Source organism: Grampus griseus (genome assembly GCF_964374135.1).
Source record: "Grampus griseus genome assembly, chromosome: 19".
NCBI classification, from domain to species: Eukaryota; Metazoa; Chordata; class Mammalia; order Artiodactyla; family Delphinidae; genus Grampus; species Grampus griseus.
Window position 1 is genome coordinate 16,982,453 of NC_139013.1, and position 68,269 is coordinate 17,050,721.

The following is a 68,269-nucleotide window of genomic DNA, read 5'->3' on the forward strand; positions in this document are numbered from 1 at the left end:
CCAGAAGAGAGTCCTGCCTGACCTGTGGCAGAGATGATAAACTGTCCCTACTGGGGATCCCGAGAGGCTGGATTGGCCAGTCTTGGCCCACGAAGTCCCACTTCTGGCTTCAGCTGTGTTGTGTGTTTTATGACAGTTGCTTTATAGCTCAGTTTGAGAATTGATTCTCCAAAGAGCAAAGAGAATAGCTGGTCTTTCTGCCAGAGCCATCATCTTTGGGAAGCTGCTCCCAGTTGGGCGAGTCCCGGCTACCCTACAGGAGGCCAGGTGGCTGTGGCCTTGGCGTCCCTGCGCCCTGCCCCCCGCCAGCCCTGTCCACACTGCTCTGGCGAGCGGCAGGCCCGGGAAGGAAGAGTTAACCAGAAATGGAGCGGCGCTGCTCCAGGGCAGGCAGCCTCGCTGCAGAACCGAGCAGCGTTCGTGCAAAGGCAAGTCATTTCCCGAAACACTGCAGACACACGGCCTCGGGCAGCCTAAAACCTTTGGAGACCAAAATGGCTCGCAGGGGTTGGAAGTAATAAGGTGTTTTTCCCTTCTTTCTCCTTCACTGAAATTCTGCGAGGTTGCTCTGCATTGCTGGGGAACAATGGTGCTCTTTTTGTGTTTTCTATGGGTATTAAGATCCATTACGCTGTGACATTTTTAAGATTGGTTATCCTGTACTTTGGTGTTAAATTGAAGTTGTTTGTTTTGAATTTAATTCTTTCATTTTTCACATGGAAAAGGCAGCTCTGCGTTGCGGTGAGGCTGGCTCACTGAAGTGTGCCCGTACTCATTCGGGGGTGGATATCTTTGCCATCCCCGGACCTCGGCAGAATTAGCCCTGATAGAACATGACCTATTTCTCTATTGGAAAGTCTGTAAGAATCCTGGGAGACGACTTTAAAAACTAGGAACTAGGGGTCGTCTCCATTGTATGTCGAGGGAGAAACAGGATACGAGCTGGGTTTTAGCAGAATGTTATACATCCAATCTGTTAAGCCTAATGCAGCCTGCATATAATTATTACTACTCTCTGTTTACGACAGCAGCAAAATCAGCTTCCATCCAACAAATGACCCAGCAGCAGTGGGCCAGCCGCCTCTGAAATGACATCTGTTAACTCTTTGTCAAATGCCCTCTCGTTGTCCCTTTCTCCTAAACAGCTCTGTGGTTAATTATGACCTGAGCATATGACACAGTCTTTTCGAGTGGAGAGAACTGCTTAGGGGCAAGGAGAAATCTAGCTCCAAGAAATTGTCTTCTCTCGCCCTTCAAAAAAAAATAAAAAATAAAAAGCCATAGCAAATTGTTTTAAAATAAACATTCATTTATTGCACCAGAATAGGTTGTTGGACTACGTTTTGATTAAGCACTAAGATTACAGGGTTATTGTATAGCATTGTGTCGAGAGGCCCAGCCATTCATGGAAAAAAGAATCACATCAAATTCTTGTCAAACCATAAAAAAGTTTCCATCAGAGGAACTTGGGCGGCCTTGATGCCTGTGAGCGGGGAGCTGGTATACATTTGTGCCACTGTTATCAACTTCATTAATGGTGAAAGGCAGTTTCATCTTAATTGGTCACTGGAACTTGGAAAGACCAATCTGATAAACCAGAATTTAGGCCCAGCCCCAATGAAGGAAGTATAAAGTGCCTTCTATATCCGGCTGCCCGGGGTTCGTGTGGGCTGGGTTTTCTCCCTGGAGCCTGTGTGGGGTGGCTGGTTTCCGGTACTGGCACTGATGTCCCATCTGGGGGCCTCCTTGCCTTCACCTCCTATGAGATGAGCTCAAGGATACGAGTCCTAGGCCTTCACTTTGGATCCATACATCAGCGCAGGGCTGACCATGTGCCGATCTGGGTCTCTACTCTCTGCCTGCTCACGGCCCTGGGTTCTTGCAAGTGTCTCCCGCTGTGGTAGCCCCCTAGCTTCTTTGTGTGGAGATCATCAAAGGATTGCCGGGAACTGGGCCGAGCTGCCCCCACACAGGGCCACAGGGCTCAAGCCTGCCCTGGACACCAGTCCTTGAGAAATCCAGAATGGCATCCCTAACCTTGCCTGGGAAGGGCACTCGGGGGTTGAGGGGGTCCCACCGTGACTCAGGAGGGTCTCCCAGGCCCTTCTAGCCTGAAGGAAGCTCCTGATAGCCGCCTCCCAGCTGGACCCCTGCCTTGAGATTGAGGGGCGACGTTAGCAGCCTGGGAGATTCCACAGCTTTCCATCTAAGACCCCAGGGAGCTCTGCCCTGTGTTTGGCCAACCCTGACGAGATAGCCTGGCCACAGATGTGACCAGGGACTGTTCTACAATCTGGAGACAGTAAATGGAAACCCATTCCAGACTGATGTTCTCAGATACTGTTTTCATTTCCTTTGTTGCTTCTGAAGGAAACGCATTTTAGTATAATTCAAAAACCACATTATCTGCCCAAATCCCATCTTTCCAGCAGCATCCTCTGAGTTGCCGCCCACATGGGTTCTGAGGCCTGCTCCTGCCCCTTGCCAGCTGGAGGGTCTGTGGGCTCACCTCTTGGAAACCACAAGGGTGAGAGGGGTCCCTGAGGGTCCCAGGTGTAAGCTTGTGTGAACACAGCAGTGCTGCCTCAGACGTCAGTTTCTTTTTACGCAGGCATTTAAATGTGTCTTTGCTTGGAAGCCAAGGCCAGACCAAGTAGATGGCGAGTTTTGGGGTAGAGGGAGCAAGTCCAGAGGTGGCCAGCTTGGGGAAGGAGGAGCGGCATTTCTGCGTGGATTTATTCATTCCCTAAGCCCCTGACATGGAAGGTCCTAGACCTTGAATCAAAGTCGGACATTTCGGCTCTGTCCTTCCGTGCTGTGTCTCCAATCCCAATCGGGAATAAGCATCTGTGTGAGAGAGGTCCTGTTTCCTAATTTGTGGCAACTGGTTCCTCCAAGTAATATAATTATATTCAAAGTAAGTTATGTGATGGGAGCAGCATTTGAAGAGAGTATTGAAATGAATGCTTTGGCTCTGTTCCCTGCTGGCTTTCTGCCAGGGAGGGGGTGCTGCGAAATGAGTTTCCGAAACCATGCCCCACGATGCACAGCCAGATGCTGGGACAGATCTCATGTGGTCTTTTTTTTTTAATTGAAATATAGTTGATTTACAATGAGTTAGTTTCAGGTGTACAGCAAAGTGATTCAGTTATTCATATACCATACACACACACACACACACACACACACACACACATATATATTCTTTTTTAGATTCCTTTCCATTATAGGTTATTACAAGATATTGAGTATAGTTCCCTGTGCTATACAGTAGGTCCTTGTTGGTTATCAATTTAATATATAGTATTGTGTATATTTTAATCCCAAACTCCTAATTTATTCCTCCCCCTTCCCCAACTTTCCCCTTTGGTAACCGTAAGTTTGTTTTCCATGTCTGTGAGTCTATTTCTGTTTTGTAAATACTTTCATTTGTATCATGTTTTGAGATTCCACATATATCTCATGTGGTCTTGTGCCACATCGCAGAACCTTGGCCCTGGCTTATCCCTGGTCCATCCTGCAGACAGCATCTCCCCTGAGTGATTGGATAAACTGCCTCGCGTCACCCCTGCTTGCTTCGCTCGAGTTTTAAGAACTTGATCCTGGGAAAGGGAGGAGAAGGAGCTGATTAGGAGTCAAACCCCTCATGCCCAGACCTTGTGCCCATGCTGCGTGATAAGGTGCAGGCCATAGAAGCTTCCTTGCAGGCCTCCTTTCCCAAGATGCTCCTCTCCTGCTCGCCCAGGACACAGGTGGGGTGTGGACTCGCTTCAGGAGGGGCCCTGAAAAGTGCATCCGGGTCAGTCCTGAGGCCAGGACCCTTCTCTGCCACATCCACAGGGCTGAGGCTTTGGGCCTGAGACCCAGGACCTGAAGTTTCCTGTTAGACTCTGTCCTGGGGATGCACATGTGGATTAAATTAGAGCAATATGTTTTTCTAACAGCATCTCGGCTGAAAAGCCAAGCAGATAAATGGAGACAAACCCAGCTTTATGTGAATGAAAAGCGGCTGATGGGGGAGCCACTTCTGCCTGAAGCACCGCAGCTGGCAGGGCTGCCCTCCTGGGCTTGCGCACCCTCCCACCTCCCCCTCCAGCCCTGACCCCGGAAGCACTCACCGTAGGGCTCCTTCTGCCTCTGAACACCCCTCACCGGGCCTCTGCTCTGGCCAAACCGGCTTCCCGCCCATCTCCAAACCTGCTGTGTGCTGCCCACCCCTTGGCCATGGCCGTCACCCATGCTGTGCTCTCTGTGCAGGATTTTCCCTCAAGATCGTCTGGCACCGTGGTGAAGAGTACACAGTCCACCAGAGTCACCGTGGGCAGGTCGCTTACCTGCTTCGTCTTCAGTTTCCTCACCTGTCAGTGGGGATGATGATGTCTACCCCGCAGAGCTCAGGGAGGACTGAGGGAATGATTCACATGAAGCCCTTAGCACAGCACCTGGGACACAGCTAACATTTGTTGATCGACATCATCGTCATTATTATTGTTACTACCACCTCTCCAAACACCACCTGGCCTCAGGGCATGGTTCTCTCTCTGCCCCACTGATCAGCTTCCTGGGAGGGATCATTTCCTCCTTAGGGAGGTTCCTTCTGCACCTCCGATGGATGGTTTCATGCTGGCTGAAGGTAGGGAAACCTCAGCGCAGGGGCCTCGTCAGGGTAGCAGCAGAGGTGGAGATGGCAGGTATTTGGGTAACACTTGTTGATAGCTTGGTTTGTGATTATGGGTTTCGGTGCTGGTTTTAATGAGAAGGAAGAGTGGGCCGAGCTCTCCCACAAAGGCAGCCTGTATCCATCACTCCCGGGCTTGCTCACAGGTCTTTCTTATGGAGCTGGTCCCGAGGCCCCCAGGGGAAACAGGTGGTAACTTCCTAGCAGTTGAACACTAGTCAGGAACTGATTAGTCCCTGGATGACTCAAGAGTTTAGGAGTAGTGTTTTGTATTATTTGAAGCCGCTCTGTTTTGCAAACACTTTCATGGACTTTCACTAAAGGAGCCCCTTCCTAGTATGACAAAAGCATAAGTGGAATCCCTCCTTCTCCCCCGCCAGTGCCCACTGGCTGCTTCCGCACCATAAATCCTTCCTCATCAGACAGCCCCACTCAGCTGACATCCCCTAGTAGACCGTAATCTTCAAGAGGGAAGGGAAGGGGTTGTTCTCCGATTCGTACACCTGCCCCCAATGCCGAGGCGCTTACACAAGTTACGGGTGAGGCAAGTGCTCCGTAAATCTCGAGTGCCTGATAGTACCACTTAGGAATGCCAAACCCTCCTCTCCTCTTGGCCCTCGCAGCTCTGTATCTGCACTCCTCTTCCAGACGCACAACGTTCTCCGGGAAGGCAGGGACTGCATCCAGCTCCTTACCGGCATCCTCCCAATGCTGAGAACATGGCAGGTGTTGCATAAATAGTTGCTGTGAACGAATGAGTAGAAGGAGAGAGAGTGTGAGATAATAGAAAATACATACTGGTCTCTGCCTTCGGTTCCTGGCACGGGGCTCCTGAAACCCTGGTAATTTCCTGGGTGGTAAGAGTGTCTTGTTTTCAGTGAGGTGACTCTGTGGGGCTCCTGGATGACGGCTGGTCCCCAGAAACACCAAGCCATGATTAGAAGCTTGGAGTTTTCAGCCCCACCCGTGATTCTCTTGAAAAGGAAGAAGAGCTGAAAATGGAGTTAATGATAGATCGTGCCTACGTGGTGAGGCCTCCATAAAAATCCCAAAAGTACAGGGTTCAGAAACCTTCAGGTTGGTGAACACATTCACGTACCGGGAGGGTGAACCACCCTGACTCCACGGGCACAGAAGCTCCTGTGCTTGGGACCCTCCCAGCCCTCGCCCTATGTATCTCTACATCTGGCTGCGCATCTGTATTCTTTATCGTATCCTTTTATAACGTGGTAAATGTAAGTAACTGTTTTCCTGACTTCTGTGAGCTGCTCTAGCAAATTAATCAAACCCAAGGAGAGGGTCATGGGAGCTTCTGACTTATAGCTGATCCGTCAGAAGCACAGGTGACAACCTGGACTTGTAACTGGCATCTGAAGGTGGGGGGCAGCCTTGTGAGGCTGAGCCCTTAACCTATGGGATCTGACGAGATCTTCAGGGAGATAGTGGCAGAATTGAGTTAAATTGTAGGACATCCAGCTGGTGTTGCAGAATTGCTTGCTGTGGGAACCCTCCCACACACATATGGTGACCAGAAGCGTTAGAAGTGAAGTGTTCCATGTGAAAAGTAAAGGAGAGGAAGAAGGAGGAAGGACTGAGTTTTCTTCCTAATACATAGAGAGGGATTGCTAAGAAAATGGCAATGCAGGTTATTGTCACAAGAAGACGGCTGTGAGTGTGAAAGAAAACAAGGGCCGTGTGAGACCCCTCTGGACAATGACCTTCACCGAAGGTGGCCCTGTAGGGAATAAATGCCCTCTCTTACTCTCCTCTCTCATTCCAATCTTGAGCTGGAGAGGCCTGGGGGCTTGACCCCCACTAGAAGCCAGAGGCAAAGAGCCCATTAATGTGGACCCCCTGGGCCAGCCCTGAGGGCGGAGAGGGATCTGGAAGTGCAAAATGAGCATGCTTGGCTCTCCTGGGAAGCAGGGAAGTGGATCCCATTTCTCAGCACTGTTCTCTGACAGGTACAAAAATGGCCTTCGTCAGCTTTGCCGATTCCATCCAGCTCAGCTTCTGATGCATTTTAAATTCCCCACAGAAGACAGACAAAGATGGACTCAGGTAGGGTCCTGCTCAGAGACAAACCTCTGACATCCCCACCTCCAACCGACTACACCCCAGCCTCAGACAGGGGATCAGGAGTCAGGAGTTTAAAATCACAGCCAGGTTCCATCCCCAAGCTGTGGGGATTATCCAGGTCAGAGAGCACGGGAAGGAAAAAAGCAGATTTCTTTTTTCTCTTTGAGTTAAAAGTCTGCAGCATACAAGCTACTCTTATATGCATGTCTTTTTGGAGACAAAGGGCAGTTGGAAAATTAGGAAGCAGTTTTTTTTTCTTTTCCTTTTCTGATTTGATGCTGGTGTCTTAAGAATCTGAGTTTATATGAAAAATGTGAGAGTGCCAAACCTCAAAGCAAGTCCTTGGAGCCAAAGTGAGTGGAGTGCTAGCGGAGAAGAAAAACGAAGGCGAGGTCCTGATGCGGTGTGGCGCAGGAGGCCCCGTGGGCCCGCTCGTCTGGAATTCTGCAGCGCTCGGGTTGTGTGGAATCACGCTTCCCAGCGCTTGTTCATATCTTATTGCCACAGGTGAGATGGGCGGGCAGCAGCATCCCACACATTCAAAAGACCTGTGTTACTGGTGGAGGGCTTGGATTGGGTCTCTGTTGGGAAGTCCGAATCTGGGAGACGCCTTATCACCCAGCAGGTCCCCCTTCTTTCTCCATAAAGTGGGGACCCCCTCTCAGGGTCCCACTAAGCACCTCCCCTTCTGGGTGGTATATATCTTTCTGTAGCTTGCTTTTACACTCTCTCTCTCCCTCTCTCTATATAAACACATGTCATGATGATGTGTATAGATCTAGGTTATTCATTTTAATTACTGAATATATTTCATTATATGACTTACTACATTTTATTCATCCACTGCTCAATTAATGGAAATTTAGGATGGTCCCACTTTGGGGCTAATAAGCAATGCTGCACTTAACACATTTTCATGTCTCTGTGTGCACCTGGACTTGAGGACTCTGGGGTATGTCGTTAAATGAGGAACTCTCAGGTGATGAGTAAGTGCATCTTCAACTTTTCTAGCTCTTGCCAGATTCATCTCCAAATTGTGTCGTGAAAGTACACTCCCACTGGGAACACATAACTGGTCCCATTTCCCACATCCTTGCCAACAGTTGATGTTATCAGATGATTACATTTTGCCATTCTTATTCCTATTTCCCTATTTAATAGTGAGCTTGAATATCTTTTCACCTGTTTATGGACTATCTCATTTTTCTCACCTATGATTGCCTGATAATATCTTGATATTTTTCTACTAGATTATTCGTATTTTTCTTATTTATTTATAACAGTTTATGAAACACTCTGGATATGATTTTTACTTTATTTTCAGTTATATGGGCTGTAAATATCTCCTCCCAGTCTGTGGACTGTTTTTTTGTTTTGTTTTGTTTTAACATTGCTGATGGTATCTTCTGATGTGCAGAATTTTTGAATTTTACTGTAGTAGAAGTCTCCTTTTCTTTTGTGGTTTATAAGTTTTCTATCTTCTTCAAAAAATTCTTCTCTAACCTCAGTGACATAAAAATATTTTCCTATATTTTTTTCTTACTTCAAATTGATTGAAGTATAATTTACACACAATAAAATGCATCCATTTTAAGTGTAGAGCCTGACACATTTTGACAAATGTGTACAACCGAGTAACCCCGCCTCCCAAAGAAAATATAGAATGTTCCCTCACACCTGCCCGGACAAGCTGCCTTCCTACCTTCAGGACCCAGGCAATGACTAATCTGCTTTTTGTCACTATAAATGAGCTTTAACTTTTCTAAATTTCATTTAAATAAAATACACGGCACATAGATAGACTTCTGGCTTCTTTTGCCCAGCATGTGGTTTTGAGTTTCATCCATGTTGTCACATACCATTTATTTTTTTATGCTGAATAGTATTCCATTGTATGGCTATAACACAATTTGTTTTTCCAGTTAATCTGTTACACATTTGAGTTATTTCCAGTGGGGCTATTATGAATAAAGCTGCTATGAACATTTGTGTACAGGTGTTGATTATGTATATATATTTTGCTGTTTCTTGGATAAATATCTAGGTATGGAATCTCTGGTTCACACAGTCAGTATATGTTTAACATTATAAAAACTGCTAAGCTGTTTGCAAAGAAATTGAACTATTTTACACTTCTGAAATGTAAGAGAGTTCTAGTTGCTCCACCAAAACTTGGTATTGTCAGTCTTTTAAATTTTAGCCCATTTTAGTGGGTGTTTAGTGGTATCTTATGGTGGTTTTAATTTATATTTCCCTAATGACTAATAATGTTGAGCATCTGTTTATGTGCTTCTTAGCTTGTGAAATGTCTGTTCAAATCTTTTCCCGATTTTAAAATTGGGCTGTTGGGACTTCCCTGGCAGTCCAGGGGCTAAGACTCTGCCCTTCCACTGCAAGGGGCGTGGGTTTGATCCCTGGTCCAGGAAATAAGATCCCACATGCTGTGCAGCATGGCAAAAATAAATAAATAAATAAAATAAAATTGGGTTGTTTGTTTTAGTGAGTCCTTTGTAGAGACTATGCAAATCCTTCATAAGATATGTGTTAAGAGTATTTTCTCTCCGTTTATGTCTTGAAGTTTTAATTTCTTGATAGTGTCTTTCAGAAAGCAGTTTTTCTTTTCATTTTGATAAAGTCCAGTTTATCAAAACTTTCTTTTATGATAAGAAAATAAGTGTCATGTCCAATGCATCTTTGCCTACCCCAAGTTCACAAAGATTTTCTCCTGTATTTAATACTAGAAATTTTATAATTTTATATTTTACATTTATGTCTATTAATCTATTTCAAGTTAATTTTTGTGTAAGTTGTGAGATAAGAGTTGAGCTGATTTTTTCCATACAGATGTCCAGTTGTTCTGGCACCATTTGCTCTAAGGACTATCATTTTCCCAATCAAATAACCTTAGCACCTGTGTCAAAAATCAAGTAACTCTTTAAGTGTGGGTCTATTTCTGGACCTCTATTCTGATCTGTATTTCAGAATCTATATCCTCTGATCTATATATGTATCCTGACACCAGTACCACATTGTCTTGATCACTATAGTCTTACCAAAAGCCTTGATATCAGTTAGTATACGTCCTCCAACTTTTCTTTCTTTCAAAATTGTTTTGGATGTTCTAGGCCTTTACATTTCCATATAAATTTTAGAGTAAGCTTGTCAGTTTCAACCCAAACATAAAATCCCACTGACATTTTTGATTGGGATCGCTTTGAAGCTGTGGATCCACTTGGAAAGAATCGATATTTTAGCAAGACTGAGTCTTCAGTCAATGAACATGGACTGTTTCTCCACTTATTTAGGTCTTCTTTAATTTGTATCAACAATGTTTTGTAGTTTTAAGTATAAATGTCTTGAAAATCTATTGTTAAATTTAGCCCTATATAATTTCATGGTTTTAGATGCCATTGTAAATTTTTTAAAATTTCACTTTTCAATTGTTCGTTGTTATTATGCAGAGAAAAAGCTGGGTTTTTTATATTGAGCTTGAACTCTGAGGCTTTACTAAATTCACTTATAATTTCTAGTAGGCTTTTGGACATTCCTTAAGATTTTTATGTATGATATCATGTCATCTTTGAAGAAAAAAAAATTCTTCTTCCTATACAAGCTGTATATTTTTAAAATTTCATTTACTTGCCTTATTGCATTGACTAGGATATTCAGTACAATGTTGAATAGAAGTGGTGAGAGTAGGGCTTCCTTGGTGGCGCAGTGGTTGAGAGTCCGCCTGCCGATGCAGGGGATATGGATTCGTGCCCTGGTCCGGGAGGATCCCACATGCCGCGGAGCGGCTGGGCCCGTGAGCCATGGCCGCTGAGCCTGCGCGTCCGGAGTCTGTGCTCCGCAACAGGTGAGGCCACAACAGTGAGAGGCCGGCGTACCGCAAAAAAAAAAAAAAAAGTGGTGAGAGTAGAAATCTGTTGTTCCTGATCTCAGGATGAAAACATTCAATCTTTCATGATTAAGTATGATGTTAGGTGTAGCCTCTTCAGAGATGCCCTTTAGTGGGTTGAAGAAGTTCCTTTCAGTCCTTGTTTGCTGAGCCTTTTCTTTTTCATGAATGAATGATGAATTTTGTCAAAAGCTTCTTTTTGCATCTATTCAGATGATCATATGGATTTTTTTCCCTTTATTCTGTTAGTATAGTGAATTACATTGATTGACTTTGAAATGTTAAACCAACCTTACATTCTTCAGTTAAACCTCATTTGGTCATCTATTGTTGGAATTAATTTGCACATATTTTGTTGAAAACTTACACACTGATGTTAATGAAGTATATCAGCCTGGAGTATTCTTTTCTTGTAATGTCTTTGTTTGGTTTCATTATCAGGTTCCCTCCTTCTGTATTTTCTGAAAGAATTTATGTATGCTTCTAAATGATTTCTTCCTTAAGTGTTTCACAGAAATTCTCAGTCAAGCCACCTTAGGCCCCATAATTTTCTTTGTCAGAGGTTTTCAAAGTTAGTAATTAACCAAAATTTAAAAACAGATGGAAGACTATTTAGACTTTCCGTTTCTTACTGAGTCAGTTTTGATACTTTGTATCTTTCAAGGAGCTTTTCCAGTTCATCTGCATTGTCATATTTATTGACATAAAGTTGTTTATAATATTTCCTTATTATTCTTTCAATGTTTGTAGGATCTTTAATGATGACTCCTCTTTCATACCTGATGTTGGTAATTGTCTTCACTTTTTTTGTGTGATCAGTTGAACTAGAAGTTTTAAATTTTTTTTTGATGTTTTCAAGGTTTTGATTTCATTGATTTTTCTCTTTGTCCATTTTCAATTTTATCGATTTCCACTCTTATTTATATTATTTCTTCACTCCACTTTCTTTTGGTTTGATTTGCTCTTCTTTTTCTAGTTTCTTAATATGGTATCATAGATCATTGACTTTAGACTTTTCTTCTTTTCTAAATATATGTGTTGAAAGATCTTAGTTTTCCTCTGAGCACTATTCAGCTGCACTCAACTCCACATTGGCTGTGTACCAATAATTTAGTGTGTTGCATTATTATTATTCAATCAAGATATTTTCTAATTATCTGTGATTTCTTCTTTACTCATTGATTATTTAAAACTGTATTGCTTAATTTCCAAATATTTGGGTATTTAATAGATATCTTATTGATTTTTAATTTAACATTATGTGGTCAGAAAACATCTATGATTTCAATCCTTTTAAATTTATTGAGGCTTGTGTTATATAACAGCAAATAGTCTATTTTGGTGACTGATTCATGTGCACTTGAAAGGAACGTGTATTCTTCCATTATTAAGTATAGTGTTCTATAAATGTCAGTTATGGCAAGATGGTTGATAATGTTCAAGTTTTCTATATCCTTATTCCATTTATTTTATCAATTATTGAGGGAGGAATGTAGAAATCTCCAACTATGGTTGTAATTTTATCAATTTCTCCTTTTAGGTATGTTAGTTTTTGCTTTATGTATTTTGAAACTTTGTTAGTGCAAAAAATTTTAGATTTTTTTATGTCTTCTTGATGAATTGATCTTTTCATCATTATGTAATGCTCTTGTTTATCTCTAATAATACTCTGTCCTGATGTCCACATTGTATGATACTAATATAGCTACTTCAGGTTTCTTATGAGTATTTAAATGGTATATCTTTTTCTTTCTCTTTTAAAAAAATATTAACCTATCTGTGTTTTTATATTTAAAGTGTTTCTTAAACAGCATATAATTTCATCTTGCTTTTTTATCCAATCTGACAATCTCTGCCTTATAGTGTTTAGACCATTTATAGTTAAAGTAATTATTGATATGATTAGGTTTAAGTCTACCATCTTGCTGTTTTTCTTATTGTACCATCTTTATCGTTCTCTTGTTCCTCATTCCTGCCTTCTTTTGGATTAAATATTTTTATTATTCCACTTCTATGTTGGCTCATTAGCTATACGTCTTTATTTTCAGTCACGCTCTAGGGTTTATTTTGTGCATCTTTAACTTATTACAGTCTGCCTCCAACTAATGTTATACTACTTCATGTATAATGTAAGCACTATACAGTTTTACATTTTACTGCCTCATGTGCTTTGTACAATTGTTATTATATGGTTTACTTCTATATATGTTATAAACCTCAAATGCATCTTTAGTTTTGCTTTAAAAAAATCAAGTATCTTTAAAGAATTTTTTTTAAAAAGCAAGAAAAGCGAGGGCTTATATTTATCAACCTATTTACTATTTCCACGTGTTTTCCCTCCTTTGTGTTGATTCACATTTCCATTTTGTATTGTATTCCTTCAGCCTGAAGAACGTCCTTTACCATTTCTTGAGGTGAGGGTCTGCTAGTGACATATTCTCTGAAATGCTGAAAAAAAGGTCAACCTGTAATTCTATATCCTGCAAGGGTAACCTTCAAATTTAAAGCAAAATAAAGACGTTTTTCAGACAAATATTTTTGAAGATTACCTTTGCTAAATGTAGAATTACAAATTGACATTTTTTTCTTTCAGCACTTAAAGCTGTTATTCCATTTTCTTCTTGATCGCAGTGTTTCTGTCAAGAAGTCAGCATGAATTATCTTTGTAATTCCTGTATGTAATGTTGTAATCTGCCTTTAAAAAATATGTATAGTTGCTTCATCACCTGTTTTCAACCATTTAAGTATGATTTCTTTGTGCTTATCCTATGTGGGGATTTTGAGATTCTTCTGTCTGTGGGTGGACATTTTTCACCAAAATTGGGAGTTTTGGATCATTATTTCTTGAAAAAAATCCCACCCCCACTTCCTTCTTTGTTTACTTTTATAGTTGTGTTATACTGCTTGATAGTTTTCCACAGACCACTGAGACTGTTCATTTTGTAAAGTCTTTTTTTCTTTCTGCTTCAATTTATTTCTATTCTATGTCTTCAAATCCAATGTCTTCATGTTTGCTGATTTTTATCTTCTTCAGTGTCTACTCTGATATTAATCCCATCCAGTGAAATTTTCATTTCAAATGTGAATTCTTCATCTCTAGAGGTTCAATCTGGCTCTTCTCTTTATGCATTCCATTAGTCTCATTATGTTCCCTTTAAATCTTTGAATTAAAAAAATTGCTGATTAAATTTTTGTTTTTGATGTTTTTCTGTAAATTCCTTGGGATTTTACTCATCAACAACATTATATTATATTGTTGTTGACATTATATTAGTCATATTATATATGTGGACATTATATTAGTTTCAGGTGTACAACATAATGATTCAATATTTATATATATTGCAAAATGATCACCACAGTAAGTCTAGTTAACATTTATCACCACACATATTTACAATTTTTTTCCTGTGATGAGAACTTTCAAGATCTACTCTATTAGCAATTTTCAAATATATAATACAGTATTATTAATTATAGTCACCGTACTGTACATTACATCTCCCAAGACTTATTTTTTTTTTTTTTTTTTTTTGCGTTATGTGGGCCTCTCACTGTCGTGGCCTCTCTCGTTGCGGAGTACAGGCTCCGGACATGCTGGCTCAGCGGCCATGGCTCATGGGCCCAGCCGCTCCGCGGCATGTGGGATCCTCCCGGACCAGGGCACGAACCCGTGTCCCCTGCATCGGCAGGTGGACTCTCAACCACTGCGCCACCAGGGAAGCCCCCAAGACTTATTTTATAACTAGAAAGTTGTACCTTTTGACTACCTTCACCCATTTCCTCCACCCCCCACTTCCTGCCTCTGACAACCACCAATCTATTCTCTGTATCTATGAATTTGGTGTGCTTTTCTTTGTTTATTTCAGTTTTGTTTTGTGTTTTAGATTCCACATATAAGTGAGATGGTATTTGTCTTTCTCTGTCTGTCTTATTTCACCTAGCATAGTGCCCTCAAGTTTCATCCATATTGTTGCAAATGGCAAGATTTCATTCTTTTTATGGCTGAACAATATTCTATTGTATAAATATACCACATATTCTGTATCCATTCATCCATCAATGAACACTTAGGTTGTTTCCATGTCTTGGCTAGTATATGAACGTGGCTGCAATGAACATTGGGGCATATTTGAGTTAGTGTTTTCATTTTATGCAGATAAATAACCAGAGGTAGAATTGTTGGATCATATGGTAGTTCTATTTTTAACTTTTTGAGGTGCCTCCATACTGTTTTCCATAGTGGCTGCACCACTTTACATTCTACCAACCGTGCACAATGGTTCCCTTTCTCCATGTCCTCATCAGCATTTATTATCTCTTGTCTTTTTGACAATAGTCATTCTAACAGGTATGAGGTGATATCTCATTGTGCTTTTGATCTGCATTTCCCTGATGATTAGTGATATTGAGTAGCTTTTCATGTACCTGTTGGCCATCTGTATGTCTTCTTTGGAAAAATGTCTGTTTAGATCCTCTGCCCATTTTTAACTTAGACTGATTGGTGTTTTACTATTGAGTTGTATGAGTTCTTTATATGTTTTGAATATTAACCCTTTATCAAATATATGACTTGCAAGTATTTTGTCCCATTCTGTAGTTGACTTTTCATTTTGTTGATATTTTCTTTTGCTGTGTGGAGGCTTGTTAGTTTGATGTGGTCCCACTTGTTTATTTTTGCTTTTGTTGCCTTTGCTCGTGGTGTCAAACCTAAAAAATCATTGCCAATTAAAAAAAAATAATGTTTGCATGATATATGTTTTCCATCCTTTTATTTTTAACCTCCTATGTTGTTATGTTTGAAGTGAGTTTCTTGTAGGCAGCATATCCTTGAGTTGTGCTTTTTTACACACTCAGTCAATCTCTGTCTTTTAATTTGGAATTTAGAACATTCATTTTTAAAGTACTTACTGATATGGCAGAATTTAAGTCTGCCATTTTATTATTTGTTTTCTGTTTGTTGCCTCTGATTCTCATTGCTCTGTTTCTCTTTTTCTTGCCTTCCCATGGGCTATTTGAGCATTTTTAGAGTTTCATTTTGAACTCTTTATGATGTTTGTGAGTATATTGCTTTGTATAGCTTTCTTAGTGATTCTCTAGGTATTACCATATACATACATAACATCGTAGTCTATTGGTGTCAGCGTTTGACCACTTCAAGTGAAGGATAGAAATGATACTTCCATTTAGATCCTTTTACCATCCCCACACTTTAAACATAATGGACTTCAGAGTTTCCCCTATATACATCAGGTGGTATTATAACTTTTGCTTCAGCCACAAAATATGATTAAAGAAATTCATGAGGTGAAGGATAGTCTATTGAATTTGCTTCTATTTTTACCCATTCCATCGTTTTTCTTTCTTTTCTGAATGACTCAGTCTTCTACTTTTATCATTTTCTTTCTGTTTGAAGAGGTTCCTCTAAGGATAGATCTGCAAGCAACAAATGCTCTTAGTTTTCCTTTATTTGAGAATGGCTTTATTTTCTTTTTATTCCTGAAAAAATAGTTTCACTGGATAGAGGATTTGTAGTTAACGGTTCTTTTCTTCAGCACTTGAAAAATGTTGTGCCACTTCCTTCTGACCTCCATGGTTTCAGATGAGAAATTCATTGTCATTTAAATTGATCTTCCTTTACAGGTAATGTATTGATTCTCTCGACTGTTTTTAAGATTTTTTTTTTTCATTGTTCTTAGTTTTCAGAGATTTGATTACGATAATATCTTGGTGTAGATTTCTTTTAGTGTTTCTTCTCATACTTTTCAGTTCCACACTCTTTTCTCCTCTCCTTCTGGGACTCTGATTATATGAATGTTACATCTTTTTTATTGTCTCACAGAATTCTGAAGCTCTGTAATTTTTTTAGTCTGTTTTCTGTCTGTCTGTTGTTTAGATTGAGTAAATTCTATTGATCTGTCTTCAGGTTCATCACTTCTATCCTCTGTCATCTCCATTCTACTACTGAGTCCATCTAGCAAGTTTTTTTTCTTCCAGCTCTTGTATTTTTTAGTTTTGTAATTTCCATTTGGTTGTCTTTTATTACTGCTATTTTTTGCTAAGATTTTTAATTTTTAAATTTGTTTCTAGAGAATTTGTGTCTGTTGAAGCATTTTTATGGCAATGCTTTAAAATTGTTGTCAGGTGGTTCTGACATCTGATTCATCCAGTTATGGGAGTCAATTTTCTTTTCTCATTCAAATTGTGGTTCCTTGGAATGATGAGTGATTTTCAGTTGTATCCCAGATATTTTTGTTTTTATGTTATGATACTCTTGACCTATTTAAATCTATTTTAGCATGTAGGTTCTGGTATATATTCATCATATGTAGATATATATGTATACCAGAATCTGTATGTATTAGTTCCAGTGATGGTTTCCCTATCAGAATCCTTTCAATGTGATTCTAGTCTTCTAGCTTCATTCTTCTAGCACTGCTGGGGCTACTGCTCAATCTCTGTTGATGTCATTTGTTGATGTCATTCCTGAGGCCACTTGGTATTGCTGGGCCAACTTCTTCAGCTGGATGGTTGGGGATGGGAGACAGAATCTGCTGGGTCTGGATCTTTTTATGCCACTAGCTGATGCTGCCCCTGCAGGTGGACCAGCTCACCAACCTCACCAGCTCAGACCGCCTGCCAGTGCCTCTGTCACGGAGCAGGCATTGGGGGTCCCCACTAGGTCTAGTCTCTTTGGGGCTTTTCTTTACTTGTCCTTTGTCCAGAAAGAGTGGAATTTCCTTGTCTTTTTGGTTGTTTTTTTTTTTTTTTTTTATGCCCGTTGGTGGTTCTGAATTGTAGGAATCTTTGGTACCTAGTCCTCAATATATGAGAGATAAAAAAGAAAACTGGAGAAATTCACTACGTTATAGTTCCTCAAGTCCTGAATCCCCTAGCTAGTCCACCTTCCGCTTTCTGGCTTTAAGAGTCTTTTAATCATTGTCTATTAAATAATTTCCAAGATATTTAGTTAGAATTAGAGGGTAGTGTTTTAACACCTCTTCTTTACTCCATTGGTAAAGGTGGAGGAGGTCTTCCTGCCCTAGGTTTGTGGGGATGGTTGAATACACAACAGCTGAGACTGGGCAAATGAGATCAACAGCATTTTAATAGTCACATATAGTCATAGCCTGAGGGAGGACACCACATGCCATGCAGGGTCACATGGGGGTTTCACTTAGGAACAGAGTGAACAAAGAGGGGCTGTAGGAGGCAGGCTGCATAGTATCAAGAGGGTGGGGTGCCCCCTGGTTCCCACAGGAGAATGTGATTAGCTTATTTGAATAATTCCATGGGCTGGTATGGCACTGAAACCCGATACTCAGGAATAAACTGGAGCTGTGCCTGGTCCCTTTGATAAGGAGGTTGTTTGGCTAGGGGACCTCATCTGTGGGAGCAGAGTGAGGAGGGAACTTACAGTTATGCCATTTGAGGGCCTCCTGATTTTACCAGATGTCAAGGCAGCACACAATAGTGAGTCTTACAGCACAGAGAGAAGCAGGGAAAAGTACCATCTTTCTCCAGAACTGGAACTCAAGTTTTATTTTAAAAGTTATAAGAACTTTGTATTCTGATCCAGGTTTGTTTTGATATAAAACTCCTTTTCTCCAGATCTTCTATTAAAATTGTGGGTATATTCTTGGGCCATCAGCATGAATCCTGAGCACACAGTATGCGGCTTGGGGTGATTTAGAAAGTGCTATTTAAGTTATGTTTTTCTTGAAGTATTTTAATTGAAAAGTAATACAACCATATTACAGATAATTTGGGAAATATGGAAAAGGAAAAGAACCTTCATAATTTTAACCTACCATCATATCAATTATAATTTTAGTATAATTTCTACAGTCTTTTTTCCACCCAAAATTTAAAACTGTAAGTATAGAATGTATATAGTTCGTTCATCTGCTTTTTTTTTTTGATTTTTTTTTTTACGGTACGCGGGCCTCTCACCGTTGTGGCCTCTCCCGTTGCGGAGCACAGGCTCCGGACGTGCAGGCTCAGTGGCCACGGCTCGCGGGCGCAGCCGCTCCGCGGCATGTGGGATCTTCCCAGACCGGGGCACGAACCCACGTCCCCTGCATCAGCAGGCGGACTCTCAACCACTGCGCCACCAGGGAAGCCCTGTTCATCTGCTTTTTATGCTTGATGGTCTATCAGAGTTCTTCTATTCCTCTTTCTTTCCTTAACAATTCAGGCCAACATTTATTAGGTTGGGCTGAGCAAGGGAGGAAGCTGTGGAGGTCCAAAGTAGAGCTTGCACCCTGAGGGGTGAGCAGGACATCTGCAGAGGAGAGTAGTTCAGTGCAAGGTTGGGGGGGTGTCTGAACCCACGCTGGATGAGGAGAACATCTGCACAGTGGTGTGGCCTAGCACATGTGTCAGAGCCCAAGGAGGATGAAGAAGGCATCTGAGGATTTGGGGGGAAGGCAGTGACTGGATACTTTAAGCCTAGGGGAGCCGTGTTTCTCACTGTTGGAAAAGGGAGAACACTAGACTGGAATGTGGGGTGTTTGTTAGACTGGAATTAGAATTATTGGTAAGAACTCATGATTTTCTATATATATAGAAATATATACATAATGTGCATAAAAGCATGAGTATATATGTGTACACACACACTTACATTCCCTGGCATTGTCCACTAAGAAGGTTTGGGAGAAGTGATACCCCAATAGCAATGAGTACACATAGCCCTATATCTTGGTTTCTAAACGGTATTCTCCATTAAAAGGAACCAGTGTTCCTTGCAGGAAGGGCTGACTCCAGGACTGGAGCAGGAAAAATACAAGACGACTTTGTTATGCCGGGAAGCAAGGAGGTACTAAAAATGATGAGGATATGTCAAAGGAATATGAAAGCCAGCATAGAGAAGCTCCCACTGGCCAAGTCTGGGGTAACTGGAGCACCAAAATAAATAAGGTAACAGATTATGACCCAATGAATAGAATAGAAATGGATGAATAAACAGATAAACAAATAGATAGAAAATTCCATGAAGAACGGGGTATTACATAGTTTCAAAGTACTATTAATTACAAAGAGGAAAGGAGTAACGTTAAGGAGGAGAAACCTGGTAGATACCACCTTAATCTAATGATCAAAGTGAACATCGTCAGTAATAGGACAAATAGAAATCATGTGCCACCTGACAGGATGCAATGAGAAAAACAGGAATACCCTTCTGGGATATTCTGGCCCAAGATGCATAACCTGAATCTTTATTTCTTAATTAAGGTGAAATTCACATGACATAAACATCATCTTTTTAAAGTGAACAATTCAGTGCCATTTAGTACACTCACAATGTTGTAGGACTACCACCTCTATCTAGTTAAATACGTTCATTACTCCAGAAAAAGCCCCTACTCATTAAGCAGTTACTCCCTGTTACCCCCTCCCCCCAGCCCCTGGAAACCAATAATCTGCTTTCTGTCTCTATGGCTTTACCTGTTCTGGATATTTCATATAAGTGGAATCTCATGCGATATGTGATCTTCTGTGTCTGCCTTCTTTCATCTTACATAATGCTTTTGAAGTTCATCCATGTTGCAGCATATATCAGTATCTCATTCCTTTTCATGGCTGAATAATATTCCACTGTATGGTTATACCACCTTTTGTTTATCTGTTCATCCACTGGTGGACGTTTGGGTTGTTTCCACCTATCGGCTATTGTGAATAGTGCTATACAAGTATTTGTTTGGTCATCTGTTTACAATTCTTTTGAATATATAAGTGGAATTGCTGAATCACATATCCTGCTCGTATCATGAGACAATATCAGCAAGCCAAAACTGAGGGACATTCTCTAAAATAACTGGCTTGTAATCATCAAAAACGTTAAGGATATGAAAGTTAGGGAAAGATGGGGGAAATTTCCCAGATGCAGGAACTAAAGAGACAGGACTGCTAAATGCAACACATGATCCTGGACTGGTTGCCTTACTATTAAGGAAGCTACCAGAACAGTTGGTGAAACCGAATGGGTCAGAGGAGTAGATGTTGGTAACGTATCGGTGTACTTTCCTGATGTTGGAGACCGTTTGGTGGTTATATAGGAAAATGTCCCTGTTTGTGAAAAACACACAGTAGTATTTGGGGGTGATGGAGCATCATGCCAACAAGTTACTGTAAAATGGCTCATAAAAAAATCGTTTTGCCTGGTGCTTACAAATTTTCTGTAGGTTTGGGATTGTTTCAAAATGAAACAAAATTAATTGAAAATATTTGATGTATTTTCCCTCAAGGGCTCTCCATATTTGTTTCCCATTTCCTCCTCTTCTCTCTTGAATATTCTCCATTTAGAGTCTTGCCTCCTCATTCCCACTTGATAGGGCGAGTGTTAAAGTCACCGATGAGCTCTATGCTCCTGAATCCAGTAGCCAAGCCCCAGGCTGCACCTTACTCTTGCCTCATCAGTGGCATCTGGCAGGTGGATATCGTCTTCCTCACTCAGCCTCCTGACCTTCCTCCCACCTTGCTGGCTGCTCCTTCTCGGACATCTCTCTGCTAATCCCTTCTTATCTCTCCTAAATTCTAGATGTTGGGTGCCCAAAACTCAGTTCCGGGGCCTCTTCCCTATGCTTTCTACCCTCACTCCCTTGGAGACCTCATCCAGCCTTTACCTACTACCTATCTACAGATGACCCTCTAACGTCTACCTGCAGCCTGGACTCCTCCTGAGTTCCCCACTTGTGTACCTGACCATCTGCCTGCTCACCATCTCCACTCCTATGCCTAACAGACATCTCAGCTCAACATGTCCAAACCTGAGCTCCCAGCCTTCCGTATTTTGCTCTCCCCCCAATAGTCTTCCTCATCCCAGTAAAAGGCAACTCCATCCTTCCTTTGCTCAAGGGAAAAACCTTGAAATCACCCTAGACACCTTACCGTCTCTCATATACCATATCTGAACGGACAGCTAATCACAAGGATTCTTCCTTCAAAGCGTATCTAGAATCCAACCATCTCTGACCACCTCCACTCCTTCTACCCAGCTCCTTCGCCACTCCTCGGAACTATGACAGTAGCGTCTAACTGGTCTCTCTGCCTCTCCCTTTGCCCGCCAGTCCATGTCACTACTCTAATGACCGCTGTTCAGTGGATGCTCATCTCACTCTCTTCAAAGCCTAAGTCCTGATAATGGCCCACAGTCTAGCTTAGATGGGATGCTCCAGAGGCTGATGCTGAGATAAGAGCTTGAGTACAAGTGGTTCACTGGGGAGGTGATTCCCAGGAGCAGATAAACAGGGAAGTGAGACAGGAAGGGAAGGAAGCCAATACAAGGTGTGTTAATCAGTGGGTTGCCGCTGTAAGCACCAGAGCTCCATGCTTCTGGGGACCTCTGGGAGGCTGCCTGGGGCATGCCTCATAATTGGCAAAGGCAAGCAGCAAGGTACCTGGGTATTTATTCACCAGCTCCACATTGGTTGGGGGCTACTCCCAGGGAACTAACTCCCTGGCCTGCCCTGCTGCACTCCTGTGGCCAGAAGAGGCCCTCAGATAGAGAGCTGCAGGGGCAGTAGGAAGCCAGAGGGTTTGCGTGCCTCCAATGGACAGTGCTGAAGGGATATAGGTGGGGCACTGGCAGCACTTTCTTCAAAGGCCCTACATGCTCCGACTTCTGTCCTATACCAGGTACCCCTGTGACCTCGCCTCCTCTCACTTCTCACTCCTTTACTTACTCCAGCCACACAAGCTTCCTTCCTGCTGTTTCTCAAACACGTCATGCATGGTTCTACCACAGGACTTTTGCACTTGCAGCCACCTTGCCCAAAGTGCTCTTCTACCAGGTATCTGCCTATCTCTCACCTTACCTTCTTGAGGGGCTTTATCTAAATGTTACCAGCCCAGCAAGGCCTTCCTGAGAAAACAGGTGGCACCCTCCAGTTAGGACAATCTGAAGAGAGTTTAATAAAGTACTATTTACAAAGGGTAGACAGGGTATAGGGAAACTGGAAGGGGTGGTAATTTGCCCTGGGGCTAATAAAGGCAGCCATGGTTACCATAGCTAGGCCTGAAACGGCAAGGAAAGGATGTGTTCTTGGAGCTAGGTGGGCTGTATGAAAAGACTCCTAATAGGGGGTGAGGCCTTTGGAGGAGGGATGAGGGAGGCTGACCTCAGTTGCCTTCTGCCCTCCAGTCTCCTGAAGGTGTTTCCCATCAGCCATGACCAAAAGGAAGCCAGAGGGTGAGGGAACCCCTTCATGCTGTTCACAGATGTCAGCCCACAAGGAACAAGGCAGAAAAAGAGGGACAAATGGTAGGTGTCCAGCACACCAGGCAAAATAGCAATACACACATACTACCTATCCCCTTCTCTGTTTAATTTTTCCCCTTAACTTAGTACCATCTAACCTGTGATATATTTTGCTTATTTATTTTGTTTGTCGTCCATCTCCCTCTACAGGAGCATAAACTCCACAAGGTCAGGGATTTTTGCCTTCTTCATTCACTACTGTATGCTGACAGCACCTAAACTAATGCTAGGCATATAGTCGGTGTTCAATGAATAGTTGTTGATTGGATAAGGTGGCTGCCTAGCTGTGGCAGACAGAGTAATGCCCCCAAATATGTCCACATCCTAAACCTAGGAATCTGTAGATATGTTAGGTTATGTGGCAAAGGGGAAGTAAGGTTGCAAATGGAATTAAGGTTAATCAGTTGACCTTGAAACAGTCAGATTACCCTGGATAATCTGGGTGAGCCCAATGTAATCGTGAGTCCAGAAGAGTCAGAGTCAGAGATATTTAAAGATGCTACACTGCTGGCTTTGAAGATGGAGGAAGAGGCCACAAGCCAAAGAATGTGGGCAACCTCTAGAAGCTGGAAAAGTCAAGGAAACAGATTCTCCCCTAGAGTCACCAGAAAAGAATGTGGTTCTGCTGACACCTTGAATTTAGCCTGGTAAACCCGTTTCAGACTTCTGATCTCTAGAATTGCATGATGATAAACCTGTGTTGTTTTAAGCCACTCAGTTTGTGGTAATATGTCACAGCAGCAATACGAAACGAATACACTAGCTGTTGTTTTTAACGGCTGGACCATGGGTTCTGGAGCCAGTTATCTGGGGGATCTTGCACCTTTCCTTTTCTCTGTAAATAAGACTATTGATTGCTCCTTCATCCCAGCTGTGGTTTAAGGATTTGGTGAGCTCATGCATGACATGCATATGGCTTAGAGCCTGGCCTCCAGTCGCGCCTCCACTTGACCACAGACCCTACAAGTGCCTGGTAGACTGTAGACAGTACATATTTATGGAAGGATGAATACATTTCATCAAATGATGTTCCATAATAGACTTCATCTTCCCTCTGCTTTTAGAACACTGGGTTTTCTCCCTATTTTCATTTTTACTCTTGTTAATAAAACTGAGAATCTTGGGACTTCCCTGGTGGTCCAGTGGGTAAGACTCTGCACTCCCAATGCAGGGGACCCAAGTTCAATCCCTGGTTGGGGAACTAGATCCTGCATTCCACAGCTAAGAAGACCGCATGCTGCAACTAAGAAGTCCGCATGCTGCAACTAGAAGATCCCATGTGCCGCAACTAAGACCCGGTGCAGCCAAAATAAATAAATAAATACATTAATTAAATATTTTTAAAAATTGAGACTCTTTGTGCACAGTTTTTTTGTTTTTGTTTTTTGAAATCAGTCTTCAAAATAAGGGTCCCTGCTGGCTGCAAGGCTGGTGCTCACCACACACAAGCAGATGGCTGCCTTCAGCTCAGGGTGGCTCAGCTCACCCGGCAGCTAAGCACCTCCCAGGACAGTGAGGCCCACGTGGTCAGCCCAGCTGGAGATGGAAGGTGGGAGGGGGGAGAAGGCAGACTAGAGGCTGTGTCTGAAGTCACTTTGATGAATTCCATTCCTGGGCTGGGCTTCCACTGGGCTCCTCCACCAGGGCATGGGAAAGTGGGGAGGCAAGGGGATGGAGAACCAAGAGAGTGAGTGATGGTGCTGCAGTCATCTGAGCCAAGGAAGCCTCTCTGTGAGGCAAGAGAAGTGTCAGGGGCCAGTTCAGCAGCTCTGGGCGGTGCCGGCCAGGGTGAGCGCATCCAAACTGCCCTCCCTTCTGGTACTCTTCCATGATCAGCGCTCCTGAGGCTGCACACCCACTGCCTGGGCAGGGAGGTGGGGGCTTCCCCAGATGTCTGGGACAGTGAGAGAGGCTGAGCTCTGAGCGAGCAGGGGACAGAGGAAGCAGGGAAGCGAGCTCCAGCCCTCTGCAGTGCCAGACCACTTTCCATGTGTCTAGCTCTGTGCTGCTCACAGCTGGTGCCCCTATAACCCACAGAACCTGAGTTTGTAACTCAGAGGGGAGGAAAGGGTTGTGAAGTGAAGCCAGGAGAACAAAGGAGGCTTTGCTTGAGAGGGAGGCACCTTCAAGTGAGGCCCCCAGGGCCTGGGGAAGTGACTCACAGGCCCCAGGGATGGACCCACCCATGAGGGCTCTGTGGGACTGAGAATGCAGCCCAGCTGCCCACCGGGTGGGGAAAGGGTTGTCAGTCTCCCGCTTTAGTTGGGTAGACCTCACCTAGTGCGCCCCCTACTGCCCTCCCTCAGGATCTGGTGTGCATCCAGACTGGGGGTTTGGGGGCGGCCCTGTGCTCACTGGGCACTGCCAGGCCGGGCTGTTGCCACTGCTTCGGCTTCTGCCGCCTTGGCTGCAGGCACGGTCCCCTCTGCCTAAGCTTCACTCCCATTGGCCCAGCAGGGCCCTGGGCTCCCCAACTCTCAGCAGAGCCATACTGCTGCCCTGCCGGAGCGAGGCCATCAGTGCCACCAAAGGTGGCACTGTTAGCGTTTGGCTCCGTCCCAGGCTCCCTGGATGCCTGTGATGAGAACTTGGAGAGCCCTGGCAGCGCCCCTCGTGCAGTTGCATAACCTCCCCCAGTTATGCTCCTTATACTGTGTGGCAACCGGGCGAGAATTCCAGGACCTTGCACATACTCGTACAAATCTGCCTTCACGCTGTTTGGCTGCAGGGAGAGGCGTGTCTCTGTGGGCCCCGGGAAATGGGGGTGTGTTCGCGTCCAAGAGGGCGTGGCCCGCGTCCGGAGTGGGAGCAGCCGCCTCGCCCAGTTGGTGTAGGCTGTTTGCCCCAAACCGCAGCTTCCGCGGGAGCCCTGGACCGGGTCCAGGACGCAGAGGAGGAAGCTCTGGTGACAGTCTAGACATGGGCTTTGAACAGCAGCCTTGCCCCCCCCCCCCCACCATCACCCCGAGCAGCTCAAGCCCGTGGCAGGTGGCGCACCTCCCGCACCGTCCAGCCAGGGATGTAGGGACCCCTGTTTTCCTAGGGGCAGGGCCGGCATCCTCCCAGGGGCTTGGCTTGGGCGTCCCAGCGCTTCCCTGGCTCCGGCCCTGCTCTTTTAAGGCTGTATCGCAGTTTGTGATGTCTGTGTGAGGAGGTCCTGGGAGTCAAGGCCTGGATGACCCAGCTGTTGTCATCCTAGAGCCATGACTCAGTCGAGTAAGAGTGCTGTCCAGCTCAGCAGCGAGGCCCAGAGATGGCTGTCGGGATTGGCTGTTCTGTGTAATGGAAACAAAGAGGAGAATCCAAATGCAACTGACCTCCAGCCATCTCCTTTGTATTCCCCCTTGGGCGTGTGCCTGCCTCTGTCCCTGGATCTCTCATTAGAATTTCAGAGAAGCCCTGTTCACTATGGAGGTGCCAGTCACTGAGGCCGGGGAGGTTGCCGGCTCTACTTGCGAGTCAAGGGATTTGCGGGTCGTCTGTATTCGATGTTACGACAAACTTGAAAACTGTACTATGGAAAGGTCTTTTCCAGATAACTTTACAGGACCTCAAGTAAACAATTCTTGTGGATAAACAGACGTCTTCTCTTAGCCCTGTGGGCTGTCTTGTCCTCCAAGTACCTGCAGTGGCTGGTACATGCTGGCTGTCAAACAATCAATGGCACAGGTGGCCAGGAAGATAAAGATCTTTGCAGTAAGCAGGACCCTTTTGCTGACCGAGGTCCAAAGCCTCTGCGGCCACCTGGCTCACTGTTCAAGTCAAAGTTACATGACCCCAAAATAGCACAAATACTGTCCAAGACATCCTTCCACTGGGGGTAAGAGGGTGATTTGGAAACACAGGGGGCCTCCTCCCTGTGAATAAACAACTACCTACAGGCAGCAACGCCTGGATACATATCCCAGGATTGGCCCCCACTCTGCCTGAGGCTCTGAGGTTTGAAGAGCTCCCCACGGGTCAAGCAGGTGTCTTGTTTTTCCAGCTCTGGGGCTTGGGAGAAGACAGCTGCCATCTGGTGTTCCCAAACAAGATCAACCAGGGGCAGGGGGTGAGGTTGGGGGGCTTCCCAGGGGCTGGGCTCTCCTTCCACTAACAGCTCTCAGAGCCATGCCCCTGGACTTACCGAGGACTTGAGGGCAGGGACTGAGGCAGGGGCTGTGAAATCCTCTTCTGACCCACAACCCTCCCTGGGGTTGGGTTCCATCTGGGTCACTCTGATTCTTCTGAGAGAATGTCACTGCTAGTCTGGCTCCTGGCAGGAAGCTGCCCTTAGCTGCCACCCATACTCTTTTCTTTCTCTTGGTCCACAAAGGGCTGCCTCATGAGCCTCAATCTTCAGGTAGGGCAAGGCTTCTCTCTACATGGAGCCGTCTCCTTTGGGTGGCATGGGGGTGAGCAAAACGACGGTCAGCCACGTCTCATCACATTTGAGCCAAGGCCAGCGTTACGTGGCTGTCTTTGTGCTAAACACATCTGCCCACCCACCTTAAAGTCAACAGAAGTCGAGACCATCAAACTGTGACATCACAGTTCTTACAACATCCCTCATCAGCCCAGATATCAGGCTCAAGGGCAGCAGCTGTGCTCTCTAGCCAAGAGCTGGCCCTCCAGCTCTGTCTAGAACTCCCCATTGGCTTGAACCAAGTGCCCTGCCTCGAACTGAAAATCCTCTGGCAGCTCCTGCATTTGAACGTTCCATCTCATCATCCACTTAGGAGGAACTCCAGTCTTGTGGGTCCTGCAGGGCCCCTGCAGCTGTCGTCCTGTCTCTGGGGAGTCAGGAGGGTGGGCAGGGCCTGATGGGATGGGGCCATCTTGGCAGGTCTGCCTCCTGGATGGGAAGAAGGGTAATCTCCAACCCCGTGCTCTAATTAGGCTCTGCTGGACTCAACCTTGGTCAGGGGCTCAACGGAGCCAGTTCTCACATCCATGCTTCTCTGCCCCTTTGTCAAATGTGTTAGTGGTTTGGTTTACATATACACGTGCACAAAATGAATATAGTGCAAAAGGGCCCAACCCTCCACGGCAACTCCTCACCTAGATCAGGAAGGTTCAGTATTTGGGACTAGAGCTACTCAAGGTGCTTATTCAGTGGTCAAGCCAAGTCCCACGTGTGGGGAGCAGCGGCTTAAGAGTCACTCAAGCCAGAGCACCTTCTTGCGGCTGCCTCGGTGGATTAGAAACGAAGCGCTAGAGCTGGGTGTATAATTCATAAAATATCCTTTATTTATTCTACGGAACACAGTCAAGTGGTAGCTTTAAATTAAAAAAAAAAAAAGCTTTTTAAAAGATATTAGTGTCGTGACCTGACTCTGAGCTCCGTGTCATTAGGACAGTGGCCAAAGCCACCTGTTGTAGCTTTGCAGAGTTCCTGCACGGGCAGAGGTCTGGTGGGGAACAGGGAAGTGTTGGCACAGCTATCTGTCCAGTTGCTTATAATCAAGAATAATTTATGAAGAGCAGAAGTAACACTTAGATCGCTGGCAACTGATCAAGAGATTACTTACAATATAGCATATCCATTCCAGGAAGCATAAAGATGTTTGTACTTACTGTTTATAGGGACTATCTTAGAATTTTTGCATCACTTTGGGAACATGGTACTTCTCTACAAATTTAGAAATTCCCTAAATCATACTTCCTGGTTTGTCTTAATTAGTAAGGAGATAAGAGTAACATTCAGTAAGGTAGTTACTCTTTTTTTTTTTTTTTAGCACAGTGGTTTAATCAAAATGATAGTTTGCTTGAAAATGTTAGGGAATCTCCACCGACCGGCAACCATGCTGGTTATCATACTATAAAAATCCATAAACACACACGGCACTGAGCTGTTTCCACAAGACTTCCTTTCTAATAAACACAACACTTTCTCCTCCTCTCAGACGTGAACCTCAGATGCCAAAATGCCCGTGTGCCAACTGTAGGCATGTTGCTGAGCAAAGGAGAAGGTTGGCAAGTCTGTCCAGCAAATTCGATTGTACAGTGGGATGGCGACTGCTCTGCGGCCTCAGACAGCACATGGCTGTGGCCCGTCCCCCAGGCAGGGAGAGGCTGGTGGCCCTTACTGGCATGGGAAAGGGTCCTGGTCAGTTAGAACATAAGGACTTTGAGGAGAAATACAAAAAGGCTCATTAAAATTGGAGGCCTGCGTAAGTACATTCAAACTCCTCGGAAAGAGACGCCTCGAGGCCTTGTGCTGAGCTAGGGTGACCTGTCCTCATGCGAAGGGCTGCGTGTCCCCTGGCTGGCCTGAGCCATGCGTGGACCGCCTGCCACCTTCTCCTACTGCCCTGCGGCGCTCTAAAGAGGCCGTCAACCTCAACCAAAAACCAGAGGGAGGGAAAAATCACAAACATTGAAGACTGGGTTCAAAAGTCCCTGGACACTTTGGGTCTGCCTTTCCCCAGCCTGCCTCTGGTTAGGGGCTGTGAATCAGAATTCCGAATCTGCGCTGCCCAGGGGGGACAGGCACAGCAGTGAGGAAACACCCAAATGCAATTAACAACAGCAAGCTCAGGACCCTTGTTCCTGCCCCTCCCCCAGTTACGGCTGTTGGTTCTTCCTCATCTGAACTGAAGGAACCGAGGGAGGAATCCCATCCCCAAACCTCCCTGCACAGCACGGAATGCTGGAATCTGGCTGCCGCTTCTGCACAGGATGGAGCCTCAGTCTTTCGCTTTATAGCATCATTTATGGCATGAACTAGGAACATAATGTGTTTACACAAACACGCGACAATTGTACATCAGCATCTTTACAATATTAAAGGAGTCATATACAAGTCTACAGGCATCGTACAAGGGGCAGTGCTGGCCAGGACGCCCCGCCCACCCAGCAGTTCTCTGCGGTTTCTCCAACCTGGGAAAGAGCCATCTCGGGAGGGGAGGGGAGGGGAGGGGAACTGTGTGTGACAAGGCAGGCGGTATCCATCTTTGGGCCTGTCATCTGAGAGGCAGCAGGTCTGTGAGGACCCCTCAGAGGCAGTCCTCGTTGGAATCCGGGGCCAAGAACCCAAGGTATGACTCTGTCCGGGTCTTACTGGCAAGCTAGTGTAACAGTCTAATTAAAATTCAGTGTGCATATGAGTGTGGGAAAATCAGAGTGGGGGACGGCTTCCTGAGCTGGGGACCCAGAGGATGCTGCTGACAGATGGGCCCCTTCACCGTGGGGCCCATTCCTGAGGTAAGGATGTGGTGTGGCCCCGTGGCTGGTCCCGATGGGGAGATGACTTCTATGGGAGCCCAGGTGTGCGCACGCATAGACAGGAATCGAAGGCCCTGGGCATTAGTTGGTCAGGTGGCTCTCAAGTGTGGCCTGTGCCCCAGGTGGCAGCAAAGGTAGGGTCTCAAGTGGCTCCACAGCTATCCATCCCCCACACCTGTACCACCCTCCTCCCAGCAGCCCCACCCCGTGGGAGCCCAGTTTCAGCCCCTGTGGCACCGCCATCCCTGCATCTGCTCCTAGAGCAGGAACCAGAAGTTTCCAAGCCCTGCTCTGCGGGCACCTGGGCCCGAGTGTCCAGCAGCTCTTCTACCCCCCATGCAGACATGCTGCGCGTCCGACTGAGCTGAGCACCAGATAAAGAAGCATCGGTCCTTGTCGGCCTCTCTGACTTGTGCACTTACAGTTACTTCCGTCTTAAATACTGTAGAAAAATAAGCCATCTCTGACGCAAGGAGACCCACTGGAGTCTGCCGTGTGGTGAAGGATGGACAGCTCCTCGGCGTGCACTGGGGAGGCCTCTGCTGACCCTGCCTTGGCACACGCGGAGCCCCGAGGACCGGACTGGGAGCTGAGGGGCCCAGACAACTGGTGGCTGAGTTCTCCCACCTCGGCATCTTTGGGTCACATCAACAGTCCTTCAGTGGACATGCCTCCAGCATCCCACATTCTGTTGCCATGACACATGGGGCCTTGGGGCTCTCTGGGCAGGCTTTGGACCCTCCAGCCCCACCCTCAGTCTCATGGCCACCGCTAAGCAGGCATAGGCAGAACTCCCCAGTACTGTTTCCTGGTCCCTGGGGTGTCCCCAGGGCCCAAAGGCCTCAGGTGGGCACCGAGGCAGGGCCTAGTCCAGGGGCTCCTGCTTTATTCGGACAGCAGTGGGCGTGGGCTGCGGTCGCCGCTCCTCCCGGCAAAGCACATATTCACTGAACTGGGACGAGTCCACGCCACCCCCGCAGGACGCAGCCATGCTGAAACCCCTCTGGAACAGCCTCTCCAGGACCTGCCGGGGAAGAAACAGGGGTCAGTCCCGCCCAGCTGTAAGAGTCTGCCTGCCCTGCCTGGTGGGCAAGTGGGCACTAGCCCCGGGCAAGCTACCTTCTCCTGTTAAGACATGTCTTGCTTCCTGACAGAAGTCCCTGCAGAACATCCAGCGGGGCAGCCACAGAAGGGACAGGGGCGGCCAGGCCCCAGGGCCCCTCAAACAGCCAAACCCTGCTGCCCTCAGGGGTCCACAACCTTGATTGGGCTCCTCTCTCTCCAGACACATGGTTCCAGGTCCCCCTCCCTCACTGAGGCCCCAGTAATAGAGACCCTGCCCCCAGCCTCTGGGCAGCCACCTGCTTCCCTGAGCTGCGAGTCCCAGATGGTTTGATGCCTGGGGGCCCATCAGCTCAAGGGAGCTTGGGGTGGAGAGGAGGCGTCCTCCTGATGTCTGAGTCTCTGCAGGTCTCCGTGTCCACGTGGGCGGGCTTGCGCCTCTGTGAGGGCAGGGCCTGGTCACTGTGTCTGACACCTGGGTCCTGCACCTAGCAAGTTCTGACGGACAGCTTGTGGAATTTTCCCCACAAAGTCCACTCTGCCCCAAGCCTGAAATAGGAGTCTGCTCTTGGGTCTGGAAGAGCTGATGGAAAATAGGCCTCCACTCCACGTGGGGCTTCCCAGCTCTTAGACCCCTCTGGGGAAAGCCAGTCCAAACACGCACGGGGCGGCTGTTTGGGTGCTGGTGGCCCCGGGCAGCATGATGAGTAGGGGGGCTCCAGGCCGCCGCCACTCTCAGCCTCTGACCTGCTGCTCCCACTGCCTGGGTTTAATCTGAATCCAAAGTCAGACTCTGGGTGTCAAATGAAGCACACTTTGTTGAAAATACTCTAGGCCATTTTTATAGAACATCCTTTCGGGAAAGAAAAAAAAAAAAGCATAGATCAATTTTTTTAAGTCCATCCCCCAGGCGCCATCATTTAATTATGAGCGGGACATAAATTATGCATCGACACATTGTTGCCTTTTCTGTAAGACGGCACGGAGGGCCTCGCCATTGCCGGGACCGAGCCTCCCTCCATCTCCCTCTGCCGCCGGAGGGCGTCGGCGAGGCACGGGGGAGGCGGCGGCCGGCCAGCCCTCACCTGCACCGAGTTGAGCCGGCAGTAGCCGTTGAGCGGGAAGCGGATGACGTGCGTGGGGTCCTGGTTCCAGCCGGCGTTGACCGAGTTGCACATGACGTCCCCGGTCTCGGGGAAGACCTCCTCGATGAGAGCCTTCTCGCCGCTGAGCGCGATCCGCTCACCCAGGTCCGGCGTGACCCGCACCACCAGGCAGTCGCAGGCCCGGCTGCGGCGCCGCTGCGCCTGCTCCTGCTGCCAGCGCTCCAGCTCGCGCACCATGGGCTGCAGCTGGTAGTAGCGCGCCTCCTCGTACAGCAGGCTGAAGTCCTGTGGGCACGCACACACGGCTGGGGGTGGTGGGGATGTGCCGGGCCGGCTCCAGGGGGCCCCCCCTCACACCCCGCACCCCCAGGGCACAGTGTGGTCTGGGATGGTTTGTCCCCATTGTAGGGATGGGGAAAACGAGTCTCAGCTGAATGTGTGCCCCCCAAAAAGGTGTTGCCTCCATGCAGGCAGCGGCTGGTGTGCACCTGTCCCAAGACCCCATGAGCTCTTCCATCTGGTCCCAAGCACTGGGGGTGGCTTCATCCCCCTGAAGCAGGGAGAAGCCTCTGGATAGACCCGGAGGCTAGGTTAGAGGAGCCAGAGGCTGTGCGGATGCCTGGAAACCTACTGATTTGTCAGCAAGGCACGGGGCAGCCCCGTCCTCACCTGCCCTGGAGGAGCTCACTGCGGGGCAGGGAGGCGAAACAGACCTGTCTGGGTTGGATTTTCGGCATCATTATCTACCAGACCTTCTCTGAGCCTCAGTTTCCTCATCTATAAAATGGATGTAAACATCCAGCTCAAAGACGGGGTGAAGCTTAAAGGACAAGGTCGGCCCCTGCCCTTGCAGGCAGTGTGAGGAGGTGTCTGGGGGACACCCACCTCTCACCAGCAGCCCACTCCCGGGCTGGCGGGCTCGCACCAACCACCCCTCAGGCCCTGATGATCAGACCACTGCCCCGGTCAAACACATGTCCACCCACACCCACCCCAGCCCTGAGTAGCTGAGGACCCATGACCACACCACTCAGCTCAAGTCCGGCTGGTGAGCCTGAGGACCCCTGGGGGGGAGTCAAGGAAGCCCAACCCCCAAAGCCGGGCCCACCCCACTGTCCCTAAGTCCGTTCCTCCTGCTGACTGACCCCAGCTTTCGGAGTCACCCCAGGGGAAGCCTCCCCAGGCCTGTTATCAGTCAAGAACCCATCCTGTGGAGCTAGAGACTGTCTTACAGAGTGAAGTAAGTCAGAAAGAGAAAAACAAATATCGTATATTAACACGTGTATGTGGAACCTAGAAAAATGGTACAGATGAACCGGTCTGCAGGGCAGAAATAGAGACACAGATGTAGAGAACAAACGTATGGACACCGAGGGGGGAAAGTGGCGGGGGGTAGGATGGTGGTGGGATGAATTGGGAAATTGGGATTGACATGTGTACACTAATATGTATAAAATAGGTAACTCATAAGAACTGCTGTATAAAAAATAAATAAAATAAAATTCAAACATTTAAAAGAACCCATCCTGTCCCTCCACAGGGGTTCCTCAGGGCACCATGCCGGGCCTTTGCTCTCATCCATGCAAGGTTTGAAATGATGTCTGCAAACCAACAACCCCACTTCCTTCCTCATAGCCCAGAACATCTCCCCCGGGTGCCCCACCAGCTCTTCCACACAGGAGTGCGGTGCCACTCCCCCACTGCCTGTTCTACCCTGGGCCTCCACACAGCCACTCAGGACTCAAGCTGCAGGCCAGAGGCGCCCTCGAGAGCCCCCGACCCTCTCCATCCACACCCGTGGCTCCTGCATCTTCTTCCTAAGCGTGAATCTGATCTACCGACTCTGTTCCACCTTCACTGCCTCTACCCTCCTGCTCCCCTGCATATCCTTTTCCACACAACAGATCTGACGGTCATGGCCCTACTCACAACCCTTCCACTGCATTCAGGGTAAAAAGCCGAATGCTGAGCCGGCCACCAAGGTCCTGACACCAAGCAGCAGCCTTCCTTCCTGCTCTTTCCTTCCCAGTTCATACGGTCCCAGGCTGCCACCCATCCAGCTCCTTGCCCTCCCCTCTCCGCTTCCCACCAAGGCCCTCACACCTGTCTGCCCCCGTTCCTCCGCCATCACCCAGAGAAACAGCCTTGCCTCCAAACCCACCCGGGCCCGCTCTCCGCGTGGTTCCCTCTCACAGTGCTCTCTGCTTCTCTGAAGTGTTTGCCCCTGTGGAATTCAAGTGTTTTTTGGTTCATCGTCTGTCTTCCCACTAGACCGTAACCACTATGGGGACAGGACCCATGTCTGCCTTGTCTTTCACTGCATGTTCAGCCGGAGTTCGGCCGTTGGCACCCAGGAACTGAACTGAATGAGGGATGAAACAGCCCCAGGGCCACTGGGGTCCTCTGGGTGCTGGCAGGAAGAAAGAAAGGAAGGACGTTTGCTGGTTGGAGCTGGGGTAGCCCAGGCATGGGCTTCCTGCCTCCGGGATCCCCATGCCATGAGGGGCCCAGCACCAGAGGCAGGACTCTCAGAACCAGGTCGGCTGCCGCAGACAGGCTCGCCCGGAGACCTGGGGGCAAGCTTTTGTTTAAGGGTGTTTGGACTGGATCAGTTTTCCCCCTGCCAAGTGCCTACGAGGAACAGATCTGGGAACCTCTAACTCCTGTAACTCCGGCACACGACAGTCGTTCAACACGACAAACATGAAACCGGGGTAAGCGCCGCTTCCGCTGCTTAACTGCTGTTACACCCTGATAAATAAGCTAAAAATGTGAGAAAACAAAATTAGTTTAGGAAAACTGATTTAGCCCTCGGCTTCATCGTTTAAGTTTTTATGGTTGCCGTGACAACTGTGGGTCCATTTATGAAGTCACAGCCTACCCTGTGGAACGCCACCGCACAGGCAGTGTGCCGCGCAGCTGCCAGCTGCGGACTGACCTTGAAGTCATCTGGGAGCAGCAGTTTCGACGTCCGCAGGAAGCTCAGGACATAGCGGAAAATCTCCCCATCCCGGTCGATGAAATAATGTTGCTTCAAACTGTCCAGGACGATGGGCTCGGTGCCATTGAAGAGGCGGCTTATTCTGGGAGAGATGGGGGCGGAGATGTGGGATGGAAGGGCGGGTCCACCTGCCCCACCCCGACTCCTTAGAGCTCGCCCTGCTGGAGGGGCGAGGGGCCTTACACGGTGACTCTGGGCTGCGCCAGGACTGAAAAGGATGTTTGCACACACCAGCGGCAGCCGGGACACCAGCGCGGCAACCAGCACATGCACACGCCCCGCCTACACGCACAAGCCACAGCCAGAGAGAGGCACACCCGGCTCTGTACGCCCGCCTGCCCGCTGACACAGGCTACAGGCCTGGAAAACCACAGCGAGACACAGACACAGCCACCCCGTCCCACGCACACAAACCCTTGCTGGACAGAACCGCCCAGAAAACCCCCACTGACCACCAGACACGCCAGCTCACGGCCGCCCGTCCAGTGAACACATGTAAACCAGCTGCCACGCTCCCGGGTCACACACATCCACCTCCCCCAACCTGCGTGAACGAGCAGCGGACAGGACACACCCGGGCAGCAGGCACGGCGTCACATGGTCCCCTCGCTCACAACACACAAACCACAGGCAGACCCAGACACATCCGGTGCGGGACACACCAGGCAGCACGGGTCCACCAGAGACACAGCTACGTACGCTCAACAAACTCACAGACGAACCACCCACAGCTCTGCGCTCAGGGAACCCTAGGGGAGAACAGAGGCAGGCACCGGGGACAGCACGTGTGTGTGCAGCTACAGTGCACGCACGTACACACACACACACACACACGCACACCCCAGTGTGTACACACATACCAGCGTGGATGCACACAGAACAGCGCACACACGTGCTCCAATGCGTGCACGTGTGCTACAGCGAGTGCGCACTGGGGAGGGGACCGCGAGGGGAGGCCAGGTCCCAGCACCCCACCTTCTGAAGGACAGTGGCTCTGACAGAAGCACAGGACCTGCAGCAGGCTCTCGGGGCGCCCTGATGCCTGGCCCTCTCCACTCCAGGGAGGAGGAACCAGGCCTCCCCACTTCCCAGGGCGGCAGGCTCTGGTTTGGCTAACTTCCCCTGCAGACCCCAGGCCCCGGGGGGGAGAGTTAGGATATCCCGAAGAGGGGTGGGGACAGCCAAGAGCTTGACTCGGGAACCGCAGGGAGGTCGGCGGCGTCTCCCCAGGGGCAGCATCTCCAGACATCCTTCGGCCGACAGGCAGGGCCACATACATGTCCCCAGCTGGACCCTGCACAGCCCGGGAGAAGGGTGGCCCCGACCTGGGCCCCAGGCCTTCCAGCCCAACCTGTACAAGCCTCCCAGGAAGGCTCCCCTCTCCCTCAGCAGCCCCCTCCGCAGGCCCTGCCCCACTCCTGCCACTGTGTGCCAGGGCAATGAGCTGGGGGGTCACGGCACCCAAAGCCTCTCTCGGGGCCTTCCATTGCCACCAGCCGCTCTGGTGGCCTGGTACACTTCAGGCATTGGCCAGGAGGGTCTGCCCAGGGGTAGAGTGACTAACCTGTTCTCACTCTGGGGACATGGCCCAGCGGGGCCATATAAAGGGCAAGGCTGCCTCGTAGAAGGGCATGAGCAGGCCAGAGCCCATGGGGAGGTGTGGAGAGGCCCGAGCCTGTGGAACCAGTGCTGCGGTCACCCACATACAGCTCATCTCAGAGCTCCAAAGGCCACGGAGCCCCATCAACCCCCAGGCCTGATGACAATGGTACTGGAGAACACAGCCCCGCTGCACAGCTCTGTGGGCTCCAAGGCCTATTCCAGGCCTCAAACTCCCCAAGACCTGACCTCAGCAGAGCTTGGGCGTCCAGGTATCAGAATAAGGGCCACCCAGCAGCCCTGGAGACAGACAGGACCGAGCGAGGCACCAGGTGCCACGGGCAGTCATCCGCAGACTGCTGAGGGACCCCACGTGGCACCAGCAGGAAGAAGTGAGAGCCATTTCCATAGGTGAGCCAGCACGTGTGAAGCCTCAGTCTCCCTGCAATTTTCTCCACCCTCCCTGGCTGAGCTCAAGCTCTGTGCAGCAAGCAATGTCCCACGGCTGCTTGTGTTGCAAACCCTCCTGACATCAGGCTGTGAAGCTCCAGACCTGCTGGTCTAGACGACTCCCAATCCACCACATTCCAGGGCTTCCTGGGTTCTAGGTTGTCTTATGGGTCCAAGGCTAGAAGGCTCTCAATCTGCCTTATTTCAGGACTGGCTGGTTCTAGGTCTTTCCAGGTTCGGTGTCTCTTCACAGACTAAGGCCTTTCATGCCCTCAGGGTCTGAAGCTATCAAGGACATGAGCAGCTTGAGGGAAGGTTAGTCACTTCAAAGGGAGCTCCCGACACGTGTGTGTGGTCTTAAGAGTCCATTGCCACCGCAGGCCACTCTCTGAGGGAGACTGCAGGTTCGGGGTACCAACTTCAGAAGTCTTCCACAGAATAAGCTGGCCGGTTCTGACCCCAGCTGATAGGGGTTGTTTTCTTTTTCTTCTTTCTTCCTTTTTTTTTTTTAAGCCTCAGCTCCAATTTCCTGCATGTTTCAGTGGCAGGTTTTATTAGTTCTAAAGTTCCTGGACATCTTAATTTGTTGCTTCCCACAGCGAGGATGAACGCAAGCGTGGGGCTGCCATGGCAGGAGCTAAACGATGTTCCAAGTGCGCTGGCAGACACAGGAGTCCACTCCCAGCCCCGGGCAGCTGGGCGGGGCCGGCTCTGGGCGAGGACCCGTTGGCGCTCCCTGCCTTGCCAAGAACCAGGAGCCCAGGCACAGCTCTGTGGGCACCGGGACCTGAGGGGCTGGGGGGTGCTCCCGGCATTGCCCAGGGTGGGACTTTGCTGACATCCAGAACCCCCTCCAACCCCCAGTGACCTTAACACAATTCTCCATCTCCAGGTGACTTATACGTCGGTGACCTTGGATGAGGGATTGACCTTTGTTTCCAGAATTAGTGAAAAACAGTTTTTTAATTTTAATAATTTACTCAAAGAAGGATGAGAGAGATCTGAGGGGCTCTGGCCAGCAGAGCTGCCCAACCCACTTCTCAGGCCTGGCCTGACCCACTGTCCTGACTGTCCTACAGGTCACACCACCCTCCACTGGCCTCTAGGCCCAAGCTTCAGGCCTGAGGAGCAGCTCTCCTGTAAGCCGGAAGCCATCCAGGCAGAACAGATCCATCCTGAGGCCCCAGGAAAGAATGCAGACCACCACCCGCTGTGGGCACATCCTGCTGGCCCGTGGGTCCCAAAGGTCACGGGCCAGCAAGATGGCCCGCCCCACATCAGAGCAGGACAATGGGTGAGGACGGGCTGTGGGTCTGGGAGGGGAGGACCACCCCCTGCCCGCCCTGTTCCAGGCAGCAGCCTGGAGACAGAATGAGGAGGCCGTTCCCCGCAGGCCTGGGCCATGATTACTCCAGAAAGGCAAGTGTCTGATTTCAGGGAACACTCTTCAGAGACGTTGTGGGCAAGGGTTTCATGAATTTCACTCACAGACGTCGTCGACCGATTAAGGGATGATCTATCTCAAACAAGGCACGAATGCCGCAGAAGGCTAAATTGAAATTAAATAAGTGGAATCCATCTCCCATCCTCGACAGGGCTCTGCCAGAGAGCGCCAGGCCGACACGGCTGACGTGGCCTCCCGGATGCTGCCCCTCCAAGACCCCCAGGTCACAAGCGCCCCAGGCCTAGCCTCTGTCTGCTGAGGGAGCGAAGCTCCAACCGTCACCTGCACCCGATGCCCCAAATTCTGAACGACACACCGCATCCACCTCCAGCACTCCCCCCTGGAGGGCGCCACCCTGGCCTCCAACGAGCTCCCAAAGCCGCCACTTCCACACGCTATGAATCCTCCGTGCTCTGCGCGGCCACCCCGGCGACGAGGCAGCCGGATCAGAAAGCTTCCCGGAGCCGCTCCCCCTCGGTGTCTGGGGGATTAATTAACTCCTCTTTTTATTTTAAATGTCTAAAACAGAGGTGATGCCCTGCAGCCGTGGCCCTCCCGCCGCCAGCCCTCAGTGGTGGCCGCCTCACTGTACCAGGAGCGAGCGGTCCCCGGCTCAGCAAGTAGCATGCGGCATCATCTCCAGGAGATGCTCAGAGACCCGTCCCACCTCTGGCCAGCCCTGCTGTTACAGGCGGAAGCCAGGTCTGCCCCTAGGAGAGAAATGCCTGAGAGGCAAAAGCAGGAGAGTCAGCAGTGCCCGGCGCCTCCCACAGATGAGTCCAGGAGTCAGGAGCACCGGGGAGCTGGGCGGAGTGTAAAGCTCCCTGCAGGGAGGGTCCTGGTCGGAGACGCTTTGCCCGCTGATGGCGGTATGTGGCTCATGCTTGTCCACAGCTGTGGATACTCCCGAACATCACGGAATTCCTAGCCAGCCGCTGCAACCCCCCCAAATCCAAGGGAGCCTGCTGCTAGCCCTTAGGGTCCAGCAGTGGCCACCCAAACAGGCAAAGAGGACAAATTGCAGCTGCCCCTCACCCTTCCCCTTATGCTCTATCCCAAGGGTTAGGCTCGGAAACAGGATGGACTATTTCTCCCCAGCATGACGCCAAGAAGTACGCAGCATTGCTCACGAACGGTCCCCTGCAAAGGCCGGGCTTGAGTCTCACTCAAGAGTAACCTGAAGGAACATGAGGTTCCCCAGCCAGCTGCTGGCCAGCTGCAGGCGGGGCTGGCTCTGAAAAGTGGCCTCTGCCAGTGAGTCAGGAACTCCCCCTAACACTACCAATGCCACCAGCTCAGGGTCACAAGTCCCTGTGCAAAGCGGCCATTGACAGGGGCACTCAGCTTCCTGAACCCCAGTTCCCCAGGTCTAGGAGCAGGGGGGCCTTGGAGAGCCCTGCGTGTTGGCTGGTAGCAGGCTACAGATGCTGCCTGTCACCACTGCACGCCCCGGTGCCATGAGGGGCTCGGCTCTTACCTGGAGTCAGGGTACTTGGTGAGCGTGGCCAGGCTGCTGGTGTACATGTGGCCGCCCACGTCGATGTGCACAGGTGCGTTGGACTTAGTGAGCTGGGCTGGCAGTGGGATCCCCTGGGCGGCCAGGGGAGACACAGGCGACCGGGTGAGAGACAACCGAGACATGCTTCCTCCCTCCTGGAGATGGAAACAAGGCACAAAACAAGGGTTTCTCCACGACGGAGCTATGCACTCCTTTTACTGCCAATGTGATCACAGATCTAATCAGATCACTTCTGCCTGTGCCTGATCACATATTCAGCTGACAAATTGTGGCCACCACTGTAATTAAGTGTATTCGCATCATTTTCTTCAAAGTACCAGAGGGAAAAAAGAAAGATGCTTATTAGCAATAAGAAATCAAGAAAAAAAAAATTTTGTTCAAGGTGTCAGCCTCCAGGGGCATAAAACAAACTGCAAAATTCTAATTAAAGGTCGTGGGCTTCTGTGTTAGATGTGAAATATCCCCTGACAAACGAATCACCAATTTGTGAATTGGGATTCAGGGGTTTTTGCAAGTTTGTCTCAGTAACGAGACACCTCTAAATTAGGGACTTCCTCAGCACCTAAGGCATTGAGTTTTATACATGTAGTAAATTTCACATCAAATTAAGAGCATTTTTGTTTCCAAAAAAAAATACATAATCGTGCGGCCAGTCAACAGCCGTCTCTTGAATGCCACCGCTGTGGCTGCAGCTGCGAGGAAGGGCAGCCAGTGAGCTGGCGCTTGGGAAGACGGCAAATAGGAGGACACCAGCCCTTGACCCAGCCCACCCTGCTGGCTCTCACCGCGGGGCCAGTGCTGCCGTGGGCGTGAAGCGAGGACCCGCTCGGCCGCTCCTTGCGGTGAGGCATCTAGGCTTCCATCGCTGCCCAGAGTATCTGTGGGAAGCACCAACACAACCAGACAGGACTTACTCCTCAGTGGTCCTGGGCGCCGTGTCTCCCAGTCAAAGATGCTTACAATCGTCCTTTATGAACATGCGTCCCAGAACCCCATGCCCTACCACACTGCCCGCTACTATCCTGTCCCCACACCCCAAAGCAAGCCTCCGGGCCATAGGAGATTACTTACACACACACACACACACACACACACACACACACACACTCACATGTGTTTTCAGGGCAGCTCCATGTCTGCTAATTCAGCTAATGACAGTACTGAAACATATGCTCACCATTATTGCCCCCAAAATGTTTCAGAACAAATCTGATTTTCTTGGTATTTTGGTTTTGAGACACGTTACCAAGCATGTCTCCTCTTACTTCAGAGAGAACCCTGGGAACCACAGCTCAGAGAGGATCCCCCCCACCCTCCATGGGCTTCGGAGCCCCAGGACCTCTTTGAACACCATCTCTGCAGTGTTAAGATGCAGTTTGCAACTGGCTGGACACAGAGAAGCCAGGGAAGAGCGAAAGTCACTTAGGAAGCCACCGCTCCCCCTGTGGCTCCTTAGAGAAGAAAACTTCTCTTTGTTTGCCCAGCCTGCACCTCTGCAGTTTCTCCCCAGACCCCGGGAATGGTCTTGTCTGTGCCTAATATATTCCAGATCCCTTTGGGATCACAGCCCCAAGGCATTAGAGAAAGCTGGCCAGAAGGAGACAGCAGCTCAGCTAATGAACACTCTCTCCTGCCTCTCCTCTCAGCCGCAACCACCTGAAATAAGCCTGTCCCACAGTCTCTAGAAGCTGTCTGAGAACACTTGCAGGCCCCATGCAGGAGAGCTGGAGGAGAGCAGGTTTAAGCAGACCCCTTCCACTGACCCGGGGCTGGGGGAGACGTGCACAGTGACTATCACCCCCCCGCCCCCACTGGCTTCCATATACCTAAACCTGGACTTATCCGTTGCAGGTTTAACCCGAACCTCTCTCAAGGATTGACTTTGTGCCTTGAAATTCAACATCCAGTTTTAACACATGAACCAAGGTCCAATGAGAATCAAATCCTGCAAATTTAAGCCGGGCCACTCTCCCAGGATTTGTCCTGCCCTCGGTGTCCTGGCAAGTCCTCTGACAGGAAACTGGTGGGGGGTGGCTATTAGCAGACAGTCATGTTTAACTTCTAGCTGTCCAGGGTCTGCTGCTTTGGGCATTCCTGAGTTCCCGCAAGCTTCAAAAAGAAAACCAGGTCACTTATCTCAAGGAAGTTCTGAGAAACCAAAACATATCTCAGGAATGGGCTATCCTGCCCTGGGAGGCTCTGCTGGGGAGGAGTCAGAAGGAAAGCCACACTGAGGATAAACTGTGCTGGAAGGAATTCCGATGGAACGTCTATCAAAGCAGACTGCACAATGCCGGCCCTACTGCCAGGACACTACTCAGAAGTGACATTTAACACCAAGTACCCATCACAAAAGCTGCTCGATCGTGTTCTCACCCAGACTTTTCCATCGCAGGCACCACCTGATGTTCATGGCACACCAGAAACTCACCATTGGAAGCCCCAGGCTGTACGCCTTGCCGCGAACCTCCACTGCTCCCTCCGACAAACGCATCTGTGCTGGACAACGACCCTTTCCCCGAGACCACTGCCAAGGTCAGAAGCATAAAGTGGGTGCAGGAAGAGACACAAGTTCATTCCGCCAGCACCAGCATCAAACCCACGACCAGCCCCAGCTCGCCACGCCCCTCCCGAGGCTCAGCCAAACCGCCTGTTGCAGGGGCCTCGGCGGTCGTGTGCTGCACGGCCCGCGGGTTTCCAAACCGGCTGGGTACTGACCCGCTTCTCCAAGCTGCGGCGGGAGCCCGGGGTCCCGCGCCCGCCCGCCACCGAGCCCCGCCCGCCCGAGCAGAGGGGAGCGAGCAGAATGCCACGCTCATTTACACACAAAATGATTTTGTGTCCTATTGTGCTCGCAGTTGTTCAGCTCTCGGGGGTGATTAAACTGGCTGAGCTGCGGCAGCTTGAGACGATTTCACTAAATCGCTTCTTCGTGAAGTCGCTTCTTTGCTAAGCTGTTATTTTAACCATAAAAGGTAAACAGAAGGCGGCTCGAGAACTCCCTTCAGGTCTGCGCCCAGGGCGCCAGCCCCGGGCAAGAGGGCCAGGGGCCTGCAGAATCGTCCAGGGGGCGGGCCGGAAGGGAGGCAGGCGGGCCACCTGGCGCGCGCCAGCCCGGCCGTGGAGCCCGCCGGCCGGTGTGAACTTCGTTCGGGGCGGCCGGAGCCGGCTGGGTGCAGGCCGGCGGCGCCGCGGGCGGCGGTGGCCGCGGCACCCAGAGCGCCTTGCAGGACCGCGAGGGTGTGCGGCACGGGCGGGGCGGAAGACAAAGTTAAATCAAGAGGCAGATACTTAGAGACCACAGATGGGAAGCTCGCCTAATTAAGGACGTAAAAGCGCTTTTGTTCTCAAAGTTTATTGTTGCCGGGATTTAAAAAAAAATTAATTGAAACTAATGCTGTTATTCACTCGTGCACTTAAATTCCTTCATGCACATTTGAGACGCAGAGTGAAAACTTGAAGCTGATCTTTCTGCAGCCGGAGGTGGGGGGCGCGGGAGGACTAAAACGCGCTCCAGCTACGGGGGAGGGGGGTTGTTTGAGAGTGTGCCGGTGCGCGCGTCCAGGTCAGGGGGTACCGGCGGGAATCGGGGATCCGGAGTCGGCGATCGCGTCTCCGCGCGGCCCGCCTGGGGCTCCAGACCCCGCGCGCTTGGGACGACCACCAGACCGCCAGCCCCTCCCGCTCCGTTTCGGACTCGCGGGTGGGCGTCAGAGGACACACATCTGTCCCGTTGGAGACTTTTTCTCTCTTTGATTTGGACACCAAGCCGGGCCCAGTCAGCCGAAGCCCCGGCTGCGTGAGCCAGGTTCTGACCCCGGAAACACGCCGGCCCTGCAGGGCGCTCGGCCCGGCACTGAGGCCCGAGTGCCGGGACGTGAACACCCCCTCACCCCCACCTCCCCGTGCGGCAGGAAGCTCGGTGCCCGCCCGCGTGGGGAGGGTCCACCCGGGGCCAGGGCCGGCCCACGTGGGCAGTCCCCCCCTCCCGCACTAGGCCTTTGTGCTGGGTGCCCCCGTGCCGCCAGCCCCCGCCGCCCTGCACCGGGACAAAGCAGCCGCCCCTCCCACGTCCGAATCACGGCCGGGCGACTTTCTGGGTATCGCAGCCACTTTAGGGACAGGGGTGCGCGTCGCTGAGCGGTGGCCGCCCGCGCGAGGCTTACCTCGGAGCCGGAGCGGCGGATCGGACTCGGGCGCAGCCCCCGCCCCGCGCAGCCGCTGGTCTCGGGCGCCGGGCGCAGCCTCGCCGCCTCTGCTTGCTGCGCGGGTCGCTCCGGTCTCGTCCTGGAGTTACTTTCTCTCTCGCCCCCAACCCTCCCCCCACCCACCCCTCCCGCCCCGGCCCCCGCTTCGCGCGGCCCCTCGCGGCGCGGCGCGCCGGGGCCTCCCCTCCCCGCCCTCCCCTCGCCTCCTCCCCTCCTCGCGGCCGCCGCCGCCGCCTCCTCTTCGCGCCGCTCTCCGGCTGCCCTCCCGCCGCTCCCACCTCCTCTCCTCCCTCCTCTCTCTCCAGCGGCCTTCCCCGATTGCTGGCGAGAAAGCCAGCCCCCCACCTTAGCCCGTAGCCCGCGTCCCGTCGCGGCCGAGCCCGGACGCAAAGGGCAGCGATCCGGCTCCAAATTACCCAGCGCTGCGAGCGCGAGCGGGAGCGCGCGGCGACTCCTGGCTCGGGGCTCGGCTGTGCCGCGGGGCAGAGGATTAGAGTCGCAATTAGCTCCGCGCGCCCGCGCCTGCCGCGCTTGGCGACAAAAACGCGCCGTTTCCCTTCCTTCAGCCGGGCGATCACCACCCGCCTCCCCCGGAGTCCGCGCCTTCCCGCCGGGGCCTCCGCCAGGACCCTCCCGGGAGCGATGCGCCCAGGCCCCCGCGCCCTCCGCCGCCCAGCCCCCCGCCGGCCAGCCACGCGGCGCCCGGGCCTCCTCCGGGCTCGGGAGGGGGCGGGGGAGAAGCTGATTTTAATCATTGTCATTTCATCTGATGTAATATTTCCCCGGGCGCTTTCAGCTGGGCATAAATTTTCGGCTCCCAAATAAGTAACACAGGGCACGTTTCTCACATTTCTTGACTCCTCGGTTACAAAGAGGAGAGCAGCCGCCGCCGCGGCGCCCGAGGGTAGGGGCGGGACTTGGGAAGAAACTGGGCTGCGAGTCGGCCGGGGCTGCAGAGGAGCCGGGGGCCGGTGCCGCCCCTCCCCCTCCCTGGCCTTCCTCCCCGGGTCTCTGCCCCGGCTGCCCCTCTACCGGGGAGCAGCGCCGCCCGTGACGTCTGCGGACACGCGGTCGGCCACCGCGGGGGAGGGGCGCACGGGGGGCGCCCGGCCGGCCCCCCGCCGCCAGACGCGCCATTTCCTTTACGCGCGCGGCGCGATGGAGACGTCTACCGCCAAGACTCCCCGCGGCGCTGAGGCCTGCGCCCGGGGCGTCCCTCCTGGTCCTCGAGTCGGCTGCCCCTTCCTCCTCCTCTTCTACCTCCTCCTCCCCTTCCTCTTTCTCCTGTTTCCTTTGCGCCCCGCCCGTCCCCCCTCCTCCTCCTGGACCATTTCCCGGCTCCTAGGAAACGGAGCGCGGAGCCTCCGGTGCACTGCGCCCGGCCTGCACTGCGCCCCCGTCCGGCTGCGGGGACGCCCGGGCCAGAGCCAGGCTCGAGCTGGAGGACCGGTGCGCTCCGGCCGGGGACGGCGCGGGGGCCCCCACCCCGAGCTCCAGCCGGACCTGGACGCCCTCTAGCGGCTTCACTCACGGGAGGGGCGCTGGTGAATAGAGGACAAGGTGGGGGGCCTGCCTCCCTTGACCCGGAGACCTCGCGCGTGGAAAGAGGGCCCGCACCGCCGTACTGTAACTTCTCCACGCGGGAATAAGGAGAAACTTTCCTCCTAAGGGAAGGTTTTATTTATTTATTTACTTTAGAGCTCGAACTACAGGAGAAGGGGGAAATTTTCTCATTAAAGTTACATCCCTGCAGTTAGTTCAATTACTTGATATATGCAGAAGATGTTGTTAATTTATAGATTTAAATAGCTTACAAAGATGCCGCAGGCCCCATCAGTTAATTTCCTTAATTTATGGATTCTTAGCTGCTCCTTGAAGAGAAAGGGGCCCTGGAAGTAGGTCAGGGATCTGTGCAGCGGCTCCCGCACGGCCCATGGGCTGCCCACTCAGCTCCCCACGCCCTGGCGCCCCCGGGCTTTTGGCTCCCAGCTCGGGCCTGACAGCACCACTGTCTGCTCTCTACATCTCGGCCAGGCCCAGCAGATCTGCTTTGCTCCTTGGTGACTGCCCCAGTCTCTCCAGAGCTACGCAAGGCCAAGGAGCAGCAAAGCTCCCATCTACACCCACCCCACCCGGCACTGCTGGAGGGACGGGCCCAAATAAGAAGTGAAACAAGTATCCAAATACTTTGATCTCCTGTGTCCTCCCTTAAATGCTGGCTGGGATCACACATGGAGAAAGGCGTGTGTGGACACCCCAAACTTCTTCAGGGAAAGAAACTTCCCCCTTCTCAAGCCTTGGAGTGCTTGGGGGTGGGGGCGGGGAAGAGGGAGGCATGAGGAAGAGTGCTCCAGGCTCCCATTTGAGCAGAGACCCACTGAAAACTTGCCTGTCATGGGGCCACCCCTGTGACCCCATCGCCCCTCACCCCTCTCCCCTCGCCCGCTAGGTGCCTGCTAGAGCTTCTTTGTTTTGTGTTCAATATGGATGAATATATACATATAATTTAATACTTAGATGGGTATAAACTAAACTGTTTTAGGAAGCCACATGGCGATGTGATTAGTATTGGTATTCATGATTTAACATTTCTTTTCCCACTAGATGAAGTTTCTAAGATTTGCAAGGTACATGTCAAGGACGGGTGTATAAATGGATTTTTATTTATTCACAACTCCAAGACTAATTGCTTCTCTTTGCCTCAAGGCCATGAGATTGGTTTTAATATGACACTTCAAAAGTATTCATGGAACTACAGAGATACTAAGTGTCATTGTTTAAGAGACAAATCTCACTGTGGTACTGGTGACCCTGCAAAGACGATGTTCCATTTCATTTTAAATTCCTCGATTTTTTTTAAGCGTTTCACTTTATACCAACTATATTAAAAATGCACAATTTAATTGAAACAAGAACTGACCATTTTGAAAGACCTTTATTTCCTTAATATTGCTGGGAACTTTGTTTTCATATTCCTGAATCCTTTTATTAAAGAGCTGAACTTTTTACGTGTCATTAAGAAGAGTAAGTTTGGGCCATAATTTATTCTCAAGTGTTTTAAAAGTTCCCGGCTAAATGTCAACCATCTTTTACATTGAGAGACTTGGACGTGGGCTGTGATAGGCATTTAATGATCTGTGGTATATAGTGCAGTGGTGAGGTTTTGTTTTTTTTAATTGAAGATGTATAATTAGGACTGAAAACATACTGAAACATCTTATGAAATACATCTTGTTTCATTACTATAGTCCAAGAGATGAAATGGGATGTGAGTCTAATCAGAATGGAACTTGCTTCGTCAGTAGATTTGACGAGCACTTGAGCAGTTACGGTTCACGTATTTTAAAAAGTGGGTTCAAACCTGAGCTTGCTTTGAGGCTGCTCTGCATGGGCTCACATGAAGCCGATGTGGTTCAGGCCCTGCATCAAGGTGTTGTGGACAAGACCTCAGTCTCCGGATGTTTCAAAGCGGCTTCCAGTGTGACTTTGTATTTTGCTGTTGCTGTGTGCAGACTATATTTTAAGATCAAGACCTTAGTAAGAAGATGAGGTCCCAAAGTCTGCTGAACTCAACCTTCTCAGGAAGTCTGTGACCAGATAGCAGATGTACAGACTGAGACACAGCTGCTGCCCTCCGAGAGGGGAGAGTGTGAGGGTAGGGGGATGGGGAGAGGCTGGGGTGTTAGGGCTGTCTGCTCCGCCACCCCCAGGCTCGCTGGGGTGAAAGCCAGGCCCTCCCAGGTCTGCGCCCACCTCCAGACGCAGAGATGGCCCCTGACCAGGCTAGGACAGAGCCAGCCTGGCCCAGAGATCACAGTCTGACATCCGCTTGGCCTCTGCCTCCATTCCAGGAATCCCCCAGTCTTCCCTGTAGGGCCCCAGTGAATCTGGAAACTAAAGGGAGGGATAAAATGTGGGACTGTTAGCGCCGCGCCCTGCAAACAGGGCCTCCTGACTGTCAGCCAGGTGACCGGCTCCCTGGAGGGCAGCGGTCCAAACCTGACTGAGGGATGGCAGGTGGGGGCCCACTGCCTGTCCTTGAAGTTAATAAAACAAGACCAGCCGGCTCTCACGGAGCTCTGCTCAGTCCCCAGCACTATGCTCAGTGGGATTTCTGGTTTCTGATGGGAGGGAAAGCAGGGCCTGTCTCCAGGGGCTACAGACCACCCCCTCCTTCTTGCCTTCTGCCTGCAGCCCAGGTATGCTGCTCAGAACCAAACGAACCTGCCCTCCCCGGCAGCCAGCATCAGGGTGACAGCGATGAGACAAGACTGAGATCTCCTGACCAGGAATCCTAACATGGTGGTGGCCTGTGGATGACCTCTGGGGGACCAGGGCCCCCTCCCCCAACTGGATCAATATTCTGCATCTGAGCCTTCTTCCCAAGAGAAGTTTCAGCACATTTACCAGATTTTCAGAGTCTGTGTGAGTTGGGCGCAAGTAACAAAACCTACCTCACAATGGGCTTCATGATAAGGAAGGTGGATTCTTTTGCATAATGGCACGTGGGAGGCAGAGTGGTCCTGGAGTCCATTCAGAGACTCAGCGGAGGATTCAAGGACCCAGACTCTCTCCACTTTCCCCTGCCACCCTCTGCATGTTCTCCTGTCCTTACGCCAGGTCCTCTCTGGTCTCAAGATATTGTAGCTCAAACCTTGCTATCTCCCTGGACATGCGTGGAGACCAGGGAAGTGATCCAGTGGCCCTCACAGCCCTCTTTGGCACACCACTGGCCAACTGGCAAGCCAGTCCCGGGGAAAGCGTGGACCAATCAGGTCTAGCCCTGGCCTGTGAGGGGCTGGGGTTGCTGCCCTGGGCCGTGGGGTGGAAGGTAGACCCTGGGCACAGTCAGGATCTGCCTTGGGGGAAGGAGGAGAGGATGGGCTTTGTGCTGGGGGCCCCAAAGGTGAAGCTGTTGACCAGAACCCTGAGCTGGAAGGAAGGTAGAAGCTGAACAGGAAAGAGTCCCCAAACCCCAAAGGGCACCTCCAGAGAGGCTGCAACAGAGATGATGCTCCAGGTCCTTCTAGGGCCCCAGGAGACCCCTGACCTGGCAGAGTAGGGCTGCCCTCAGGCAACCAAGCCAGGCCACTGACCCCAGGCCCTCTGACCTCCTCACCTCTGGCTTCTTCTCAGGGCTCCTTCTCTCGAGCTGCATCAGTGAAGTCCCAAGGTCCTCCCAGCAGCCCTTCAAGGTATGGAGACGAGGCTGTTCCCTGCAAAAGCACCTGGCGTTCATCAGGGCAATCAACACGTGCTGCTCTCCCCATGCAACACACAGAAAAGAATTCCAGAAAGATGAGGCTATTGCAGTTGCCGGGGGCCAGTGAGGCCCTCTCTAGGGTCCTCCAGGTCTCTCAATCAATGTCAGGCTGGCTCGGATCCCTGGGAGGACACCCTTCAATACCAAGTCCTGTCCCTAAATGACTGTGTGGCTGCCACTCTGGCTCCAGGTGACCATCAAAGTGGCCCCGGGGTCACAGGACTAGGGGCCCTGCAGATGCATTTACATGGGCCTGAGGGAGAGCAAGAGTTGAGACAGTGAGGCAGCCTTTGATCAGTCATCAACCCTGCCCAGGGCTCCTTCCTCTGGCCAAAGGTCCGTACACTGACCCTCTTCCATGTCACAGGCAATTCATTTGCCTTGGGCCTAGGCTTTAGGGAGACCGTCTATGCGTGGCATGAACTTGGAAGTCTGAGTACAACTGGGTGACCTTGGGTTTCATCTCGCAGAGTCCCAGTATCCTCCCATGTAACGTGAGAATAGTAATGACGAGGAGCTGATGCCCTCGCTGGGAGGATTCACGGTGAGAGCAGGTGCAGAGAACTCGGCTCAGGCCGGTGTGAGAGCTCTTGGAAGGGTGATGGTTGCTTGCTTCCAACTGACCTTCCTAGAATCTCTGGTGGGGCTGTAGTTACTACACCTCCGGATCCGGGTGCTGTTGGCCCAACACCCACCTACAGGAGACACACAGAAGCTGGGGAAGATGAGAGGGACGGAGGCCCCTTGACGCCAAGATTTGGGGGTTGAAACCTTGTGATTGTATAATTAAGACAAACATGTATACGTTAAAGGGGAGAATGTAAAAGTTGCCTAACATTTAAAGATAAAACACAAAACTTCAGAGAAATCTCATGCTTGCTGTGGGCCATGCCTCTGGGGTGGGGCTAGGAAGTATCCTCAGGCTCCTCTGAGCTCAGGGCGCTTGGGGGTGGATGGAATCACAGGTTGGGACCCAGGGGGCAAAGAGGAGCCCCAGAGGCCAACAAGGGTCTGCTGATAAATTCTTCTCATTTTTCAAACTGTGAAACTCTTTACTGTCTTTTTAAAAGTAATTTTAAGTTTCAGTAAACACTGCATGATCATTGTGAAACACACACACACACACACACACACACACACACACACACACACAGTGAGATGTACAAAGGAGAAACGAAAATTGGTTTCTCCTTCCCCGAGAGCATTGAGTCAGTAATTTGGTGTTTGTCCAGCCATTCGTCTTCCTGTTCACGTACACACACAGAGACACAATTACATAGACTAGCACAGATATGCACACACGTACACACACTCAAGGACACACAAACACAGTCACAGACACATACAGCCACAGAGACACATACAGTTGCACAGAGACACACACACGGATATGCAGGTACACACACGATCACATGCAAGTGGCAAACACAAAGGGACACGCACACACACATAGTGTTGCACAGGCACAGATACACATGGAGCCTCATAGAACCACAGACACGTCGTGTGCACACTGTCCAAGCAGGTGTGCAAACATGCACATGTGCACATGGTTTTTAAACTATGGCATCAAACTACTCATACTAATCCGCAGTCTGTCTTCCCCCTTCTGTGTATTTCAAAATATAGAAAATAATCTAACAAATATCTATACACTCACCACCCAGGCATGGCAAATATTAACAGCTCAAATATTTGCTTCAGATTCCTATTTAAAAATCAGATGAAACGATACAGACCAGTTAAAACCTCTCCCTTCTTCCCCCACCCTGTAATTGCTGCCCAGAAGTTGCCACATTCCTGCGCACCTTTTATACTTTTTGCGACACACGAATGTATTCATAAACAATGATGACATTTGTGTCTGCTTTAAACTTTCACATAACTGGTATCCAACGGGTGCCTCCTCTTGCATTGTGTTTTGGCCACTTGCTCTTCTCACATCCCTGGGCCTGGTAGGTGCCCCTCCTTGTCACCCCTCTGATCCATGCAGTGGCCTCTGCCTCCTGCCCTGGCCCCCACCCCTCAGCCAGCTCTTCTGTGTATATAGGCCAAGGGCCCCCAAAGGCCTCTTCCATTGGAATTGGGTCTTTGATGCTGAAAACAGTGGTTTCTGGCCACTGTGGTGTCAGAGGTAAGGAACGGCCCCTCCTCCAGCTCCCACCTCCCAGCAGGCTGCTTTTGGAAGAGGTGTTTGGATGTGGTGTTTGCTGTTTGGATCCTCCTCCCCTCCCTCTCCTCCCTTTCCCCATCCTCCTCCTCCCTCTCTCCTCTCCCCCCCTTCTCCCCCTCCCTCCACCTCTGTCTCTCCCTCTCTCCCTCCATCTCCTTCCACCTCTAGGCGATGCAAGCCTCTGGCTGAAAAGCTGGAAGGTCACCCAAGGAAGTGCAAAAAGAAAAGGCATCTTGATATATCTCAAAATATTATCTCCAGACTAATTTTGACAGTTCTGTTTCTGCATTCAGGTCTCTTACCCTTTTAGAATTAACTTTTGTTTGTGGTTTGAGGTCAGGATCTAAAAAAGAATTTGTTTTTCAAAATGTCTAGCCAGTCTTTCGGGTGAATCAACTAGTAAAAATTTTATATTAGGCTTTTGACTGGGACTGGGGAGAATCGAGGTCTTATTTTTGCTTTCTAATAGAGGAATGTGGGATTACAGGTAAATTGTAAAAAATTAAAACATTTGTTATTTTCGTAATTAGAATTAGTTACAAATTAGCCCCCTTCCCCTCCACACACACCCTGGCAATCTCATATTCCTCTTCCTAGGGAACCTCAGTTTGGTATGTGATAGATTAAATTATTGATACCAGTTTTTCCCTGCCCTGTAGTGGCTTTAGACATCTATACCCTTGCCATGGCACCATGCTCGGCAGAACGTACTCCTCCACTCCCCAATCCTGGGCTTCACCAAAGGGAAGTTAGCAGATGCAGCACAAGGAGCAGAGGCTTGAAGTATACTCCCGCAGCTGAGCTTGCCTCTCGAGCTTCTGCCATTGCAGTAGGAAGAAAATGCCCCAGGCAACTGCTGACCCTCCAGGTTGAGCCCCAGAATGAGACACGTGGGGTGGGGCTGCACCAGCAACCATGACACATGAGAAATAAATGCTTATTGTTGTATGCCACTGATATTATGTGTTTCTTTGTCACACAGCAAAAGCTGACTGATACAAACTGTATCCTTTTGTGTGTGTGTGTGTGTGTACAATCCCAATCCAATTTGAGTGGGAATGTATATACTATACATATATATGATACATTTTATTCTATGATTTATAATTATATATTTATTATAGATTATATATAACATAGATAGTATATAAAATTATATATGTGTGTATATTATATATGTTTGTTTATTTATTATACACCTTGGCCCACCCCTAACATTTGCAGGGACCAGAACAAGAGCATAAATGGAGATCCACCTTTTTTATTAATTTTATTAATTTTTTGTTAGAGAATAGTTGATTAAAAATGTTGTGTTAGTTTCTGCTGTACAGCAAAGTGAATCAGTTATACATATACACATATCCATTCTTTCTTAGATTTTTTTCCCATATAAGTCATTACAGGGTTTTGAGTAGAGTTCCCTGTGCTATACAGTAGGTTCTTATCAGTTATCTATTTTATATATAGTAGTGTGTATATATCAATCCCAATCTCTCAGTTTATCGCCCCCCTCTTACCCCCTGGTAATCATAAATTTGTTTTCTACATCTGTGATTCTATTTCTGTTTTGTAAATAAGTTCATTTGTACCATTTTTTTAGATTCCACACACAGCGATAACATATGATATTTGTCTTTCTCTGTCTGACTTACGTCAGTTAGTATGACAATCTCTAGGTCCATCCATGTTGCTGCAACGGCCTTATTTCATTCTTTTTTATGGCTGAGTAATATTCCATTGTATGTATGTACCACATCTTCTTTACCTATTCATCCATCTGTGGACATTTAGGTTGCTTCCATGTCCTGGCTGTTGTAAACAGCACTGCAATGAACATTGAGATGCTTGTATCTTTTCGGATTATGGTTTTCTCCAGATATATGCCCAGGAGTGGGATGCTTCTGGCCTTTATCCCTTAAAGCCACCACAGAGCTCTTTCTCAGGTCACCAAGGACCTACATCACCTCCATTTCTCAGCCCTCACGTCACTCCACCTCTCAGCAGCCTTTCGCTCTGCCAGCCACTCCTCCCCTCCCTCAGCTTGACGGTGATCTGTGCCGCCCAAGAGCTCCCAGCTCTCTTCCTCTGTGGACTCCCTCCCTGCCCCCTCTGAGGTTAGGGGAGGCCCCCAAAATGTGAGACAAGCCCGAGGAGCTGTGTGCCTTCCCTGCCTGGGCGGTTGTGGAAGCTGGTTTTGAGATGGAGCCTCTGTCAACCCAGTTCCCAAGTGACCGTGATGAGCAGAGACCCTGCTATCCCACGTTGGCCCCATAGAGTGAGGGAGAAATAAACTTTAGTCTTTTGCAGCCTTTGAGATCTTAGGGATATTCGTTTATGCAGCATAACTGCCCCTGGACTGGCTGCTGCACTTGACATCTGCAGAGCAAACCTCGCACGTGTTTCTTTCCCCTCTTACTCAGCCCACTGCTGTTCAGTTTTGTTTGCTGGCTCAGCCCCCCTATCTGGCCATTCCCAGGCCTCCTCCTCCTCTCCTCTCACAGGTTATCCTTCCGTAATCTCACTCACAGCACTTCTGCATGACAATGACTCACAGATTTACACCTCCTCCCACCTGCAGGTCCCGCTGCCTCCCCACTTGATGCCTCCCAGGGGATGTCTCAGAGGTTCCTCAGACTCAACATATCCTGACTCAGACTCATGATCTTGCCCCCCCACTTCAAACCTGGCCTCCCCCTGGTCTCCCCATCTTCCCTGCCACTCACTTGTGCAAGCTAGAACCTGGGAGTCATCCAGGAACCTCCTTCTCCTTGATCCTCTTCTCCATTTCCCATCTCCGTCCATCACCAGGGACTATCTAATTACCCATCCACGTTTCTCTATCACCACCTACACCACCCTGGTCCAGCCACCTTCTCATCTCATCTGGATGCTTGAAGGACTATCTTTCTGTCCTCATTGCTGTCAGTCTTGCCCTCACAATTTATTTTCCTCATGCCAGCCAGAAGGATCTTTTCAAAAGATCGTGTAACCGCTTGCTTAAACCTTGCCAAGGCTTACCTTGCTCTAAGAGAAGATAACACCACCCTCAGTGGTGCCTGCGGACTGGCCCACCTCAGGGTCCCACTTCCCTGCTCCTCCTCAGGGAGGGCTCCTCTCTGGAAGCAGGCTCTGAGGTGGAGATTATCAAAGGAGGTTTCTTACAGAGTGCTTTTGCATCAACATTCGTGAAAGGGAGGGCAAGGAAGGAGTGGGCAGAGGGAGAAGCTGAGCTCTTATCAATCTCTACAGAGGTCTCAGCTGACCCCACAAGGAGCGCAGAGTTGTCCCCCACATGGGGCAAGTGTGCTGTGCTTCTGTGCCGCCATATTGGTGGCTGGATGTGTCTTTGGATGTGGGGTGTAACCTTGGGCAAGGCGTCTCTTTTCACCCGAGGCATTCTCTGAAGGGAGCTGATGGCTAAAGGCTTTCTGCAGGCAACACTCCCAGAAGTTGGGGGAATAAGTTCTTTCGTACTGAAGGGGGATTTGGTGGTGCAAGAAATGTCCGACACAGTCCATCCCTTGCATGACCAGGCTCTACTTCTTCATAAACATGCAGGGAGCAGCTCCTCCAGGATTCTGGTGTGCCTCTGCCTGGGGGAATTTAGAAGAGAGGGTTAGTGAGGTTAACTACAGCCTCCACTGCTGCAGTTGGTCTTGAGGCTACAATCGATATTCATCTTCCCTTGCCTTCGTTATCAGTTCTGGATTCCCCCCACGACTGTTCTGGTCTCAGTGGCTTACCTGGTGGAGTAACCAGACCCTCATCCCTGAGGGGTCTGAGACCCTGGCAAACATGACCTTCTCAGGCCAGAGTTGCTGCCCTTGCCCATTTACTGTCAAAACTGGGCTGGGAAATACCAACAAGCAAGTGGATTAACCAGGCACCGAATCTATCTCTCTGTGCTCCCTACTGTATAACAAAAATGCTACGTCTTTCTGATGATCAGGGTCCGTTACCCCTGCCAAGATGGTGAATCTTCTTTCTTGCTGGTCCCTTGGCACGAGGAGCCTCAAGTGTCCTCACGTGTCCAGGCAGCATCTATAGCCGTACTTCACAGAACTCTCACTGTGGTCCTTGACAGAAGCATTCTTTATGAGAACCAGGCTCTCTAAACCCTTAGAGCCCAAGATTGTGGGAAGCACAAATTTCCCAAGTGGGTGGCTAGGAGTGACGGCAAGCAGGACACTCTTACTTCCACTCCTTGGTTCCCAGACCCATCTTACCTGCAACATAGTGTATTCATTGCCAATCGCTGTTGTAATAAATTACCCCAAACTTGGTGAGTTAGAACAAAATAAATTTATTATCTTACAGTTCAGGACGTCAGAGTCTGAAACGTATCTCATTGGGCTAAAACTCAAGCGGCATTCTTTCTGGAGATTCTAGGGGAAGAGCCATCTCCTCGCCTTTTCCAGCCCCTAGAGCCTGGCTCATTCCTAGTCCCATGGTCCTTTCCATTATCAAAGCCAGCTGTGGCTGGTTGAATCTTCCTCACACTGCATCGCTCTGACGCTCTCTTGCTTCCCTCTTTCACTTAGAAGGACATTGTCCCCACCCAGATAATTCAGGATAATCTCCCCATCTCAAGATCCTTAATTTAATCACACCTGCAAAGTCCCTTTTGCCAAGTAAAGGGAACATATTCACAGGTTCTGGGAATTAGGACAAGGACGTCTCTGGGGGAACGGGTTGTTATTCTGCCGACCACACACAAGTAGACCCGTGTCGACCTATTGTTGATTTAAAGTGTACCCTTTGCTCTGGAAAATGGCACCCCATCTTTGCAAAATATTAACTCCGAGCTGGTGCTTTGGTGTGCTTGTAACAGGCTCTTCCGTTGCTTTATCAGATTGGCAGATTCAGGGTGATATAGGAAGTGTTATGACCAGTGCAAATTACAGTCATTTGCCTCCCCTCATATCTCCATTGCTGACACAATGTTTTGCGGGACCCTGTGTGGGTGCATCAAATACTCTGTAAGCCCTTGTATAGTTGTCTGGCTTAGGCCCTGTGGGCAGGAAAGGCAAATCTGTACCCAGAATATATGTTTACTCCTAAGAAAATGAACCACTGTTCCTTTCAGGATGAAAGGGCTGCAGTGTGGTCAACTTGGATCTGTCGGTTGGTGTCCTCAAGGAATGGCACTGTGTGTAGGACTTAGCTTTGGCCTCTGTTGCTGGAACGTTGAACATTCAGCAGCAGCAGCAGCTGGATCAGCCTTGCTGGGTGAGATCCCATGCTGTTAGACTTCCTCATAGCCTCCACCCTGCCACTTGTGCCGGCAGTGAAGAGGTCAATGACAGGAGCTGGTTGATGTCACTTGGCCAAGTCATTCTGTTGACTTGGTTGTTCAGTGCCTCTTCTATGATGGATGCTGTCCAGTGAGAAAGAAAGCTTCACACTTTGTGCCATCTCCCATCCACATGATTGCCCCAGATGGCCTAGCTTCTAATCAGTCTCCTTCTAGCCTCCCAACTAGAAACCCTATTAGGTTTCTATTGGGCTTCTATTTCCATCAGAGAGGATCGCAGGTGCTCTGCCCAAAGGTCTACAGCTCTACCCATTGGAAGGATTTCAGTCTACAATGCTCTCTCAGGGTCAATCCTGAGTGGGGCTGCAGTGCAGGCGCCACTTATTTTCTTAACTTGCTTCCACATACCAAGCCAACACCTCTGTGAACAAAGCTGGTCTTTCATCAGCTGGTCATACCCCTCACCATGTGGCCGTAGGTGTGAATCAATGGAGAGGGCTCGTGCAACAGTGGTGGATAACAAGGTAGTCTAGGCTACCTGCTCGCACACCTTGCTTATGGCTTCTCATCCTGCTCACACTTGGTCTTAGATGTTCCACTTCTGTCTTATGATGGATGCTGCTGGGGCCACTTGACCTTCTGACTTGGTGGGTCTGACAGAACTCAGCTCACGATGGGCAGCGCTACAGTCTGAATGTTTATGTCCCGCCAAATTCATATGTTGAAACCTTGACCCCCAAATATGATGTCATTAGGAGGTGGGATCTCTGGGAGATTCTTAAGTCATAAGGGTGGGGCCCTCATGAATGAGATTAGTGCCTTATAAAAGAGGCTCCAGAAAGATCCCTGGCCCCTTCCACCACATAAGGACATGGTGAGAAAATGCTGGTTATGAACTAGAAAGAGTGTCTTCACCCAGGCATTGCTGGTGCCATGATCTTGGACTTCTCAGCCTCTAGAACTGTGAGACATAAATATTTGCTGTTTATAAACTATCCAGTTTATGGTATTTTATTATAGCAACCCGGACAGACTAAGACAGGCAGTTATGGCTGCATTTTCACTTGGTGTCCCATGGTCGGTCTATACCAGGGCCCATAGCATGCTAGGAACAGCTTTTCAAAGGATTTATAATTTTCCATATGGCATGGCCTTGTGACAGAACCTTAAGAGTCTGCATCGTAATCCTCCCCTTGCCAAAAACTCTACACGGTATCTTTTCCCAGTGCTGATAACCTCCAATACCATAGGATCCTCTGGGTCGCACAGCCTGAGTTGGCACCTCTTGCATCATAGCCTGGACCTGCTGCAGAGTCCTTTCCATCTCTGAACTGAATCAAAGCCAGCAGCTTTTCATGTCTCCTGGTATGTGGTCTGGAGTAGTCCAGACCTCATGTATGTGGACGGTGCCTTCAGAACCCAAGGAGGCCTACCAAGAATTATACTTCCTTCTTTGAGGTGGAAGGTGCAAGATGCCATTATTTGTCCTATGCTTTGGTTGCCCTGGCATGCTCCAGACCATTGCAGCTCCTAAAGTGTTATTGTTATGACAGGCTCCTCAGACCTCACTGGGTTCACCCTCCTAATCTTTGGAGTGCATGGGTCTTACTCAGGCCCACAGTGTACTAGCCACTTCTTGTTCATTCATTCTGGTGAGCACGAGGTTATTGATATAGCAGACCAATATATTTTGCCGGATGTGGGGCCAATCCAGATCTTTGGGGCCTATAATTGGACAGAGGCCTGGAGAGTTAATGTATTTCTGGGGCAAGACTGTGAATGTACACTGTTATCCATTCCAACTGTCTCGTTTCTGCAGGGGCAAACTGGTCAGTTCAACAGAGCTATAATGAGGACCACTACCCTTAGATCCTTTAGCTTTTAAAAGGTAGCACCATGGGAATTCCCTGGCGGTCCAGTGGTTAGGACTCTGCGCTTTCACTGCCGAGGGCCTGGGTTCAATCCCTAGTCGGGGAACTCTTGTAAGCCCCACAGTGCGGCCAAAAAAAAGGTAGCTCCAATATCTGCCACCACCCTCCCCCTCCCCCAACTGGGATGCGATATTGTTTTTGTTTGTTTTTTGCTTTTTTTTAACATCATTATTGGAGTATAGTTGCTTCACAATGGTGTGTTAGTTTCTGCTGTATAACAAAGTGAATCAGCTATACATACGCATATATCCCCATATCTCCTCCCTCTTGCATGCAATATTGTTTTTTATATACTGTCTTGGAAGCAGACAGAGGGCAGTTTCAGAGGCTTCCTCTCTGCCTGCCCCACTACAAAAGCTCTCACCCCACAGGCCAAGGAGTCAAAGTGGGGCTTGTGACAATTACTAAGTCTCTAATTACACTTTGGGGAGTGGGGAAATGACCACTGGGTGAATCTGTGGATTCAGTGGATCCACTGTAAGCCAGGCTTGGGCCAGCATTCCATCTGTTACCTGGCCTGTACGTCCCCACTCTAATGGAGGGCCGCCGTGACACATCAGAGCTCAGCATATCTATATCAAGGTGGACCCTGTCCAATGTCTTAGACTTACTTGGGTAGCCTCTTTCCCCAGGGTATCTTTGGAGAAGGACTGGGGGGATGATTACTAGATATTCTTGCTTTATGTTACAGGCTCATCCTGGAGGCTTGATTTCTCCTTCAGTCATTGGGTTCCTGGTCTGAAAACTGACTTACCTCCAGAAACTGGGCAAGGAATCATGACATTTTTTTTGGTTGGGGGGATTGCCCTTAGACTCCTGATTATCCGTTCTTGATTTCTTTGATTGTACAGATTGAGTGTAACATTTGTTGGCTGCCCATCTATTTTGCCTCCAGGGAACCCCTTGTTCTCGAGGACCTGCTGTAGGCCAGGTCACCTGGGGCCACTCTGACCGGACCACCCACTATAACGAGTGCCTCCACCTCTCTTCAGATGGGCAAATGTCACCACTAGACCTCTATTTGTTTTGGGTTCTCTTGCCCCATTGCTGTCAGTGACCCTTGTGCCACAAGAGCTGATCCTACCAGCAGCCCGGTGCCCAGATGGGAGCCGTCACCCATCATCTCAGTGATGCTGGAGCTCCTCTCATGCACACATTCCCTGCTGCTTGGGTGAGTGGTGTGTCCACCCCTTACCCAACATAGTCCTCCACCGGTTTTCCCTGCCTTGGGGCTTAAGCACATTCAGTCTAGCTTGCCCACTTTGCAGAGCCCTTTAAGTCCCCTTTCCACCATGACTTTTTCCATGCTTCTAGCAGAATTTCTGCACCATCTTTCGTGGTCCTTGCTAGGGAATCTTGCATCCCAGGAAAGTGCTCTCACATTGATAAGCTCTCCAATCGTTCCAACCTCACGTGTCTCTCCCTGCTCCCCCGTGGACTTTGGATGACGCACCTTCAAACTCCAGTCCCACCTGTGCTCTCCTGGCTCCTGCCAGGACCCAAGGGCTATAGTTCCTTTCCTTCCTTATCAAGTCCAGCACTGCCTTGGCCCAGTCATGGTGTGACTTGACCCCTAATTAATAGGTCTAGTGGCCAGAAGGGGAGGTGGGGGCAGATCCTGGAGGGGCTGTATAATGTCTTGCAGAGCAGAGATCTCTGCATTTCTTCAAGTAATAGTGGAGCATTGGTTCTTAATAGGGAAGAATGGGTCACTTCTGCAGGCTCAGAGCGTTCAAGACAATCCAGGGGTTTCAGATTCGGGGTGCGTCAACTCAGATGTCCCATCTGAAACGTCAGGGTGCCATCCTCTCCCCATCAGAGTATGATCTTGACACAGAGCTACTTAGGTTGAGTTTAATCTTCTTTGCTGTAGCCTTGATCATGTCAAGGCTTTTTTTTTTTTGGTAGCGCCATGCGGCTTGTGGGATCCTAGTTCCCCAACCAGGGATCAACCGGGGATCGAACCCGGGCCCTTGGCAGTGAAAGCGCAGAGTCCTAACCACTGGATCGCTAGGGAATTCCCCAAGTTTAATCTTCTTTGGAACTTGGCTGCTCTGAGATTCTCCACCTTGTCTGCCTTCCTGCTACAGGACTCAGGGACCTCCTTTCGGCACAATATTGTAAATCAACTATACTTCAATTATTTCACGCTTAACTCTTTTTATTTTTTTTTAAAAGATGTTGGGGGTAGGAGTTTATTAATTAATTAATTAATTTATTTTTGGCTGTGTTGGGTCTTCGTTTCTGTGCGAGGGCTTTCTCTAGTTGTGGCGAGCGGGGGCCACTCTTCATCACGGTGCGTGGCCCTCTCGCTATCGCGGCCTCTCTTGTTGCAGAGCACAGGCTCCAGACGCGCAGGCTCAGTAGTTGTGGCTCACGGGCCTAGTTGCTCCGCGGCATGTGGGATCCTCCCAGACCAGGGCTCGAACCCGTGTCCCCTGCATTAGCAGGCAGATTCTCAACCACTGTGCCACCAGGGAAGGCCCCCCCCCCCCCCCCCCGCCTTAACTCTTAATTGCTCTCAGCCTTTGGTTATCTTTTTTCAAAGTGTTAGTCAAGTTTGGCAACAGCCACCTAATTCCACCGAATTTGCTTTCCCCTGATATTTCTCAGGTGTCTGAATAGTTGCCCTCAGCTGTTGCATTTCCTTCCACAGGTAAACGATCTCAATTCATCAAAGGTGAAAGTGATAACAATTGCACTGTCACCTTGTTGTAAGAGGAGCTACCCCCCTACCACTGTCACCAGGCAGGCGAGATGGGTGAATCTGCTCCCGAATCCCACCCCAGCACCTGCTTTCTCAGCCTCCTCAGCCCTCGCTGCTGTAGGTGGGGTTCTCCGGGAAGCAGAACTCATTAGCATGCAAGAGGTTTATAAGGGAGAGTTCCTGGGATCAGCACTTGTGGAATGGAGGGGAAGGAAGCAGGATTAGATGGAGGGAGAAGTTGGGCTCTCACGCTGTGTCAGTTTCCTGTTGCTGTTATGAGAAATTGCCACAAATATTGTGCCTTAAAGCAACACAAATGTATTATCTTGCAGTTCCAGAGTTCAGAAGTTGAAAATGGGTCAACAGGGCTGTATTCCTTCCGTAGGCTTTAGGAAGTATGTGTATCCTTGCCTTTCCCAGTTTCTGGAGGCTTCCTGCATTCCTTGGTTCGTGGTTTCTTCCTTCCATCGCTCTGACCGCTGATTCCATCGTTTCCTCTCCTCCCTGACTCTGACCCTCTGCCTCACTTTATAAGGACACTTGTGACTACCTTGTGCCCACCTGGATGAGCCAGGATCTTCTCCCCATCTCATGATCCTTAATCGTAGTGGAAAAAAATCCCTTTTGCCCTGTAAGCTAACATATTCACAAATTCTGGGGATTACCACGTGGACATCTTTGGGGGCTGTTATTCTGTCCAGGCATGTGGAGCTTTGAGTCTGGACGACCCTTCATAATTGTTGGGTGAGGACGCTGGGCCTTTCTATTTCCATGTTGATTAGATATTGGGTGTGCTGTGACCCCAGGCAAGCAGCTGTCTTTAGCCTAGACAATCCCTTAAGAGGACTGCCTGCCAGCAGCACTGCTGACACTGGAGGGTCTTTACTCCTGAAGGGGATCTGGGGGGCTCATCATGGCATCCACCACAGCCCCTCTGCTCCAGCCCCAGCAACCGTCTTCCCTCCCTCACCTGGCCACACAATCTTTCACCCCAGGACGTTTGCACATGCTCTTTCCTTGCTCTGCCACCTGTCTTGATCTTGGCTCCATCACCACTTCCTCCAGGAAGCCTTCCCTGACTTCTCTGTCTAGGTCATCTCCACCGTAGCCCTCCGAAGCTCATGATGCTACCCCTGCAGCATTACTCCTTCGTTAGCATCAGACTCCCCAGGTAGAGCAAGCTCTGCAAGACAAGGATGGGGTTTGCTTTTGCTCACTATTGTGTCCCCTTCACTGAGCACAGCGGGCCTCACATAACAAGTGCTCAGAAGGTATTTATTGAATAGGTGAATGAGAGGACCTACTGCTTTCTTCATTAGGTGGATCCATCATATTTGGCAACACGAGTGGATCACATTTGGTCCTTCTACTTCCCTCCTGATGAATATTCAGGCTGTTTCCAGTCCTTTGGTAGTTCACATCATGCTGCAATGAACATTTTTCACGCATATTCTCATCTCCCTACCTGGAGTTTCTGCAGCACAGATTTCTAGAGATGGAACTGCTGGGCCCATCAGAGTGTCCCTGAGGCTGGGACTGGGAGTCAAGGGGCCTGTCCCTCCCTGGGCAGCAGTCCCTCCCCTGGTGAGTCCCCTGCTTGAGTTTCTGCCATGGGCACAGAAAGAGCAGGGGAAGTGGGTTCACAATGGGACAGAGAAGCATGAAACAGCCCACCGAGGGAGTGGAGGTAAGCCCGACAGAGAGAGCCTTGGTGGCACTCAGGGTCCCAGGCCCTGGGCTTCTGCAGTCCTGCTGTTAAGTCCCCGTCTTACTGGACCCCTCATCAGTCCTCCTTCACCTGAGATTGGTGCCAACAGGTTTCTTGTACTTGCTACCAAAAGGTCCCAGCTCTTATAAGATCCAATTCTTGTCACTGTTGTCTACATACGTGGCTTTTACATTCCTTCCTTGGGAGATGAGGGGTGTGTGTGTGTGTGTGTGTGTGAGAGAGAGAGAGAGAGAGAGAGAGACGGAGGGATCTGTGATAAACTTTTGTATATACTCCAGAGGTCTCTGAAAAGATGATGCATTCTCTGGGGGGTGCCAAGTTATATTTATGCTAACTATGGGCATGTCAGCGTGAGCCCCTCGCTGGCCCTGGCAGGGGGCCGGGCTGGGTCTCCGGGCCTGGCTCTGGGTCAGGGGTGGAAGGAGGGTGACGTGGCCAAGCACACTCTCAGACCTGGTGCCGGATCCTGTGTGCAGGGCCCGCGGTGTCAGCGGCTCCGGCGGGGTGGGGGCCTGGGCTGAGGGGCCGAGGGGGGCCACATCAGCGTCTGCGCAGCTTCTGGGGTTTGTGGCAGGGGCTGGCAGCACGCTGGTCCGGGAGATGCTTCTGTGCCCCGTGGGCCGCCCCCCGCCGCGTTCCTGCAGGGGCAGCGGAAGCTCGAGCGACCCGTCCGAGTGGCTGAGGACCTATGTGGGGATCCCCACTCCCACTGTCATCCCACACGCTGGGCCCCGGTTCCGGGCGGGAGCACATGGGCCATCACCACGTGTCCCTAGCACGGCTCCTGGCACGTGTGACCATTCAGGAAACGCGGAGTGCGTGGGCGCCGACGGCCTTTGCCTTATCGTGGATCTTTTTTTTGACACAGAGAACCTGTCGCATCTCCCTGTCGTTTCCAGCACAAAATCCAATCTCCTTCTCGCGGCCAAGGGGTTCTGCCTTCCGCACCCCGCACACGTGCTGAAGGCGTGCACCCTGCCTGGACTCGAGCGCTCTCTGCCTCGGGGGTGGCCCCAATTCCTGTCCTTGGGGGCAGCCCTGCGGGGTCACATGCCCCCTCAGCCCTCGGGCTCCAGAGGCCTGTGACTGCGCGCCGGCCGCAGCCCTGCCAGGGCCGGGCCCTCAGCCCCACCCTGGCTCCTCCCACCTTAGTTCACGCCGCACAGACCCCCATCAGGCCGCCAACCCTGGCTGCAACCCCACGGAAAGCCCAAGCCCTGAAAAATGATGGCGAATTTGTCCCTGTGCCATTAATTCTCCTGGGACTGAGGCCTCCCCCCAGGGTGGGTGCGGGGCTGGGGGACGGATGGCACCTGCTCGGCCTGCCAGGACTTTGCCAGTGGGTGGTGTGGATGGAGTTTCCCAAGTGAAATGCCGCGTGGAGATGAATGACCCCTGAGCTGTGGGCTCTGGACGCGCAAGGCCTGGGTGGAGCTGGTGGGGGAGCTCCGGGGCCTGGACAACCCCGTTCCCCCCGACCCCCCACCCCACGCCCGCCCCTTCAAGGAGGAGGGCTGCGGGCTCTTCACCTTCACCCAGGTTCCCAGGATCTCCCAGAAATGCTGCCTCGGCTTCATGCCTGAAACCTCAAACACAAATAATTTCCAATTTGCCTGGGAGTTCAATCGCACAATCCAATGTTAAATAATAGATTAGATGCCTCGGGGAGAGAAACAGGATTTAAACAGAAGAAGTAAATAAAAGGAAAAGTAAAATTCAGCACATCGGCTTGGAGGGTGAGAAGGCGAGCTTTCCCTGCTGACCTGCATGCGCTGCCCCGGCCCTTCCTGCCAGGCTGGGTCCTCTTCCCCGCGTCTGCCAGGGCTGCCCTTGGCGCGCCTGCGTCTCCCCTCGAGCTGGTGCTGGCTCCACCCCTCAACAGCCTCTCCCACCAGCTCCCCAAATAGAGGCCCGGCTCATAGCCCAGCCAACTGCCACGTAGCCCGCGGTCACGCGATGGGGCTGGGTGCAGACACCCGTGTGGAATGGTGGCATCTTTAGACCTAAGAGGAGGCAGAAGCAGCTATGTCTATGGGACAGGACTTGTTGACAAGCTCTGGAACTGAGGTCGCCTCTGTCCAGCAACCTTTCCTTCTGCCCACCCTGCCCTACATACACCTGCCACAGTCTGGCCCTGTCACACAGAAACTACACCACCCCAAGGTTACAGATCCCCGAATCCCACCTTCCCTCTGCCATCAGCCCTTCTTGTCCTCATGTCCCACCTTGTCCACCCCAGATCCCTTGGGCCACTGTTTCTCTCTCCCCTCCCCTCTTTCCACCCCACGTGCCTAGGAGGAGCCCAGCTCTAACCTTTCTGTGCTGCTAGAGAAGCGAGACACCACACGGGGGGCACCAGGGCCAGACGCCAGGGTTTGAATCCTGGAGCATCCGTTTAGTGACTGTGTGAGCTTGAGTGAATTACTTAACCTCTCTGAGTGTCACTCTCCTCTTCTGCAAAAAATGGGAGAATAAGGACTGTAGCTACCTTACAGGGCTGTAGACAGGATTACGTAAGCTAGTATACGCGAAATGCTTAGAGCAATGTCCGGTAAAGCAGTAAAACCAGAATTCTTAATATTGCTCAGGGGCCTGGGAGGGAGAGACGCGGCTTGGGTTAAGGTGAAGGCACTGGACAGAGAGCGAAGTACATGGATTGAGGATACGCTTAGGGGACAGAGAGAATGACATGTGTGAACAGGAGTCCAGGGCCGATCGGGAGAGTTGGGAGGCTTGGTGGGTACGTGAGACGTGAGGTGCCCTGAGATATGCCGACAGAGGTGTGGAGTGGGGTCTGAGGTCAGGGTGGAGGTGCAGGTTTTGGCGTCAGCTGTACAGCGGAGTGTGGCTGGCAGAGCTGGCCCAGGGAGTGTGTCGATCAAGGGGTGTCTGTTGAGTTCAGAACGTGGGGTCGTTGGAGACTCTGAAGCGAGCCATTTCTGTGTGTGGGGGGCACTGGAAGGCAGACCACGGTGGGTTCAAGAACAAAAGGCTAATGGAGGCGTGAGGCAGCAGGATACGTTTTGCTGGGAAGGAGAGGACAGAAATGGGGCAAGGGCTGGAGGGGATGTGAACTGAAGAGGGGCTGAAGCCTGATGAGCCGGCAGAGAGAGGCCCATGTCTTTGCGGAGGGGACAAAGGGCTGGGATCCAAGAGGCAGTGGAGGGCTGACCCTGGTAGGGCAGGGGGGAGTGAGAAGCGGGGTCAGTGCACACGCAGCATCAATTTGACGTGAGACAGTGAAGGCCTTTCTGGTCCTCCCCTTTCCTTTCATTGCAGTAAGAGGCACACCGTGAGCTGTGCACATTGTGTGTGTGTGTGTGCGCGCGCGTGCACGTCTGTGTAAGTGTGTAGATGTGTCTCTCTCTGTGTCCCTGTGCACCTGGGTCTCTGTGCCTGCTTATATGTCTGTGTGTGTGTCTGCATGTGTGTTTGTACCTATGCCTCTGCGGATGTGTGCCCAGGTCTGGATGTGTATGTATTTGTGAGAAGGTGTGTGTGTGTGTGTCTGTGCCCATGTGAACATGTGTGTGTGACGTGGCTGAAGTCGCAGAGGGCCCGCATCACCCTCGTGGAGAGCGGAGGACAAACGCCGGCAGGTTTTTGGTGGCCCTGAGAGGTTTGTGATGGTGCGTGTAAGGACAGCCCAGTGAGTCCTCTCCTCCTGCAGTGGAGGGGGCAGGCTGGAGGGGGGTGGCTGCTCTGGGGTTTGCCAGGGGCAGGAGACAGAAGGAACAGTGGCCAAGATGGGTCAGGATGTACCCCAAATCTAAGCTTGCCAAAGAAGGGAGTGAAGCCAGCAGGGGTGATGGCAGACCCCCCCCCCGGGCCGTCAACACTCCTGGTGACACTTGGCCCTTCTGCTCTCTGTGTCCTTCGTGTTGACCAGTCTGTGCTTTCCAGGACCTCCTGAAATCTTCTGGCCCCATTAGGCCCAGGAGGGGCGCTGGGGATGTTTGGTGTTAGGGCAGATGTGTCCTCTGGAGCTGGAGGGTTTGAGATTGACCTCCAGGGTCTGCCCGGAGACAGACCTGGAGAGGCAGGGTTCCCGTGACCTTACAGATGAGAGGGGCAGAGGGCCGAAGACTGACGCAGTCTCCGGTGGTTCTGGGGGATACTCCGACCCGCGTGAGCTGCACACAATCGGGGTGTTGCTGCCACCTCGTGGGCCTGCCGGGGATGCTCAGGCCTCTGCTCAGGAGTGAGGGCTTAGCGCCCTCTGGTGGCCCAGTACTGTCTCTGCTTGAGAAGATGTGCGCCCTCCCTCGCTCCCCCACTCCTCAACAGTATAGATGCCCAGGGGCGGGGCGGAAGGCGGGCCCAAAAGTGAGGGCTCTCAGCCTGACTGCTTGGGTGGGATTTCAGCTCCAGGTCCTGCTGCTGTGCAGCTCTGGGCAGGCCTCTCTGTACCTCGGTCTCCTCACCTATAAAGTAGGGTAAGGCATGGTCAGGGCTGCCGGGAGGGTGTATCAGGCAGCACGTGGGAGAGGGCATCGTGGCACTGGCCCATCAGGAGCGCTTGATTCGCGGTGGCAAACCCTAGGCCCCATGATTTGGAATTACTTCTGACACCTGACCCTTGCCCTAGGCTTCAAGTGATCTTGGGAGCAGACCTCCAGCCCACTCTCTCCGTCTCCCCTCCTGGAGGCTGGCCCAGAGACGGGGAGGGGGCAGGAGCGTCTGTTCCCACGTGGCCCCAA

The 68,269-nt window shown here is 50.3% G+C and overlaps 1 protein-coding gene across 1 annotated transcript; it reads right to left on the reverse strand.

Annotated features, from left to right (window-relative positions):
- Positions 1–29,623: 29,623 nt before the first annotated feature.
- Positions 29,624–44,612, reverse strand: KCTD15 (potassium channel tetramerization domain containing 15). The gene is made up of 7 exons (XM_082676351.1): positions 44,471–44,612; positions 42,736–42,831; positions 41,090–41,182; positions 40,263–40,438; positions 35,230–35,374; positions 32,271–32,576; positions 29,624–31,147 (listed from the first exon to the last, which is right to left on the reverse strand). The coding sequence occupies exons 3-7, from the start codon at positions 41,153–41,155 to the stop codon at positions 30,989–30,991; spliced, it is 852 nt and encodes a 283-aa protein (XP_082532477.1). The 5' UTR covers positions 41,156–41,182; positions 42,736–42,831; positions 44,471–44,612; the 3' UTR covers positions 29,624–30,988.
- Between the last annotated feature and the right edge of the window lie 23,657 nt (positions 44,613–68,269).

Excerpts from the sequence above, each read along its gene's own strand:
- KCTD15 (XM_082676351.1), bottom strand. The coding sequence starts at position 41,155 with ATGCCTCACCGCAAGGAGCGGCCGAGCGGGTCCTCGCTTCACGCCCAC. Across the intron at positions 35,375-40,262 it reads ACCAAGTACCCTGACTCCAG|AATAAGCCGCCTCTTCAATG; the intron begins GTAAGAGCCGAG and ends CATCTCTCCCAG. Across the intron at positions 32,577-35,229 it reads TGCTCCCAGATGACTTCAAG|GACTTCAGCCTGCTGTACGA; the intron begins GTCAGTCCGCAG and ends GCGTGCCCACAG.